The 72089-nt window shown below is 31.7% G+C and overlaps 2 protein-coding genes across 2 annotated transcripts in view; one reads left to right on the forward strand and one right to left on the reverse strand.

Moving 5' to 3' along the window:
• The first annotated feature begins 14840 nt into the window (after positions 1-14840).
• Positions 14841-40167, forward strand: LOC119840895 (GTP-binding protein Rhes). The gene is made up of 4 exons (XM_038367670.1): positions 14841-15400; positions 25980-26173; positions 36218-36398; positions 39241-40167. Exons 1-4 carry the CDS (start codon positions 15009-15011, stop codon positions 39689-39691), a joined length of 1218 nt encoding a protein of 405 aa, XP_038223598.1. The 5' UTR covers positions 14841-15008; the 3' UTR covers positions 39692-40167.
• A 29943-nt stretch (positions 40168-70110) lies between these two features.
• LOC119840873 (brain protein I3) overlaps positions 70111-72089 on the reverse strand; it is a 4385-nt gene continuing 2406 nt past the window's right edge. The window contains exon 2 of the mRNA XM_038367651.1: positions 70111-72089. This exon is cut by the window's right edge and continues 541 nt beyond it. The gene's annotated coding sequence lies outside the window, so the exon portion shown is untranslated.

Raw genomic sequence — 72089 nt, forward strand, 5'->3', positions numbered from 1 at the left:
TTTATAATATTAGTATATATAGTATTAGACATTCAGAGTACACCTTTATTACATAGTATTTGTATGCATATCTTTCATTACTAGTATTCCTTTTTACGCGTAAATCACTAAAGGTCAGCGCTAATCACACACAAATATACTGGATGTACACCTACGTCGTTCATAATTATGTATATAGTGTAAAGCTGTGCTCAATAAATGGGCTTTTCAATTCGAACCAATCGTTCCTGAGATATGCACGTTCGAACAAGCAAACTAAGCAGTTTTATTATTAGTATGGAAACAATAAAATTAATTTTATCAATCAGTCAATAAAGGAAAATAAGACAGAAATTTATCATGTTAATTGTTATTGGATAGTAAGCGTAATATATAGTACACAATATGTAAATAGATTTCCTAACTTTCGTTAAATTCTGTGCACTAGCATAATTATTGATAAACATTAACACTTGTTCAATTTCTCTACCCACAAACATCAAGTTTGTACGTACCTGTATATCTACATATATTACGTAAATTTGTATTACGCATGCATATTCATGGAATCACGAACAAAGATAATATAAGAACACCTGTGCAATATTTCAGAACATTGTCCATTACTTCGTAGCCCCAGCTCATGAACAGAACATAATTTTAAACCTTAAAAGCTATGCGGGAACTTACAAACCATAAATATCTTATAATATTGCTTGTGAAACTAAAGTTGTTTATGTAAACCATGAAAGTACGAGAATAAACGCGACAAGAATACAATGCACAAGCTAAACTATTTGATATATTGATACCAAAATTGGATTTAACACAGCGTGAAGCCACGCGTGTTAGTTGAAGCAAAAAGGCACATCGAATTGCGATTTTAGAAAACAGTTTTGGGTTGTTACAGGTTTTTGTAGTACTATTTATTTTTAGTCTTGCCGTCGATCAGTAACGGTAAAACCTTTGAAATCCTGTCTGCTCCGCAGTTTAACCGCCTGTTAAGACCCCTTCTCAAGATCTGCAAGTATTGAGCTTATACAAAATAAGGCTAATGGATCCCTAGCTTCGAGCTTGCGAGCAACCCTATTTCTTATACATGCGAATAGTTATAATAATTTATTATTTTATCCTTATAACAATATCTGTGAATCATCTGCTAGTAAAAGTTCCGCAAAGTTGAGCAGGCAATTCTGAAAATTCAAAGCTGAAACAAATTTGAGTACAAAACAAAAAAAATTAAATATGTATATGAATTCTTCGGTATTGCATAGATAATTGGTATTTATTATAATCATAATTAAAACAAATAATTAATTTTAATTAGACGCATTGATAAACTGTTCTTAAATTGTCTTAAATCTTAACCATACGCTTATTTCCTAAAACAAATTCATCAAAATTATAATGTGCTCGTTGACCCAGATTCTACAATCATGACATTTACTTTAAAGCTATTTCACACGGATCCCGCAGAGCACGAATCAGTTTCAATGCCGTTTGTTTATTTAAACTGATTTTGTCAAACCCTGTTTATTTTTAATGAATTATGGTAATTTAGCGTGGTTTATAGTGGTATTTTTTGCCGGGACAAAATACCGTTCTAATGATATAAATAAAGATTATTATTATACATATTATATATAATCTAATAATACAACAAGCACAAAGAAGCAAAATAAATTATTTGACATTTATTTTCGTTGTTAATACGAATTATAACCTGTACACCGCCATATATTTCTAGAGCCCTATTCATTAACGTTATACGGTAGTCATTATTGTTGACGCAATAAATGTTTACTCATTCTATCGTCTATGTAACTTCACCAAGAAAATAAACGCTAAGGATCCTATTATAAACAATAAATGTATACTTACTTATGTTTATAAACTACTTTTGTTAACAAATCACAAATAACAACCAAAAATAATGTTTATTTTATAACTATTTATTATTACGTAAATAAACCCTTTTTGAATGATATACACTGAGGAAAGTTGAGTGATTATATACACAAAAAATATGCTTCCAACACTACGAATTCCGCAATACAATTATGCTTGGCATGAGGCTCGATTTATAACTGTGATATTAGGCCGGTATGGACGCAACAGTTATCTGTTGCTGTACTTTAAACAACGGGTTTAGTTATACCAGGCTAAGGAAATTTGCATCTGATTTGGGAAGTATGGAGCTTTCGGTATTAGACTTGAATATTCTGGAAGAAAAGCATAGGGACATTCTATTGAAAATAGTTTGATTTAAAAATGGTAAAATTAAAATAAACACAATCATACATAATTATATTTCTAATAACTAATGGTTTAAAAAGAATACAGAACATTTCTTTAATAATTGTTTTTTGATTCAAATACATTTTGAATAGTTTTAGATTGAGAAATTTTGAAAGAATAGAAATAGATAGTTTTAGATTTTTTTTTAATTTCGTTGTATTCATCAATAGGATATGATTACTAGATTCGTGATTTAAATGACTTCTTCACAAGTCTTTATAATATACGTGCAATCCTGCATCAATCGTTTGTAATTGATGCAGGAATTTATCTGAATAATACGAGAAAAATGGAATAAAGCTGGCATCCCCGTAGCATCGAGGCAGTGCCTCTCGAACGTTTGTCGTAGACACTCGCGTTACGCCGTAGCAGGGCTACGATGCTACGTACATCTATTACTTGTGTATTCGTAGTGATTGTGAACTATTAGTAGAAAGTATCGTATGTATGGTAGAATATGGTATTCGTGCTTTCCATTATTTGACATGGATTTTCATTTTCTGTTACGTAATTTTAACCGAACATTAATAAGGAACGATATTTTTGTATACTTTTTTTTTCCTTTAATAAAAAAAAAATGTATATTTTATTTATTTATATTTGAAAGTGAAAATAATTCAAATAAATATGTATTAGGGAGTGAAAAACAAAATAAGCAATTTATGAAATATTACATAATGCTATATTATAAAATAATTTAGCACACCAAATATATATTGTACTATAATCTATTAAAACTTAATAAGGTAACTAAGATGACAGACCACATATTTATCAAGATGAAACATATTTACTAAGATTCGCGTAATCTTAAGCTAACTTAATTTAAGAGATGTTTATCTTTTACACACTCTTACACCTTTGATACTCCCACGTTTCAATAAATTCAGCATTTGAGATAAGCTCTTTAGGCGTAAGGCAAACATTAAAATCCGCCTTTTTATGACTACAACACGTATGAGATTCGAACGATATTGCGTTAACCGTTTCACAGAGATATTATCTTCATTTTTATTGTTAAAAGAAAAGCGATCGCACCTGAAATCTTTTATTCATTGAACGTTCATTTATTGGAGGCCTTGCCAGTCGAGGGCAATATTATTACAGGGTTCATTGGTTTAGGTTTTTAACATCTTTAAGTAATACTAATAGATTTGATTGGTTTGAATGTGTGTTTGTTCATTTGTTTTGAGCCTTACCAATATATTCTTTCATCATTCATCATCGATACCAAATCCATTTTTTACGACCAAGAAACATGCCTCCTTTAAGGGTTAAAGCCATAATTCACAACGATCGAGAATGGATTGGCAGATGTCACAAACTTATTTATCGCTTGATTATAAATAGATTAAAAATTTTGTATTAACTACTTGTTCAGCCACGTTGTCAAAGGAAAAGATGGACAATTTCCCACATAGTTCTCCTGGAATTTCCGGGATAAAAACTACTACGTCCTGTCTCGGGTCCCAAACTTTATGTTCTAAGTTTCATTCAAATCGGTTCTGTGGCTTAGGCGTGAAAAAGAGACGTACAGACAAACATAATAGACTACGGAATTTGGAACGTAGGAATCGCTTCGGCATGAATTGGGCCAATACGCACCTTCCTTCATTCTTCTCACTCTTACCAGTCCTTTCCTTTATTCATTTTTAAATCATTCCCTTATCCCTTTCCATGTTAAAGTCGGCAATCCATTTATAAATTCGTAAGATTTGCAAACGACCCTGTGAGTCTGCAAAAGTTCATGAGTGGTGACAGCATTTACCATCAGGCCATCCAACAGCTCCATTACCGACATAAAAATCAAGAGTCAGCTTCGCATTTATGATATTATTATTTTAGTTTTAGTATTAAGGATTTATTTGTTTCCTCAGTGATAACGGTGGCTTAAAGTATTTATTTGGAGCTTAACAAGAGTTTGTCTTTGAATTAAATTATTACGATAAATTTAAAGTTCTTTTATCTATACGATCATTATATTTATACGATCAGTGAGTTATATTTACCATTAAGTAACTACTAAGTAGTATATTCTCGATTATTATAATAGTTATAAACTTGTAGTGTTGTTTTCATGAATTAATCTAAAATTATATGAACAATTAATTTGATTTCATGCAATTCTTATTATATTTGTAACACTAATCACTACTTATGTGACATAGGGTATAAAACAAAAAGCACTAAAGTCAATCTAAATTAAATTAAATTCAATGAATACTTTAGGTATAAATATTTTAAGTTTAAAGGAATTGAAATCGTAAGGTCTTTCTTTGAGATAAATTCTCAAGTAGAGCTAGGGTTTAGGTGATAAAAATTATGACTGTTTTACGAGATCCGTAAATGCAACTTTTAGCGGGAAGATAGTTGCCTCGGTTTTATGTTTCGTAATACTTTATGACATGTTAATTATTATGTCTTATTTTCTGCTAGTTTTTATTATGATTACACATAAGCATGACTTTATAACGTTTTATGGCAATTAAAAACATTTGAAATTTGAATAGGTTACTTTAAATTGACCATAAAAATATATTTCCTTTAACAATTGAGTTAATAGACTATTAACTTTCACCCGCTTAGTCAAAACAATCATGGGAATAAGGTTATTAAACCTTCTATCTCCAAATATAGACATTATATCATACAATGGCAACAATGAAACTCCATTGCAACGAGATATAAGCAAATATATATGTCAAATACGACATTAATAAGAATATTTAAATATGAATTGTATACTTTGAATTTTACCAATATAAATTAAAATAACAGAAAGTTATAAAGCATAAAATACACCGCGTTCGCAAAACTAAACACATATTTTATATTGTAAGTAAGCGAAAATAAATAAATAAGTGTTATATATTATTATATATAGTTTGTAATAGAGTATAACAGTCCCAATCCTTGTAATTTGTCACAGGGCTGGAATAATCTGACACTAAGATCATTTGTAAAGGCAGAACGCTGGGAATCTCATTTAAATTAAACGTAATTTGTCACGTTTTGAAATCGTGTGATACCTTTCATAATAAACTGAAATGTAATAAATTATATCCTATTTAATATTATAAATGCGAAAGTTTGTATGGATGTATGGATGTTTGTTACTCTTTCACGTAAAAACTACTGAACCATTGCAATGAAATTTGGTACGTAGACAGCTGGATAACTGGAATAACATATAGGCAACTTTTTATCCCGATATTCCTACGGGATACGGACTTACGCGGGTGAAACCGCGGGGCGCAGCTAGTTTTTTATAATTCCTTAATACAATAGAAGTTTTCGATGTGAAAGTGAATACACGTAATAAAGTTCATGAAACTTGTAGGTCTGAGGTCGGCTAATAACATCGCCCATTTTATCTTACTTAGACTGAATTGGTTTAATAACATGTTTTTGGACTCAGCTCGCATTTTTAAGCATCTGAAATTACAAATAATAAGAATTTCGTTCACGTAAAACTATTTTTTCATCTGGCAACATCGGTTAAACAATATTAATTGTGCTTTTTGTGAAATGTACATCATCTGTCCAAACATCGTTAGCCCGCCTCTGAAACGGATTATATTTTATTAAATCCGCTTATTAATTTCATTAAAACAGAATGAGAAATACACGAGTTAAGTTATTACTGGAGCATATACATAAAGAGGCTGTATTACCACGAGCAGATGTTACTCAAATTTGTACGACTGATTTGTGTGCCTTAAGTTATAATATTGAATTTATTATGAATATGAAGCTTGAGATTAATGAGTAAAGAAGGAATATTATTGTAATTTAATCACGGTTTCAGACTTTGAACAGGTTGAATTTAGTTATAGTTGTAGTTTTATTTATAATGTATTTTATCAAACATAAAATGATGTGTGGTAGATTGTACCTAGCTCCCTTTTCTTAATTTTATTCTATTATATAATATAATGTGTCATATATTGATTTGATGGTGAATAATCAATGAACAAGTCTAAAAATATCATCGGTAATTTTTTTGATCGCCCAAAGAACAGACACGTCTTAATTAAATTATACCACTAAAAAATTTATTATCAAGCGTCACAAGTAATTAAAATAATTTATCGCAGGCATACAAAAAACATTTAAACCCTTTTCGAAACGATTGTAATCATGCAGTGTTGTAATTAAAAATCGATGTCATTACATGCCATTGTCATACGAGAAAATTTCATAAAACGTGATATAAATTTTAGTTCGGAACACAAAGGAATATTTTCGGTAACTGATCACGTAACTGTTCATTAAAACTGCTCTTCCATTACAATGGAATTGCATTTAGTGTATTATCGGATAGTTTGAATTGTGGGAAGGCTTCAATAATTGTAACATATACGGTAGGTTAACCGAAACGAAATCAGTAATTACATAAATCTACTGCTAATTATATACAGTTTGTATATCAATGCATATACTGGTAAATAGGTTGTGTTTGTGTTGCTCATTTATTTTTAGCGACATACGTATTGCTGTGCAAAATGTATTTGTATTAGAGTTTAGGTTTATTTTCATTACTAGCTGCGCCCCGCGGTTTCGCCCGCGTAAGTCCGTATCCCGTAGGAATATGGGGATAAAAAGTTGCCTGTATGTTATTCCAGTTGTCCAGCTGTCTACGTACCAAATTTCATTGCAATCGGTTCAGTAGTTTTTGCTTGAAAGAGCAAAAAACACACACACACATCCTTAAAAACTTTCGCATTTATATTATTAGTAGGATGTAGTAGGATAGCAGGATAAATAGGATTTGCGAAAGGATAAGAACATCTCCGTTAATATGTGGTAAACATTTTCCCTTATTCCTCTTTGAATAATATATCCATTAGTGTTTTTAATAACAAGATCACATAGGTAGAAATAAAACTTAACGATGATAATTCGATTTTATGAAAGTAAGTAAAATTTAAATAAATATATAACTTTTTATATGTCGTATGAATTGTAATTTTGCATAATTTTCCAATTAATAAATGAATAATAATTTTTTTCAATCCCATCATTACCTTAGTATAACCACAGATAACATAATACTATACTAGGTACAACACATAAATATACTTCTCATTATATGACTTCATACTTTTAATTATTGACACAATTCCCACCCTCATTATCGTATAATTTGAAATTCTTCTCTCAGCCTTCCCCTCATAAAAACTATAACACATAATTAAAAACCTCATCGTATTTAATAAATAATTCATACTACAGAATCGCTTAAGTTATGCGATGTTGATATAGCACTTAGCCTAGATTATCTTAATCGTTGACGTAGCGTCACTCGCTGATAGTTAATGATCCTTTTCAATCCTTCATCCTGCTGAATGAAAACTTCACCAATATTCGTAGCTACGAAGCATAGCTATGCTAATGAATTTATGAAATTCGTTTAGTGTAATTTGTGCGTCCTTTTTGCATTGACCTATTTATTGCTTAACGCTTCTTCTGTTTAAAAATGTAGTTTTTTTCGCTTTAAAATCCTTATTCATATTCATAAATAAAGAATAGAAAAACCGATCATGATGTGGAATGCGAACCTGCGTCTTTCACCCTAATGAGACGACAGTACTCGGCCAGCCATAATCCTTATCGATCATCAATTTATATGAAAGTATATAGCTTAATATTGTGTAGATTTTGAATATTTATATACGCAAGAAACATGAAATGAATTGTAATTGCTATTTATTTTTTGTCAATAATGTAAATTCAATATCATTTAAATTATAGAGCGCTTGGATTGGGTGGATTCTTCTCTTCTTCCTTAAACATTTATATTATGTAAGAATAATTGATATGAGCTGCTATAATAATGTCTTCTTACAAACTGAAATAATGTTCTATGTTTATTTCTTGTTTGTAAATCTCTTAGACTATATGAAATAATTCTAATATCAGAGTTTATTTTCATGCACGCTCCACGTGTTGTCACGTTGTTTACGAATAATTTCATTTGTTTTACGTAACATAAAATATTATGATTTATTTTTTGTCAACACTACTTTACTGTGTAAGTAATAAAAACAAAGAAACTACAAAATGTTCAATATTATACCGTGCCTTTTTCAGGCGATCCGTCATGTCTGATTAGGTAAGTAAAATGTCCCATGTCGTATATTCAGGACAGAGTTTTTTTAGTTTTTATATTGAGAGAACCCATAAAAGAGCCGCCATGATGTGTTAATCACAATAAGATTGATGGATTCACTTATCACTTAATTGCAGTTTTATCTTCGCTGAAATTTATCTATAACTCCGCGATAATATTCAAAATTAAGCGTCGAACTCTTAACATTGATATTTTAATTTAAAGGGGATTCTGTTATATCATTGCATTAAAGACACATGTATTTGTAGTCTGTACTATTTTTAAGTTTATATTTGCGTACTCAAATCCGACATCCAGAATATTCCGCAGCTTTTGACCGTCACAGAGGATAAAATCTTAATTTCTCACATGTTACAAGGGTCGACACCGACTGAAATAAATAGGCCATGGATAGAATGATGCTTCAAACGGTATTTTTTTTATTTTGTTTTAAGAGTTGTTATTAATTTGATTCTTAAATTATTCGAAATTATGTATATCAATGTAGTAAGAAATTCTTAATACTGGAACAAATAAACACCAATAGGTATTCTATTTACGTGCCTTAAAGTGGTTATTTATTCATATGTATTATAAAATTTCTAACTTTACTTTCTTTTTCTTCGTTTAATTTTTATTGAACGCATTTATAAATGAAAGACTTAGCTTACAGCAATTCAAGGAGTTCCCACGGGAATGCCCGTGGCCACAATCCATCTAAAATTTTTATCATAAATACGATATAGGCGTCAACTCATTTTATATGAGATTGTTACTAAACGGAATTTAATTCAATTACTACATTCGCTATAATATGGTATCTACTCAAATTATTGGTTTGGATGGTTGCCTTTTGGTATAAAATTTCCCTAAACAAAATGAAACCCGTAGAAATAAACCAGACTTGCTACGTAATTCCGGTGTGGGCGATAATTACTTTGACTGCAGACTTCGATAAAACATACCGTTCTGTATTATAAGATTTTCTACGGAGTACAATCAGGGATTTTGTATTTAATCGAATAAGCACAATGCTAGATCTGAAAAAGAATGTAATTGTGGTATAGCAAATAGAATTTGCGATACCTAATTAATATCTGAAATAATTCTTGTAATATTCATTAAATTTTCAACTCTTCAACCATATCATACCATATTATGTTCAAAATATTTGCAGCTAATTCTTATTCATTAACAATAAAAAACCTAAAAGAAACAATTATATTGTCAAATAATAAATAAAAAAAGCTATATAGTTCTAAGAAGTTTGGATATCGCGCCTCTACTTTCCGAGCTTATTTGTTATAAACAAACAAATAAATTAATAATTTGTTTTCTCTTTCACTATTATGAATTTATGTAGGTTTATTCGAGTTGTTGTATAGGCACATACAAATAAATACATAATATAGGTACCAAAATATATTGTGTAAGTGAACTTAAAATTTAGTGGCGTAATATGTTATTAATAATATGAAGTTAAGAAGTTTGTTTGTTTGAACGCGTTAATCTCAGGAACTGATGGTTCGTTTGGAAAGTTCTTCAGCGTTAGTTCATGTATGGAAAAGTGCTAAAGGCTATATAAAATCATATACGACGTGGGAGAAACCGCGCGGCACAGCTTGTATATATAATAATATATAATACCAAATCAGAATATCGTTGTGACGTACATCACGTTTCATATTATGAGATATCCTCTGTTAGCCGACTTGGCCTAGTTTATAGTGTTTACTTTAAAAAGGTACCTGAGAATTTTCGCAGCGGAAAATAATATTACACTGGAGAGAGAATAATCAACCTTAAAGACATTTTAAAGGTTGATTATTAATAATATAGAGACATTTTAAGGTTCATATTTCTTATTAAGCTCTTTATTGTATATATGCAGTTGTTATTAATGTTATATATAATTAACAGCTTTAATTATAGCATCAAAATAAAACTGCTTAAACGTGTATTTCGTGATATCAATTATTACAAGCACATGATGAATTGATATTATAACAGAAGATATCTATGTATGCATTTTCCTTAGACAAGTCCGTAAACTTTATTAACTGTATATTCAAATATCTTGCTTATGAGAATATCAGAAATTCATATTTATATGTACCAGAAATCGCAATGCGCCCTCAGTAATTTATATTAGTACGATAAACCACTAAACTTAATAATAGTTTTAAACAAACAATAAAATTCCAAACTATAGCCATTAATGACATCCCACTTGTTTCTTTCTTGTCATTAACGGCGAAAGACCCTCGAGTCACGTTACATTTTATGACACGGCCATTAAATCCAGTATTAACGGCTAATCACACAGATCTGTGTCAGCAGCTCCGAAACATACGATTGATATAAAATTTTAATAACACCATGTTATCGGTTGTGCAGTTTTGTAACTTTATCGGTTTCCTGTTACAAAGTACATTTCAATTTTATAAGGATTTAAAAGTGTAAAGGGTAGTCTTGATTATATTACGCATTTTCGGTTTACGTTTTTTATGTTTAGCCCATACTTTATAACTACTATTTTTTTGGTACCACTACAGAAACACTGACCTCCTGAACTGCCTGCCTGAACCCTCATAGGTTCAGGCTATAATACACCACGTTTGCCAAATGCTATTGTTATATAATAATTATAAGTGGCGAGTGGGCACGTGATGCAGGACCCTCAGGGAGTGCGTGATCGTTGTTTCAAATCCAGCGACGCCTCTCCACCCTTAGCTTCTCATTTATTCGTGGGCCCATACAGTGGCAGGGCGAGTCACCGCCTGCCAACATATTTTCGCTTTCCTAAAGTGAATAGGCAGGTGCCATAGTTCCAAATAGTTTCTAATACCCGTCCATTTAACGTCCCATTCCATAACCCAAATATTAAATGTCCATATTTTGCAATAGTCCTACATCGGCCGCGGACTGCCTAGGGTTGAAACTCTATAGTGCAGTCATGGGCAGGCTGGGGCTGATGTCACACAACAATCTCAAAAGGTCCTCTGCGTGTTGGATCTGTGTCCCCACGTAAGCCTTCCAAAAGACCGGGTGCCTTCCTTCTGGGGGTACCCGAGTATTATGGAAATGAGAAACATAACAATAATAAATCTTTATTTTATTTAGTAGCTTTTACATAATTGTAACAGTGGAGTGTACGTGTGGTGGATTATGGTAACAGTGTTAAGAGGACCTGTTTTTTACATTCACATATTTTATTTTTTATAGGTAATCCAATTTCCAAACTGACTGTGCTTGAGGATGTAAAGGATGAAGAACCATGCAACAAAATGTGTTTTTTTTTTTTAATAAATTTCTAACTTGTCACATTAATTTGTGTAATAAAATACAACATACAAATATTATTAATATTGAATCATAAATCCATTCCTATCATCGCTCGATTCCAAATCGCCTGGTAACATAAACATTTTTATTTCTAGCACCATCTAGTACCATCGGTACATTCCAACGATTTTATTATCTATCACCTGTTTTTATTGAACATTCAGTAATTCACGTTGAAATTCCCTGAGGCTGCGGTCGTATTGGACGAGGTTTGCGCCAAAACGACCCAATTAAAACTTGCGAACCCGCCACGATATTTGATTTAGCCACACAATGTTGTCAGCTTACAATATTGCTATTTTGCTGCGTCAAAGCATTATTAAATATTATTGGTTGACATTTGTGTAAGTTCGCATGTTATGTGAATTATTCATTCTATACGCAAAACAGTTGTTGTGTTTCTTATGCAAAATGAAGACAATATTTTAATTGATACTTTAATTAATGTGTGAATCTTCATATCATAATCATCATAACCTATGGGTAGAATTGCAAAATTTTCTATTTTGTAAATGGAAAGTCACATTCTTTCATGATTATTTTGTTAAATAAGATGACTTAATGTATCCACCCGTTAGAAATTTCATAGTGGCGCTTTTTTAGCTTTTTATAAAGTTGGAATTCCCGATAAAGCGATTCATCAGAGCCATTCATTAAGCGATAGATTTCTAAATGAATTTCTATAGTGCTAAGTAAAATGGCTATGTCATACCGGTGAACGGAGATGACGTATTTATAAAACTTCCGTTACTGTCATTTCACGAGAGAATAATAAAATATGTTTTATTCACATTTTTTATAAATTTACCTCATGTATTTCAGTAGTGGGCAAACTATACTAAACCACACATAAACAGATGACAGTTTCTCAGCATGTAGGTTCTATTATAATGTTTCCTATATTTTGTTTTAGTTATCTGTGCGCTTCTAGACCAGCGCCCATCAACAATCGAGAACAATTGAACCGTGAATGTATAGGATGTTCCGATAAATAACGGTCATCGTGTTGCTCATCTAGATTAATATACAATGCTTTAGAAGTTATAAGTACAAAGGCGATCGTCATATGTTAATCACATAAAGATGAAAGGAAAAGTTTTGTATTTCCTTCGCAAAGTGTCATTCTAAAAGACCATTAGATAAATGACGAATGAATTTTTTTTATCACACCTACTTGCTATATAAGTATAAAAGGCAATCTTATCGCTTTTAAACCCTTTCAGACTATTTCAGGTTTCTAACCGTAATTTGTTATTGGTATTAGAGATACAAGAGAAAACAATTTCAAGGCCGGGTTTAACTCTATTAAATTAATTTCTTTAGTAAATAAAAGATCTGTAAGAGAAAGTTACTAATAGCGTGCTAAAACGATTTTTTTTTTTTTTTTATGATCATATTATTTATTTTTGAATTGTGGTTTAAAATTGTTGACTGTATTCGTTTATTATTATCTTGGTAATCTTTAGAATTAAAAAATTATTGTAATAAACGGAAAATAAAAGAAATCTCAATCGTTAAAATCACATTAAAATACAATTTTAATTTAAAATACCACCATTTCGAACGTAGCTCGCAATCGGGCGGAATACCATACAAATATCAGATTTCAAATTAAGCCGTATGTTTTAAACACAAACAAAATTAAATGAAACGTTCATACTGCTGCAGAAGTTAATACGGTTTCCGAATTATTTTAATATGAATTCCATTTGTTGAGTGTAAACCTCTGAAATATATTTCTCTAATATTTACATTTCTTGCTTGAACTTAATAACAAGAATACATGTAAAATTGGTTTTAACTTAAATACCAAAATACTTACTCAAATGAAATCAAAAATAAGTAAACAGTAGATGGGAAACTAATAAGTATTAGTAACAGTAGTTGATGCCTAGCGGGGCTCATGATCTAGAAACAATCGATCAAAAATATTAGGAATCATCTAATTCTGCAAATTAAGTTTTTAAATAAATATATTCACATCATTTTGCTCAGCAAAACAGAAGTACTAGTGTAGTATTATGTTATCTGTGGCAGAGGTGAGCATTCAAACCTCTACAATCGCTGTGATGCAGGTCGCACAGGTGGACAGTCGTATAATTTACTTATTAATTTCACTCGTTTGCGACATATTTGTAAGAAGTCACGTTTCCGTTGAAAATGAAAATATATAAAGTCCAGTACATCTAATATGAAAGCATTCACATAGGGCGACATGATTTCTCGGCAATGAATGAGACTCTTAGGATCCAACATACATTGAAGTTATATAATCCTTATAATATTGCAGTTATTATGAACTCTAAGGTGATTTTGAAGATGCATTTCCTATTTGAATTACGCTGCATTTGGCTTCAATGTGTATCTTATTTTAAACACGCAGGTAAGCCCCACGGGCTGTAATAAAAATTGTCTTCCCTTGTTTATGCCTCTTTTCATCAATCGTTAATTTGAATATATTCTTTTAAGTGTCTGCATCATTTACTTTACACATTTAAATCAAATAATTCACTTTCACACCTTGGTTAAAATAACAATATCTTGTTTTTTTCACATAGAAACAAACGATGAAAGTCTTTAGTTTTAATTGTGACTATTAACTTAATTATAAAAGGAATTAAGAGAAGAAAAAATTTGTTCGTCTTTTTTTATGTTAATTAAGTATTGAAATGACTACGAGATTTTTTAGAGTTCAATCTTTTTTCAGGCAATCGGAACATTTTTCTTATTTATTTTTATTTGACTTAATTAGACTTTTCGCTAGGTACGGCTCTGTGAAACGGTTTCTGGAAAACTTATTCAAGCATTTAATTAACTTCTCAAATAGTTATTGCACTTTGAAAATCAGGTTTGCAAGTAGACTGTTGCTAGAAATATGGCAATTCCCAACTTATTCTTATTATTCTTTTTATAAATGCGAAAGGAACTCTTCCTGTCTGTTTGCCTTTTCTTCAAGCATAAACTTCTAACCCAATTTGGAGGAAATTTGGTAAAGTTATAGATTGAGAACCGAGAAGGGATAAGGATAGTTTTCATCCCGGAAATCCCACAGGACTGTCATTCTTTTCCTTAGACTTAGCGGGCGAAAAGTTAGTTATTTACAGACTTTCTTTTATACAGATTTCATACTATAAAACAATGACGGGAATGTTTTTTTGTGCTGAGAATTGAATAAAGTCATAGACGTGAAGTAGTTGCTCAAATGTAAAATAAAGTGCTAAGTGAAAGAAAACAGAAAATACAATACAGTGACAGTGTTAAAATGCATTAAAAAATGTTGAACGGGACAACAGACCGGGGGACACTATCCCTCCAATCTTCTCCTGTTAAGGTATCGCCCTCAGGGGTTAAAGGGACTTCAAGCCCAGTTAAAGCATCGCCAAGTCCAGTAAGAGCATCATCAAGTCCAGTTAGGGCGCCTACTTCGCCTTTAAAGTCGTCTTTATCACCTAGTGGAAGGCAAAGGTCGCCCAGAAAATGTCAATTCGCGGCACCAGCTGAAGATTCGAGAGATAAATGTGGGACCTCCTGGTTGTGTCGGCGGGGGGCTGGAGTGGACGGTGGGGATACAGCCGTGGAGTCGCCGGGGCCTAGCACACCGATACCGCAGAGTTGTGAGGAGACTGCCCCACCGCCTAAAAATTGCTTCAGGCTTGTTATGTTGGGGTAAGTTTACGTCGACTTTTTTGTACATACTGTTTAAGATGTTTTAAACCCATCTACAGAACGTATCACGGAAGATAAGCCGAGAATTAAATTTTACAGACCATATGGTGATATAAGAGTTAAACACCTTATTAACAAAACACCTATCTAGAAAACCCTATTTCGTCTAACTGCTTACACATTCGTGAATTTATTTTTTTCACACGGACACATGTATAAATGGCCACCTCAAAAATGATTTTTGTAATATAGATTAAAAATAATATAGTATAATATGTATAGATAGATTCGTACTAAACAATGAATGTTACATTTCAGTTGCCGTTACAGAAAAGAGCTAATACAATCTGTGGGGAAACTATAGATAAGTGGCTTTTCCAGCTCATTCATAATAAATTAGCTCATGTTAAATTAATGGCACAAGCTCATGCTCACCGAAGCAATTGACCGCGTGTAATCAACAATATATAAAATAGAAATAATATCGATATGAATTACGAATAGACTAGGTATTGTAATTAAAATTATTTAAAAACCAAAGTGCCTTCTTTGTCAGAACTGGACTAATGAAATGGAACCACACCAGAAGCACAGCTTTCAAGTAAATAAAGAGTCACCAAAATCAGTTTATCCAGATAAAATTCAGAGGTAACAAATACAAAAATACAGGCGAAGATACTCCCGTTTTTTGCAGTAGTTAAAAATTGAAAGACCTTCAAAAACCATTTAAATTTACATTCATGTTTTATTTGAATTAATATATAATCAAGTACAATACATTATATCTTAGAAATCCATAGCATAAACTAAAATGTAATATCTACTTATAACATACAATTAGGGATTAGATAAAGTAGGCTCTTGACATACAAATTGTGTAATATGAAAGATCGAATTTTCAATGAGAACCTAACAAGATACACAAAACTTGTGTCGTCGATACTTCAAACTGATGTATCACGCAATAAATCTAACCATCAACACGCTAGGCGAGGAACTAAATTGCGAATTCCGTGTCACACCAGCGTTTGAGATTACCTACATCTGATACATGTTATATCTACTACCATTGGCTACGTTTTTAGAGCGATTAGATTGTACGAGCCTTTGGAATTCGAATGAGTTTTGACGCAAATGCAATTTGTATCGTACTTTATGATATTTACGATTCGTGTAAGCGGCTGCATGAAAGAATTAGCATGCAATGCGGTATAAATAGTGTGGTGAAAATGCAAAAGGGAAAAATGTACGAACAAATTTATACAACTGTACATTTGCATGACTTTGATGTAGAGTAGTTATGCATTTTTTATTCTATTGCGATTGCAAAAATACGTTTATTGATGTTGTTAACCTATACTTGTAATAGAGAGTAGAAGAGTCAAGAGTTTCTTTGTGCCAACGCCCTTATTTCAGGAACTACTGGAGCAATATTCAAAAGTCTGTCACCATTGGATATAAATATACGTAATCTAAGTGATATAGGCTATGGGGTTTTCTATGGACAGAGCTGTCGCGGCCCGTTAGATAGCAAAAAATTATTATCATTTAATTTACATGCACGAAAAGATCTTTTAGTTTGTTACGATAAATCGATGGGTAAGAAGGTTGTGTCATAATTGCGAATATAGTAGGGGATACAATCAGATGAACTAATAGGATAACGTGTCAAAGAGATTAATTGATGTTCGCTTACGTATAATTCTGTGTTGTCGCAATTGTTGACATAACACGTGTAGCGTATTTGGTTTAATATGTGTTATTATATACGAGCTTACAAGTGATTAAAATAACTTTGCTTTACTTTTAATCCTTAAAATATTCGGTACCTATAAACTATTTTAGAATATCATTGATCATAACTAAATAGACGTTCTTTAGATACTGAATTATCTAATTTATATGATATAATTCATAATTTAATTCTAGTAGTATAATGGAGTTTGTGTAGAAATGAAGTACAAAACACAAATATCCACTATAGTTTATTCACTACTAAAGATTTGAACACTTTTACAATGAATACATTCCTATATTGCGAAATCTTTAGTCTATTACAATAAGTTAACAAAGAACCTCAACGAAACTCTTAACGAACTCTTAACGACTCATTCCGACTTCATAACGACTATCTTACAAAAACGCGGCCGATGACAAATTTTATGTTGCCGCGCTCCCATTGGCCGAGCGCGGACCAACGCGGCCATCGTATAGAATTATGGTCGCGTTAACCTCTCTTTGAAATTTACCGCCGCTCGGGTGCGTTCCGTTACAGTAGTCCTTTTTAGTACGAGTAATACATAAAACACATTTTTTTGCACTAAGAATAAAAAATACATATATGAACATTGAGACGTTTGCAACGTAATTACTGTTAAATTGTGGAAATATACTTAAAGTATTGTAGTGGGTATGTATTGGATAGCATTTTTTACTTCCTTATTAATTTTTAAGTTCAATGCGTAATAAGGAATACGTACATAATAGTATTTTACCAGCATCATAAAGCCATACGTTATTCATTAACTTTCAGTGGGGCTTAAATTTTTAACGGAACGCTCATGGATGGTTCCAGGATATCGTGACTTTGTAAACAATGTAAATATTGTAGTAGATAAACAGACCGCGGTTCTGAGCGGGCTATTTTTTAAATTGGCACGACTTGAATTTGTTAATGTGATATGAACATTGACTTGTGTGTATAATGAAGCTTCTTTAATGTTAGAATGATCAACTCTTTTGAATTACTCGGTTTGGTTATTGTGACAAAGGTTGACCACGCAAGATCTAGTTTAAGTATATAATATGTAGAAAATTACATTGAATTCGTTCAATGATGTAGGCGTTGAAAGCGTATCAGTCTGACAAAGAGATAAACTGACGATGTAACTACTATATTTATACTATAATTATACTATAATTTTTAGAATTTTTCCAATTATTTTTAATTACTGAGTAAAATATCTAGTTATTTTGCTTTGTTTTCACTTTAATGTTTATTGGTGTGTTATTTTTTCACATACGACTTTTCCAATTTTCCCATATACTTTAACACATTGTTTCGTTCTTTATATGATGGTATTTATCTTTTGATGAAATGAGCACAATAGCAAAAAATCAGTTTAAATATATTTTATAAAGGCTTAGAAACTAGAAAATGTGATGGAGCTAAAACTGTAATTATTTCAATGAAAAGCTGTCAACAGCAAAATTCATTATTACTCTTGATTAACACATTCTATTAATTCGTTATTTCTTACTATATAAAATAAATTCAATATTTATGTCAAGTTAGTGTAATAAACTTTGCGAATTTCTAATTTATTTCATATATGAACATTACGTTGGCATTACCGTATTATGTTATCTGTGGCATTACACGATTCCATTAAGATTATTTTCTATTATATAATGTAAAACAAACCGAGCTTTCTTTTTGTAAGAATGGGCTGTTGGTTCGCCTGATTGTAGCTTATTTAATTGTTAAAAGACTTGAGACATAAACACAAAGAATATAATAATTTGAATTAAAATATATCAATGCTAATAACGTAAAGTTGAAGAGTTCGTTTATTTGCTTGCACGCTTAAGAACCAATGAACCCATTTCAAAAATTCATTCATCATTCGATATGTACGTGATCCCTGAGGCTATAAATAACAAATACCTCGTGCGAAGCCGGGGACAGCTAGTTGAGTAATAAATACACTAAAGTAATCCGTTTCTCATTTGAAATATAGAATGTATTCTTGTGATAATGGTGATTATAGATCACAATACTACCTATAATAAATATTACAGTATCACGTTATCGATGGTATGAAGTATCTAATAGAATTCATTTTGAAATGTTGTGTGATTTTAACAATAGGTAGCTAGTAGCTAAAAAGCATCGACGCATACGTGTCTAGTTTGTTAAATGCATGTTTTAGTAATATTGTTTTCCATTATTAGTTCTGTAATTAAATACTACTTTTACTCAGAAAGTTATAGGTGAAATTAATGTGGGGGCGATTTGACTAGAGCAAAAGTATATTTTTTCCTAATAAATATTCAGTTAAATGAATCCAATATTGTTTTGTTTTTGTATTCAAACCCTAGCGACGATACGTACTGTAAAATAACAGTGTAGATAGAAACATGACTCATGAAATTGTATTAACTAGAAGAAAAGTTAAGTGTATACTTTTTCAATATGCGTATTCATTCTTTTAAATTGCCTCTTACACTTAAAAAATTCAGACCAAAATGCCACAAGGTATGTATAGGCGCCAATGACATCAGCGTTATCTTGTATTGTAATAATATGCCGACTAGGTGTCTTTTTTGGCCCCACACATAATTAATTGTTTTATTATATACTAGACTCGTCGTCTCGTCCTCGTCCCGGCTACGGCCGGATATCAAGATTCCTGTTTTATCCGAAGGGAGCATTTAATCGGGATAAAAAATATCCTAATATTATTTCCGACTTCTGAAAGCTTGAAATTTGTTTTTAAATTTTCCATCCACTTGTGTACTATAGCGTCCATAATATTTGATAATACCCTTATAATTTAATTTTAATATTAGGTTTTTTAAAAACTACTTTTTAAAAATAAGCTACTGAATTGACGAGAAGCAATTAGAGAGATAATCGGGCCCAGACCCATGATCAGTTCCGTCCTGAGAGAGGATAGCTAATAGAACTCAATATGGCTATATGGCACAGAGACGAACTGGTTTCACTAACTAACAGTATCTTACTTTATCCTATCCTATCCTACTAGTCCTATTATAATATTATAAATGCGAAAGTTTGTAAGGATGTGTATGTGTTTGTTGCTCTTTCACACAAAAACTACTAAACCGATTGCAATGAAATTTGATACGTAGATAGCTGAACAACTGGAATAACATATAGGCAACTTTTTATCCCGATATGCCTTCGGGATACGGCCTCATGCGGGTGAAACCGCGGGGCGCACTTAGTGTTATATAATCCTAGCTTTCCACCAGCGCTTTCATTCGTGTAGTACTTTTACTGTTTTTTTTTTTAAGATGGTTCCTGGATTCTCTCTTGTAGGATTTCCAGGATAAAACCAATTCGATGACCTTTTTTTGAGGCGGCGGTTTTTTTTTTTTTGGATAGACGTAAGGTATCAGACATACGAAGTTCATCTCGTATTTATTATATTGTTATATAATGTTTGTTTAGTGAAAGAGGAGATACAAATATTATACTATTTCTCTTTTATTCGTTTAAAATATGCTAGCTGTTCGATCAGGCACCGCGTAGATTCATCCAGTCTCAACAGTAAAAAAAATCCAAAAGTCACTCAAGAATAACACAGCTCTCTACTGGTTAAAGAATTTTCCGAATTTTTTATCTTTAAATTATTTAAAATCATGTTAAATATACAAACAGCCTACAACTATAAATAACGAACACGAAAAGAAGAATCTTTCTATTTTAGTAAATGTTCTAATTAACTTTTATTTAAGTATGCTCGTACAGAATCGCGATTTATTCTTTAATTATCGCCTTGACACGCTTGAGTTCAATTAAACACCTCTCGGCTGTACGTTTCTGTTTACAGCTTTAGCGGTGAAGCGAACATAAGAAGTAAAATTCAAAAGTTACAATAAAATTGGTATTAGATTTTGTAGTGAAGTCTTTGTTTCCATAATAGATTCAATTTCAAATATCACGTGTAATCCTCTATCAAGGTGTTTTAACGTAAATATAAATCTATTATGTGATAATAAGTAATTAATTAACTTGGCAAATTATAGTTTAGACAGTATCGTGACAAAATGCCCAGCATGTTATTTTTTAATGCATCCATTACAATATTACATCCAACATTTTTACATTAACAAAAAATTTATTAAGTCCGGTTCTGCCTAGGATTGACTTTTAATACGGTAGAAAGATATTAAGTAAGAAAATTGATCACCTTTTAAAAATATCATTTAATATACTTGTCCTTTATTAAAACAAAACAGTGCAGTAATCCTAGAATCAGAAAATATTTAAACAGAAACGTTGTGAATAACAAGCATATTTTATACAATCGTATTGAAGTGTTATGATAGTAAATATGTAAATTATATTTTATATGTGACAAAAGCAATTATTGTAGAAACACATAACACCACAAAACATCAACATAATAACGCCATGAACCCCATCACTTAACCTTTTTGCTGCGCTGGCAAGAAGGGCTTAGACAAAATTAATTTACTATGATAATGCTCGGGTAATATTTGTCTTAGAAGACAGAGGTCAAGTCCAAGGGCCCAAGTAAACACTTGCAGACCTCTTTAAGGCTGATTTATTAAAGACGTAGCTCGATAACCGTAAAGGCAGTGTAGACCCACACTTGAGACTACATAACATGTAACTATGCCTTTAACTCCTTTCGCTTATAAAATTAATATGGATACTGAGTGTTAATTTTTGTTGTTGAATAGGGAAGCGCAAGCCGCTCCCGCTGGTGAACTAAGATGTGACTTAAGATGTAGCGCGCTTCCCTAGAAGATCCTGTTCAATCTTTTAAAGACTCAATGGTATTCGTCGAAAAAACATAGACTTAAGAAGCAGTCCTTTGCGGATCGAATAAAGGATGTTGAGATGAAACGCTTTTTCCGGGTGAGACATGAGACTAAAACATGAATAAAATCATCAAATAGTCAACAATCCGCTTGTCCAGGAATCACTCAGGTTGATGACTGATCGTTTTTTTTTCAAATTTTATTCGATAAAATTTATATTTATATTATTATTTATATTAATCGGTTGAGAAATCAAAACAACACACAAGAAATACCCAAAGAAATAGCTAAAACGTTCCTTGATTAGCTTTCGGGTTATGACATGGCAGTTTTGAATTTGTGATGAAAATGAAATTTAACTTAATAAAAACATTCGTATATATTTTCGGTTGTACGAAAAAGGGTATGTGTAAGATTACAAGAATAATTTCGTCTTTCTTTTCCAACAATCCATATAAATTTCTGTCACGTATACATTTTCGACTTTCTTATTTCTTATAACTCACATACGTATTCCTAATAAGTTTCAAATCAAGTTGTAAAAATCTTTTAGGAACAAAGAAAGACAAACCTCTAGTAATGTAGTAGTAATGAACGACAATCCGTTGGAGGTTGTGCTCTTAAAGCTGTTATTTGATTGTATCTTTGTTACAGACTCATTCTTGCGGATGAAATAAAAATAAAAGTGTATTTGCTGTACAATAAAGTACTTTCGATGATGTGGTCATTAGTACATTACACTTGTATATGTACAACGTTCCTTTTTTCGCATTTTTGTTTAGGTTTGAACTTTCGGAAGATGAAAGAAACAGAAAACATTATAAATAGAGGCATTTTTCTGTTTAATCATTCCGTCCCAATTAGCGATATCTATACTTTAAAAGCATAGAGAATATTATATAGTCTGTCTTACACAATATTATTATATTATGTGTGTTGACATTCGCGATAGACTCACAATAACGCACTTCAATGCGCGACCGCTCGCTTTGTATGAGATAGTATCCAGGCATCGCAAGTAATGTATAATTTTCTTTGTGTCAGCCTCCCTGCGACCACGCTCAGTGTGAAGAGTTTCAAACGTCGGGTTAAATAATATGATGAAAATTCGAGTTTAAAATCCGCTAAAAATACTAATTTCGCAATGTGTAATTTTCTATCTGTTTGCTGTTTGTCAGTGTGCCGTTTTTCACAACTAACGTGAGATATTTATGAAGTTTTTGAACTTTTTTATGCGCGTTTTCAAACGTGCGCGGCCCGCCTGCTTCGCCCATTTAATTGTTCCGAGTTCCCCATACAACTGGGTCCGTTATTATCTAATCTATATTGTTAGTGTAACTCGTCTTCTGTTTATCTACCTGAAGGAAACTTGGAATTGGCCATTAATATTCATCACATATGCATAGAACAACCTTTACTTATTTTGTGTGAGTGTTTAGAAGTCCTTTGAGCAATCTAAGCAATTTTGCCGGTGGTTTAAATGATTTAAGATTAATTTTATCAAATGTACGCTTTAATTTACCTAATTATTTACCTTTCTATAAGTTAAATATATGATACATCAAAAGGTAAAATTATTGAGACTTTAATAAACATATTATACAGATAAAATATTTTATAGACTTCAATTATGGGGTGACTGTTAAACATATAAAACTGAAAGAGTAGATATGTACAATTTCTGAGGCGGGATCACGGGTGACCAAGTGGTCAGGCGACGCCAAAGTGCGGCGAATGACGTGGGTTCATATCCTGCCTCGTGACCGATTTTTTAAATCCTTTAAAAAAATTTACATACAAGACAATTAAGTATCTAACTTTAAGTTTGACCATCAGAAAGGACCAAGGTCTGTCGTAAACAGTGGAAGCAACTGGAAAATCACCAATAACAGAAATAAAACAATACTGAGATCGAATGCTCTTAAATTTTAAACTGAAGTTTTATCAGAAAGCAATTACCATTTTATAGAAGAAGTTTTAAAGTTAGAGAGCATTCTTTATTTTTATCCAGTCGCTCGTGGATTACTCGACAATCTTTGTTAAGAGAAAAGTTCGATTTGCTTGTAAATTAAGTGAATATTATTATAAGAGATCGGATTTGAACTTAGCTTTTGTTTGTAGTTTAACAGATTTTTAAGATTCCTCCGCTGATGTCCAAGTGTAACTGAATTAGCATTTTTAGTATTATAATGTCGGACATGAAAAAAAAAACGTGTTATCGCTTCAAACATTTTTATTATTACATAGAAATCAAGTTATATGTAGAGGAGCAAATATATGTCTTCGTCTCAATTATTGCTGCCTTATATTTGAGAGTATCAGACAGCGCTGATTTACAGACGCCCCATATAATTAAAACTAATACACAAATATGCAAAATCAAAGACAAATTATTGAAATTCAAATACGGGACCCCAAGAAGAAAATCTTATTATATAAAATTCTCTCTACTTAAGAATAAACTGTGAGAAAAACGTTGTAGCCTGTAGGAGATAGGATGCCTTTTCGTGAATTACATCCTCAGGGAAAATAAAAATATTTTGGTGTGCTGTATAAGATCTTTTTCAGAAGGCCTGTTGCCAAAATTCTTTACCTTTTTAGGCGCGAACAGGTATCCTGTGGGCGTAGTTTTATTTCTGCGGGAGTGAGGGAAAAGATAAGCAAAACTTTTTCATGGACATTATTCTTTTTGTATGTAAACTCCATTCTGATTTATGATTGTAACGCTGGTTTCATACTCTTGTTCACGATATTATTTTGTAAATCTTATGATGAGTTTTTTTTATTATTTTGTTGTCATTTTCTTATGCGTATAGTACCGTGATTGTTGTATTGTCTTATTTTATTTATATTACCATTTCTAATACTAGGAATTGTGTCTAATAATGGGGTTAATTACATTTGTTCCGGGTTCAATCTATATTGCTAACTATTAATCTATGGTGTACTAGAATAAATGTTTCATTTAATAGAATGTGAAACAACGTTCGTAAACTAAATCACTCATAATAAAGATAAATGCCCTACTTAAGCTATTCTACGTTGGGAGGTACCTGTTCATATTTATTCTATGATTCATTTACCTAAATCAATGACCAATAGCATTCAGAAGTGGTGGTGGAAATGTATGGGCTGATGATAATGATACATTTTCATTTCTTCTCATAACAAATTTTTTAATAATAATAATAATAAATCTATATTTTATTAAGTAGGATTTACATTATTGCAACGACAACGAGGACCTGTTCCTTCCCTAGGAGTGATACATATAATAATAATAATATTGTTTTAATTTATTTCAATATGTTTAAACATAGCTGTACTTACGATTTCCCGCGGTAGTTATGAAGACGGATTTATTAGCTAATAAAAATCTTCATTAAAATCACAGTTCTTGTAAATTAAAATAAAATTGGAAACTCAACAGTTTCAAAGGTAAACACCAAATCAGTAGAAACGTTCGTGAATTTAAAAAGCCGGTTGGAGATTTTATTTTGTTCTCGATATAAATTGGAAAACGTACAATTTTCATAAATTCTTCTCAAGTTTCTCGTTAGTATAACCGTGGCTAAAAAGGTAAAGCATTATAATAAAATGGACATTTTTTAAAAATAAAAGTCTCATGCTATCTGGCTTTAATTATATATTGCAATATTTTATTATATATTGCAATATTTTATTATATATTGCAATATTTCCCTCATATTAAACTTGGAATGTTAATATTTGTATGAACCAAAATAATTTTTCCAAATACCATATTTTATGTTACGTCGCTTCCAACTGTTCTTTTCGGCATTTTTTAAGTGAACGAATGATTAAACTTTGTATAAAACCATTCCTAAGTAGCTATTTGTCAAATAAGACCGTCCAAATTTGTTTGTCAGTAATGCCTTACGACAAAAGTCTCGCATTTCGCTGCTCTACACTTTCTCAAAAACAAAAGCGACCTGAAACTAAGACGGTATTATGTCGGAACGTTATTAAGTCCTAAAGTTGAAGAGGCTTGGAAATTCTAGTATTTAATAACATTTTGCAGGTCAGCTCGCGTCGGCAAGACGTCACTCGTGGCCAGATTCTTGGGCACCAAGTTTGAGGATTGTTACACTCCTACAATAGAAGACTTTCATCGCAAGCTGTATAGAATACGAGGTGAAGTTTATCAGCTGGACCTGCTTGATACATCTGGGAACCACCCGTTTCCTGCTATGCGTCGGCTATCGTTCTTAACAGGTTAGAAAGAAAGAAAAAATACTAGCTAATAAAAAAAAAATTGGTTTAAAAACGCAATCTAAGTCCAGTGAAGGAACTTAAGACTCCCTACTGAAGTTTGGTTAGATTTGATACTAGATATCTAGCATACATTAAGAGAACTATGTCCATACACAGTATTGTAAATTAATTTTACAAAAACAAAAAACAATATTTTAGACATAACAAATTATAATATTGTCCCGGCCGACCACGCTCTGACAAATCCCGATGGAATTAAGTGGCTTTTGAGGAGTTTCACGAAACAGAAAGATCTTTTTTGAGATGTAGAATAGGACATAAGTGGCGTCATTGATAAGATAAGATGTTGGTACGACATATGAAAATATATATTTATGTCTATATTATTGATCAGAATTTTGAATAATATGTAATTACTATATTTAGTAATATTTCTCTAAAGCTTCGCTAGATGTATCCTCACAAAAAGAGACTTATTATACCGCACGTAATTTATAATTCAATTATTAGCTATATATAATGTATTTACTTTAAAACATGAACATTTTATATGTAGTAAGAATCTCTGAATCCTATTACTTGCTTCGTTGAACGCTGAACGATGATCTACTGTCCCCTGAACCACGTCCGTCTATCGAAAAATTATAAAAAATGCTTGGATATTTACATATAGATACGTGCATTTTAAATATATATACAATTATGAAAATTTCAACATAAAATAAATAAAATTAGATCATAATATAATGGGTCTAATAAAAAATATACATTTCTCAAAAGATATCCTCACTTTCTGTTTTATATTAAGATAAACCAAACATACCGTTTTAGATATTTACGCATATAATTCCTTTTATTTAGCTCAAAATACTAGCACCTTATTATAAATTAAATTACGCACTCTTATTATTAAAGATACAAAACAACAGAACAAAACCGCAGACGGTTAATTAAATTAACGTGTTGTGCGCTGTTTTAAGTGTAAATAAAACTATTTACCTATTTTCTTATTAAAATATGTATAGAGTTATTTATAGAAAACATATTATATTTATAGAAAGACTGCGTATTTTATATAAACATTCTTCTTCTTCTTCATTAAAATCATGCATTAAATCAATCTAAAAACATATAACGCACAGACACACCTTTTTTGTCATTGGTTACCTTTCGAGTTTGACGACTATTATACAATAACAGAAGATGTTATCCCTTTAACCCTTCTCTATCACACAACCGCACGTGTTAACAATTTGCCTAAAATTAAATTCCAATGGTTACGAAATTAATTACAGTAGTTCTTCCTTAATTGCATTTCTATTGCTTGCCGCGCCCAACGATTATTGAATTTAATATGTAAAATAATTAAAACTTTACGCTGCTCAGGCGCTAAAATATAATTGCAATATGGTTTTAAATCGCAGCGAAAACAAAATAAGAAAGTTATTTATTATGATGAAACCTAACTTCAAAACGACGTAATAAATTCTTTGAATTAAATTTAAATTCAACTTTCCTGTGTCCAGAATTCTTACTTAAAAAACACACAAGGATGGTTAAGTATCGTGCATGGTTTAAAATTTTTTTGTTTATATCAGCCATTTGATTTTTTTAATCAGAAAAATAATGTACTTCCGTCCAGAAACTGTGATTGATACATGCTACATGCCAGACGGAAGCACAGATACTCAAACTACAAACTTATAACACTATGTTTCCGTTATAGATAAAAAAAACCACAGATGCAATAAAGCATTTATATTCTGTGCGGTGCGCGGGAACGCAAACTGTGCTTTTTATTCCAACTTCAGTTTGCAGTTCGCACCTACCGTTCCGCTGAATGCATATTCAATATTATTTCAGCCGGTTACAGCAGAAACTATGTATTTTTGTTCAAAAACTTTTCTGTTTTTCGAATTTACCGCAAACGTTTTAAAAAGTACGACTTTAAAGCCTCGAGGTTTAAAACATTAATTGGAAATATGGAAAAATACTCGGTCAGACAGTGTGCTAAAACCTTATTATCCTACCTAGTTATTGTAACTAAAATATACACAGTAGGTACTCACCTACAGATTTATCTTACCTTCACACTATTGTAGATACTATTACAAGATTTATAAACATTAAATATGCAGTAGTCTATTTTATGTCTCAACTATCACCAAGTTTAGTTTCCAATCGTTTGTAGTTACACAAACTCGTTTGCAGGTTACCGATACTTTATATAACGTGCTTTATTTACAATTTTCATAATATAGCTTGTGCCCGGTGAAATATTTTTAAAAGTTTCCAATATTTTTATCTATTAAACGGATTAAAAAGCATTGTTTTTATTTTTATAAACGCATACGTGTAGAATAAACAAACTCCTATCAAATTTCATGTATATCGGAGCTAGTAATTTGCATCTGACGTAATTTTACTAACCCACGTTGAAAGCCTTTGAGCCGAGCTACGATACCGCTATAAAGAGGCGTGAAAACAACGTGAAAATCTAAACCGAATGTTTTGCATACACCTCTATACAAGGCACAATCTCCGTTGGAATGGAATGGTTTTAGGCACAAGATAAGTATCTAAAACCATTCAATTCGTTTGAGTAGCTATGTGAATTGTTCATTTCACGCCCTGAAGATTGTAGCTCTTTGTTTTTTTCAGCATGATATGCCCGATTTGTTCTGTGTCATTTGGAAGGTACAAAATATATTCGAGCGAAATTGCATCGCATCAGCGTAGAATCGTCGCTCGCTTATATTTAAAATTCGAATCTTTTGTATGTAGGTGCATGTTTTTGTATTGAAATCTCACACAAAAATGAAATAAATTATTTTTATAAAATTACGTACCACGTACACGTTTTATGTTACACGATTAAATAGCCAGTTTCAAGAGAAAATAAACATTTTTGATTTTACACTTGAACTAGCATTGAATTTTGTCTATTTAATCATCGAACCTGTCATTAGCCTGAACCTGTTATTAACCTGTCATTGTTACACTAATTGACATAATATAACTAATTGCCATCAAATCTAACTAGTTAACACGTCACAGTCAGGTTAGACGTTAGATATTTATTTATTATCAGAGAAACGTACGTAGTCGAGTAAAAAGTTGATTAATCCACGTGAAAACCGCTAAATGCGCCTTGTGTGTACATCCAGTCTTATCTTTTAAGAAAATATCATGTGATAATTCATAAAACTGCACTAAAGTAACGCACACAATTTAATGATAAATACCTTCTTAGATATTAATCTACTCTTCGCTTCCTTGTGAAATCCGTATAGCGTAAAGAGACATTGAAGTAACTTCCTCTTGCTTTTTAGAGTGATTACAATAATAGATCGTAATGTTGCATGTTTTATTTCAAAAGTAATTTTTTTTAAATCGTTTAACATCATTGTAAATAAAATTGCACACACTGCTTGGACAAACTATCCGGATCATCAAGTACCTATTGGTTCTTAAATGTACTTAATAAACAATTTATATGAGATTTGCGTATTTATGAAAACACTATACACTTGTGTGTAATTATGAAAACACTGTATGTAAATAGGAAATATTTGTTTTTACACACAACAAATGACCATAAAAAATATAGTACGCGCATAATAAAAAATTGTTGCCTGGTCTCTACCAGGCAACAATTTTTTATTATGCTTTTTTATTATGGCTATATATATATGGCTTATTTTTTATTATGGCTTTTAGCCATAAGGCCGCCCTTTGTATACTAGTTTTTGTTTCTTTTTAAATTTTATTTCTTTTTTTATATTTTGTAAGTGTGAAAGTGTGCAATAAAGAATAAATAAATAAATAAATAAATAAATAAATTAATAAATAAAAATCTGTGATTTCAATCTTCAATGTTACAAGCAGACGTTTCATTTTTATTCATTTTAGAGGATGCTAATACAAGCTTTTTATTTTTCGACTCGTGATTCTAATGAAATGTCAGCGAATACCCATGCGTCAGTCAAACAGCACCCATTTCAAATCAGTAGACGTTATAAAGTACAGATTCAAAAGCGTTTAGCGAAACGGAACGTAATAAATTGAAAAAAATATTGTGTAGATACATACTTCTAGAACAAATTTTTATTCAACATTAGAAAATATTATATCTACAACTCTATAATATAATACCGTTCACAAAGGAACATTATGTGCAGAAATACAGTATAGCTTATTAAGCGGCCCTGTCACTTCATAGTGATCACTTACAGGCAACCGGGTACAAGGAAGGAGGTCTATTTCCTTCTCCTCGCCCTTCCCAGTTCATTTCATCTTTCCAGTCATCAATCCTTTCCTTATCCCTTAAAAGCGGGCAGCGTATCCTCAGAGGTCTGAGCCTTTGCGCATGTTCATGGGCGGAGGTGATCATTTACCATCAGGCAAACCACCAGCTCAGTTGCCCGCTATGACATAAAAAAGCCTATGAATATTAAATTGTTAGGTCGAATAAGTCGAAGAAATCAAAATGGTTACCTTATTCTGAAGAAAGTTATATAAAATATGTTCTATCTAATATTGTGTTTATTAGCTAAATACACGTTGTGAGTTTTCTTTTCATTAAACGTTGTTACTTTATTTAAAAAGTTTGTAATCATGTAATAATGTACTTATACAAATAAAACATGCCTACATCGCTGAGTTTATTTACGTATTCTACATTGACTAGATATATAAATATCAGACTCTTTCTGCAATTTTATCTGATTTACAAAAAAGCGGTAACAGTGTAGAAAAATGTAGTTAAGATATCCAATTTAGACTTTGTTCGTAGTTAAGAAATTACGCTTAACAAAGAGGTTGTAACAGGAGCTTAGTTATACGTGTGGTTTAACGAGGTGTTTGATTAATTATCTGTTATGCAACTAAATCTATAATATCACAGAAACTCACCTATTTTACAATCTTGTTTTCAAAACACTATGACATTAAAAAGTGAAGTCCCGTGTCCTCTACTGGGGTAGGAGGGGCTGTATGGGGCAGATGATATACATGTTTCGCTGATCGATTTTCTTTATGGATCTACCTTCTGTGTCCTGCCAGACTGAGATGTTTTTTGTGCGTCCCCGACGGGAATCGAACCCAGGACCCGTCCGTTCTAAGCTTACGCGTTAGCCACTGTACCAAGGAGGCAGTCATAAAATTATATTAAGAATAAAATTTATATTCTATTGTTTCAAACAAAAAGAAGGAATATAAGTCTTCTGCTTCTTTTTTATTTTTAATTAGATATATGGGATATATGCCAAACGACTACAACACACTATCAGATTTAGAAGGTTCGAACGTCAGGTATTTATTAGTATATTGTCTTTGTCAGAAGTATCATCAACCAAGAAGTCTTACTAACCATACTATTTATAATCGCTTCTCATATTTTAATTGCATAGCGTGTTTGTTTGTTTATTTCTCTTATCTAATATATATCTTTGAAGTTTACTTCACAACGGAGCGATTGTTCGGTATGTTTTTTTGTGTACGGATATAGCTAGATGGTTAGAGAGTGACATAGGCTATTTAACAGCGGTGGTTCTCATTTCCATTGGATTTTCTTGACTACGCGGGCGATGCCGTTAGCGGAAAGCTAGTTAATATATTAATACCGATACCAACAGCGCATTGACACGGATGTTAATTACCTTGAAGCGTTGACGCTCGAGTTTGGGACTAGATTAGCCACCTAGATACCTAGGGCTTCGGGCAATTTCTACGGCAATTAACTTGCCCCAGTTTGTGCACTGTCTCTCTACACGTGTACGTTGATTGAAAATTATCGGGTAACACTACAGTTAGTAGATTTTAATAGTATACATTGGCATATATGTTAACATTTTGTATTATATGTTCGTCTCGTGAATTGAGGTTTTAATTTTCATATAATTATGTGATGTGTTGCAACGGTCACACATCGAATTAAAAAAAAAAAACAGGTAGCCATGAAAATAATACACATGATAGGCAATAAATGGATACAAATTTTGATCATGTTTTAATAGGGTAGAAGTGCAAAACGGAAATCAGATGTAAGACATTTTCAAACATGATTTGACTTTTTAAACACCAACAGGTATATTTCTATTGTTCATGAAGTTTATTAAACCATCCACATTTCATTACGAAGCATAGAAAAGATACCTATAAGAAAAAAAAAAGAAATTTAATAATTTTTCTACATCATTTTACAGATTCGAATTGTAGAATGGTTTTTATATCATACTAGCTTTTGCTTGCGACTTCGCACGCGTTAAATTCGGAGTTTAACAAATGTTATTACACATATAAACCTTCTTGTTGAATCATTTATTTAAAATACCCATCAAAATTATTCATTCATTCAAAATCCGTTGTGTAGTTTCAATGATCTAAGCATACAAACACATATACATACATACATAGAGACAGATATGCGGTGAGCGACTTTGCTTTATGCTATATAGTGCTTAGCCCTGCCGCATGGTCTCACCAAGTAACTCTAACAATTCTGGCAAATATTTCTTTATCTTTTGTGTTATTATGATTAAACTTTGGTTATACCACAGATAACATAATACCATAGACACTACCAATAAGTAGGAATAGATACAATAGGATAATGTGTAGTAAATTGAAAATGCCGCTGGTATATAAAAATAGCTTTAAATAAATCGTAGATAAACGCCGCTACGACAGAGTTTAACTTTTAATGGTATTACTTATCGGTGGGGTGACATTGTTAAACAACTTTCATTTTTCATTGTGAAACGTCTAGTGTATGCATTGTTGAAATATAATGGCGTACAAATATAAGGATTTTATAGTTTTATAAGTGACGTTTACAATACCGAAGGTTGTTCTCAATTCGACTGCTTTTTATTCTCTGTATTTTTCTTGCAGTTTGTGTTTGATAGGAAATTGTTGTCATTTGATCGCATTATAGAATCTGGAGTGGTACCTTTTTTATGTCATAGTCAAAAACGGAGCGGGTGGGTCGCCTGATGGCAAGCGCTAACACCGCCTATGAACATTTGGAGAGGCGTAAGGTCAATTGCAGACTTTACGCCTCTACAAATAGATTGCTGACTTTAAATGTGGAAGGGATAAGAAAGGATTGACGAGAGGAATAAAGAAATGGATTGGGAAGAGTAAGGAAAAGGATATGGGCCTCCGGCTCCCCTACTTTCCGTACGAAACACAATAGCATGCTATTATTTCACGCCGGTTTTCTGTGCGGTTGTGATACTTCCCCGGTGAGAGCTGGTCCAATGACTCCCACATACAAAAGACAAGACCTCCCACCACATAACGTTGGTCGCCATTTTTGTTGAAAAGACCCAATTATTATATTCATTAAAATAGTAAACAATTGCCATCATAATGTTAATTATGGACATATACGCAATAAATAAAAATGAATTTCATATTCAGTTACTTACTAAAATACTATATAATCGTTAATATAATATTCGTTTCAATATAACCAATCTCTTAACAATTTACATATGCGTACAATTATGTCGACCACGATAAGTGCCTCTTTTAATGTTAAAACATGTATTCAATTAACACGTGTCGAACAATGTCCAAGTATCAATATGAATATTTCATTGCTCAATATGGCAATACCAAATTCTCTAACATGCCTTTGAATATCGAATAATTAAACAGCTCCTGAACTTTCATTACATATTATATAAGTGCCTATTCAAATTGTTATTAATCAATCGTCGCCATCATCAGTCTATCTTCATTCTTGGACCTGCCGGTATCCTTACGATATACAGTGGTGATGTGGATAATTGAAAATTCTATTTAATTCCTGCACACTCCCGTTGTCCGAACCAACGACGTTTCGATTAAAGTCCGAGGTTCTATCGACTTAACCACCACGCTTTTCGTAAAATTTATAAGCCAATACTACAAATGTAATAGACATTTTTAACACAGACATGATCCTTTAATAAGTTGAATTTTACGACTTGTCTAACCTCAAAACGACTTCTTGAAACTCTAGAATCAATGTATTATTAAATTATAAATAACGTGCGTATACACATACAAGTACTCTATAATATCATCAACATATTTTATTCTAAAAAGTAGACAAAATACTTAACATAGTATTTGTATTCTTTGTCAATATAATTTACACTCATTACCAGTTCTGTTTGTAGTCATAATAAAGAAAACTATACAAACATATGATACAATACATGACAATTTATCACAGGTGCCAAATCCAGGAGGGAATAAATAGAAACCTGCTTATTTCAGCAGATTCCCGGAATTCACTCTCGCAGTCGTATGAATTCGCGCCCTTATTGTTCATCTCAATTCACGTAGGTACCTCGTGACGTCAGCAATGTTCAAATAGTTCACGTTTCGAAAGTTTGCAAAACAATTTAATACGCTTGTAGATTACGTGCTAGAAGTGAACAGAAAGTTTTATACGACCGTCCCGACGAAATCGACTTAAAATATTCTAAACTTGAAATTGAACGTCGCCGAATGGCGAATCTTAGCTGTTAGCTGTTGAAAGGGTGACTGGATATTCGAGAAATTTCAACCGAAGTCAACGGAGGTGTTTGAGAGCAAACGTGATAAGTTTCCAGTATTTGAATTTGTATTTAATAACTTCAAAGCTGAAGAAAATATAGGAAATTAGATATTTTTTCAAATAGTTGAACTTCTGTAAAAGGATAACAAACTAAATAGGTAGCGGATTTTAAACTCTTTGTCTCGTATATTTTAATCTATTATTGCTCGGTTATTATACTTACAAAATAATAACAAAAAATAGGCATAAAGCTATCTAGTATAGTTTATTACAAATTTTGTGATTTGAATATAAAAGCAACAGTTGGGAAACAAAATGTTCAGTATCTGTTGAATAATTTTGAGAGCTTGTATTTGAAATATATTTTTGTATACTTCTATTGTATTTTACAAGCCAAGTGACCAAAGGTTCATTTTTCATCTATTTTGGGTACAAAGCAGAGATGACACTTGACATGAGAAATTGAACAAACATTTTGTATTCATATTTGTGTAATTCATTTTATTTTCCTCTTTGGAGTATGTTCTTGAGATTATTAAAACTCAGATTCTACGTTACAACAACTTCTTTTATATTAATTACGTAAATTTTTTTTTGAATAAATTCCTCATATATATAAAAAGCCCATGTAAGTTTCATTAATGTTAATTTTCTTCATATAACATATTAGTCTCTATTTTAAACTCTTACGCATTTAAATTGTTATTGTATATGCCACTCATAGATTTTGACGAGGAAATATATCCCAGTAGGTAACGAACGAACGTGTGAAATTGATAACGTTTTTTGATTAATTGAATTCATTTAAAAAGACAATAAAATACATTTTATTTGAACATTCATTTGCATGCATATTGTCTACAATGAAATATGAAATTGGTAAGAGCTGAAATCAACTTAATTAACGTTGTTCGCCCGTTGTCATTTCGATTAAAAATGTTTACAAAACTTGTCATGTTTGTATTCACAATGAATGAGTCAAGGGTGCTCAGGATCGTGACAATAGCACTCCATAACATAAATGATGTATATTTTGACAATATCGTCGGTTCATTAGATTACATAAAACATTATTTTAATTGTATATAATTGTAAACTTTATTGAATACAGTTTATTTTTTATTCATATAACATATTATACGTACTTGTTATAGCTCGTGGCCGGCATGCAACCCAAAAAGATCGCTAGATAAACATATTCTAATAATCGCGATGCGTAACAGTGTAAATTTACAGTTACATAACATAACATAATTATCAAATAAATTCGGTGTTTATTTTAATTATACACCAATCTTTCCAACACTAGCAACGTAGCCCTTTATCTAGGTATACCGTCCTATAAACAAAACATCTAGTTTTGTTTGCGACTTCGTGCGGTTTGTGTACAAAAGGTTTAGGGATTTAAATTCTACTTTAAAGTTTGAAAAAAAACATCATGGTAGAATGCATATGTAATCTATACTATTAAAAACGTTTATCTGATATAGGTGATTTATTCGTGCTGGTCTTCGCGATGGACTGCCGCGAGTCTTTCGAAGAGGTCATCCGGCTTCGCGAGCAGATACTGGAGACAAAGGCTAGTGCGAGCAGCGGTAGTAGCCGAGGCCGTCGACAAGCTCCAAGAGTTCCAATGGCGATCGCTGGCAACAAATGTGATAAGGATTTGAAGTGAGTTTGTTGCTTTTAATTGCAACAGGACTTAAATTCTAGGGATAAAGTTTGTTTGGATTATGATACGGTTTTCTACAAGATCTTTGTTACATATTTATTAAAAAAGTAATACGCAGAACAATCAGGACAAGAGAAAAGACGAATAGACGAGACAGTGTTGAAATCGTATAAACACAGTTTATATTTACGTAGGTAATTCAATCGCAAGCACTTCATTATGGCGCGTGAGGTCTTCTCTAATTTCCATCTCCTATTTCAACCACCTTAAGTTTATTTTTTTATTATTACAGCCTGCCAAAGACTGATCCATATTTATGCTTAATTTTTATGCTAATTTGACCTGAAAATAGAAGATAATATATAAATCAATAAATATGATATAGTTTAAAACAATTTTGGCAGCAACATATAAGCTATATGTTAAAGATTTTGATCAAGCCTGCGCAATATTGCGATGCTGTTAGTTCGAGGATGCATTATTCTCGCTCCGTAATCCGATGTATTCAGATAAGCTGCAATGTTAATACATCATTGTTTGAATTCAGTCCTAACGTTACTTATGCATAGTTTAATGGCTTAATACAATGTTCGTTTTGAATACACAAGCTGTTGTGATAAATGATTTGATAAGACCAATAATTTAGTTAGTTATGCTGTTAAGAAATACCTACCATAATCAAAGACAAAACAGCACGAATTTAATTTTTGAAAAGTATAAAACATAAAGTTACTGTTTAATCCTATGGAGTCCTTGCATGAAGATTTGAGTGAAATTTTGAAAACAGTCACTCTAGTTATATATGATGAATATAATGTTATACCCACACGTACATTGCTTGTCCTTCAACATTTGTTTTCTATCTGAAATAGCATGGGATCGTAGAAAGTAAGCGGATTCGCGTTAGTTAGTGAACATTAATAAACGCCCGATCATTGGGTTGTATTGTTTTTTTAAAGAATTATATAAAAATATCAAACTAATAAATCTACTCGTTCATATCTTATCTACAAAATTTTGAATGAATATTTATGTTATAACATGATGAAATTAATGATTGAAGTTATACTTTTGATATTACATAAACATGTCAAAAGCATGACTTTAATCGTTTCAAGCCTTTCACCAATTTCTTATTTATATATCTTGCTTACGAAGAGTAAAGCTGTTATTCATATTTAATTAAAGATCTTAGAAGTATGCCTTCTATATAAACAAATTTATATATCATGATTAATAGTCCCTTAATGGGCCAGGACCAAACTTGATAGATGACATGTCGATGATAATACTTGTATCTTGAATGATTGCTTGTGACCAATTTGTAAGATCTAAAATAATAGAATAGTGAAGTTTTCGTTTGCCATAATTATTATTGAGTACTTAATGTATAAAAATAAGTTCGTTTTACAACAATACTTCAGTGTGTATAATGTGCTTCTTAGAGGTATTATTCATAGAGGTGTTAGATATATATACTAGCTTTCCGCTCGTGGCTTGTCTCTCATTGTTAAAGGTTAAGATTCTGGACAGATCTGGAGTTATCCCCGCATAGTTCTAGATCCTGTGGGATTTCCGCGATTAAAGCTATTATATGTCGGATTTTTTTCGGATCTCAAACTGTATCTGTCATCATCATCATCAGCCCATATATGTACCCACTGCTGAAACACAGGCCTCCTATGAGGATTCAGGCAATAATCCAGCACCCTGGCCAAGTGCGGGATGGCAGATGTCACATGTCGTCGAACTTTTTGATTCTTGGACATGCCGGTTTCCTCACGATGTTTTCCTTCACCATTTTAAGCAGTAGTGATGTTATCCACATGTGCAGATAAATTGAAAAATCAATTTATTTCCTGCACGCTCACCCGGTCTCGAACTGAATCTGTAAATAATCCAAATTGATTTAGTAGTTCAGGCGTCAAGAACAGACAGACAGGCAGATTTAATAGTTAGTTGTATAGATAGTATATAGATAGTTCCTAACCTAACCTAGGTTAGGAAATATCAAATTAGAGTATTGATAGATTGGTATAGTCTATCGAGAATTACGGTTAATAAACCGCTAGCTCAAGTGAACGATCGCAGTTGTGTTGTTGACTTATAATTGAATCAAGTTACTGGATGAGGTCGTTGATGGAATGAAAACTGCTATATTCTTGGTAGATACGGACTGCTTTATTCAGTATGTTCAATATTATTTTAAATTATAGTTTCGTATGTTTGCTATCTTTGTATACCAATAATATAGCAAACGTTTTATTCAACAAAAACATAGAACGGAATCACGTCATTCATGAAATTGGAGACATGCAGAAAATTGATTTTAAACAACGAACAAAAAGCCCAATTCAGGAACTTCTATTTTATTTTGAATTTCAAATGCAATTCATGACTTTACCCGCAGACAAACGCGCTTTATTTTGAGGAAATCTTGAATAAAATTTGCTTTTCTGGTTTATCGGCATAACCCTTCGTTCTATTTCACTTGTTTGTTCAACATAAAATGGATTATTGAGGAATTTTGTTGGTTATGCTTGGTAAAATGGTAGAAATATTAGATTTTATGGATCTATCTAATAAAGTGAGATGCAATACAGAAGAGAGCTTTTTTGACAACAAATATGAAACGTAGAATTTATGTGTAATGTCGTATTGTCGTCATCAACATATCGGACCTGAACATTGAAGTTTCTTGAAAGTTCTAGAGATTCCAGCTAATATAAATATACATCACGTACCAAAAAAACAATTCCACAAAGTATGATAAAGGATAACTATATATACTTATATCAGTAAGCATGTATTTTATCATCTTATCAGTGCTTTCTTTCACAGATCTGTACAAGCAGAAGAAGCAAGCGCATACTGTGCAACTCAGGACTCTGCATGCGTTTTCATAGAGACATCCGCTAAGAAAAACTTTCACGTAGATGACTTATTCTATGAACTGTTCGTAGTTGCGAATTTACCTTTAGAGATGGCTCCCAATCACCATAAAAGGGTAAGCGCTGCATTCGGCAGCCCGTGCACCCTCCCCCCTACCAGTAGCCAAAGTAGCAGAAGTAAGAAATGTACTCTATCTATAAAGCGAAGACTATCAGACGCATGTGGCGTGGTAGCACCTAATGTAAGAAGACCAAGTATTCGAACTGATTTGATGATTATGAGAACCAAAACTTGTGCCAAAGGTGAAGGTGATAACGTCGGAGGTAGTCCTAAGCTAAATTTGAACAGACTTGTCAGATCAAACGCACAAAATGATAAGCGATCGTGTGTCATACAGTAGATAAGGAAAAGATAACGCGTACATTCAAATACTAATGTCTCTCTTAAGAAAGGTGCTACCGCTGGAATAAAGTCTCTTGTGTAAGACAACTTTTGTGACCCCATTTGTAGAAATAGACGGAATATTCGATAAAGTTAATCGAACAAATTTACATAGTTCTCCGAGTTTTCTTCGAAGCATTTACGCAAATTACAAAATATTTAATTAAGCATAAATGTCGATGGAATTAAATGTTGTTACAGTACTATTAAGGTGTTGTTACGATATTACATTGTAAAGATGTAAGTTTACGTTTAATAATTATTTTTATTATTGCTTTGTTTGTAAAATGATGTTTAGTGTTGGAAGCTTCGAATGTAAAATGTATATTGCGTGATTATCATGTGATGCTGTGTTCTCGCTTTTATTACGTTTTATTTCCTTATGCAGATGGAATCAACTTTTGCAATTCGGAATAGTTATTGGAAGGGACCAAATTGTTCTTGCGTAAAAAGTTTAACTTGATTAACCTCTTTGCTCATATCAAAAATTTTATCGCTCGGGAAAAAGCTAAACTTTTAAAGCATTGAACCTTGATTGTATTAAAACTTTTTTAAGGGGCTGGCGAAATTTGTAATTGTATAAACTCGAATCTTCAATTATGTGTTTATTGATATATTTATGGCTATACATTGTTATTGTTTGAAAATATTAATGCTAAGGTATGAGCGATATTATATTTAAGTAAATTAAAAGGTGAAAATTTAGCAACGGTATTGCTGTATTATGTTTATTATTCATGAAAAAGTCGCGTTTAAATCTTACCATCATACATATTGTTATTACTACAGAAACATGCCAAAAAGTAAACACTACAAAATCATATGCTCCTGTAGAGAAATATTATACGAATGTGGATGTATCTGTTCTGTTTACCTAGTAAAGTGAACTGAGTGCTGTGCAAAATTACTATTTGCTTACTCAGTAAACTTTTAAGATTAGCATTATGTAAGTAACAGGCACGGTGTATGCTACATATGGTAAAAATTACCAAAGAATACCTATTTTTAAATTTATTTATCGTTATTTATATTATTTTAATTCTAACAATATTTTTTTTATTTAAAAAGCTTATCGTGTAATGTTTGAGGTACACAAGGGAATGTTTAATATTATAAGTTAAGATTTGCGATTGTATTATACTCTGTCTTCTATGTAACTATTTGTAATTACTTTTATCTATGTCTGTAATCTTGAATAAAGTATGTTTTTGAAATGGTTTATAATTATTAAACATTTTCTACCTATTGTACACTCAATACCAAGTAATTGAGAATAAGGGAGTGATTCTTTGGGAGACTTGATGGAATTTTGTTGGAATCATTGCAGTCATAGACATTTTCTTGAACTATTTAACTGATACATTTTAAAGGAAATAAGGAAGCATTTTATTTTCAAATTGACATTGCCGTAGGGCGTAGACAAAACGAAACAGCAAGAAGAAGAAAGGAATCATCTTATTACATATAAAAAATGAATCAGTAAACAAAATTTCGCAAATAACGCGTAGATAATAACAATTAAATTAGCCATAAATTGTAAGCAAACCAACATTTGGGTGCTTACTGCGAATGCTATTATGGTCACGGTGTTGAACTGAAATATATTACGTCATATGTGCTTACATTTTGTAAGTGGCGTAATGACAATTTATTGTCTTCGTAAAATTACCGCGCTTCAAAAAATTTGTATAATTTTCAGTGAGTATAACGAGTTGTTAATAATTGTAAAATGTATTATATAAATTTCTAATTTCGATGTTTGTTTGTTTGCCTTTCTTTCATATCATAACAGACCTACTTTTTTATAATTTTTGTGTCTGGACATCGTTAGCAGGTTACAGAATGATGCAAGCTGACTTTTATCGAGGCTCATTATTATTTACCGATGAAATTTCTCATTCTTATGAAAATTTCCTTTTTATTAAGCGGGCGAATCCGCGGATTAAATATGTCTAAATATATAACTCATAGGTACGCACAGCCCAAATAACTGTACGGATCGAGCTGAAATTTGGCATGCAGATAGACTTAATGACGTAGGCATAAAAAAGAATTTTGAATAATTCTACCCCCAATGGGATGAAAGAGGGGATGTAAGTTTGTAACATGAAAATTTATTAAGATCGCACTGGTGAAGCTGCGGGCAACAGCTAGTTCTCATATAAGCTCAGTTTTTTCGTATAAAATAGTAATAATACAATACAGATACCGTTTATGTCATTTCAAAGTCTTTCTCCAAAAATATTGTAGGTTTGCGTAATATTCATTACACAAAATTATACGACGGTAGAACTGTACAAAATTGCAAGATAAGCAAAAGCTATCCGTCATTGTTAAGTTATATTTAAGGTTGAATTTAAAGTTGAACGATAAAAAGGAAGTTTGGCGCGCGCAAACTTTTATTATTGTAAAGCATTTCCCCGATCAATTCGTTGGCAGTGCGCCAAAAAAGATCCAGATGTCAGATAACTTTACACTTTGTTCTGTTTTTATGCGGCCAATATATTTCACTTTGTAACAACTTCCTCAATATTACGCGTTCGAACTTATAAAATGTAAACTGTTACATTTTTAACTTCATCTTCTTCACCTTCAAAAGTATGAGCACCAAAATCCGGCTCGGATTCGCCCGTGGTAGGTATATATATAGTCTATAACATAAACATATAATCTAGAGGTAAACTATCCAATATTTCAATCCCGGAAATTACATGCCGTAGAAATAAGCTCTTGTAACCGAAAAATCAAATATTCATTCTAATTTCAGTCATAAATATCCATTTCTCAAGTAATTAACAATATGAGTTAGACTACTTTATGAAACAATTTATACAAATAAGATGTAAATGAGGTCGCTTTAAAGAAAAACGCGTGATACGAAAGTACTACGAATCTGTGAACGTATAGTCATTACATTCTATTTTACATCGATGATCAGATTATATTAACGGTAGTGAGATGACCTCCGGTCTTCTTCGATAAGTATGTTATTAAATACATTAGAAATTACATTAAAAAATAGTACAGGTTATTAAATAATTACTGCGTAAAGTTTTGAAGATTAGCCCATTCAAACATATGTTATCTGTGACTCAAACTCTTAAGCTTTCTTATATTATTATAGATATTAGCAGCTATTGTGTGGGATACTGCCTTACTTCTTGCTCCTTTACATTGATTATCCAGTACATTGATAAAAGACGTAGAAACATTTTAGCCCCTATTCTCTTCGAATTGTATTGTGACATCTTAAACTATAAGATTTCGAAAGGACTGCAACTCCAATACCTTGTTCCGTTCATTGTTTCTGTATTTCCAATTGTTCGAAACCATTAACAAAGAAAAGATAGCATTTGCTAAATTTTATTGATTTTCATTACATTGACGCACCTGCCTCCGATTGAGCTTTCGTTCATTTGTTTTATTATCTTAATTTCTATTCAAGTATTTGTTGACACGAACTTAGTTTTACTGCATATTTTCAAAGTTACACATATGTTGTCGAAAGGTACACCTCACTTTTTATGATATGTTATTGTTAATAATGGATGACACACAAAATTATGAAAAAGTCAGGCTCATTGCCAGAATAAAAACCTGTGAAACATCATGTCAATAGATGAAAATTATTACTGTTACTTCGATTGTACATATAATTAATTAGAGACCGAAATAGTATATTAATTTGGATAATTATGTTTGAATTTCACTTAAAAAGTACTTTTTCAATGTTCTCTTTTTAATCATTTTCCAATTGTAAAAATTCATTATTCTATACTAAAATTATAAAAAGGAAACTTTTGTATTTTTGTATGTTTGTAACGTTTTGACTCAATAACCACAGGACCGTTTTCAATAATTCCTCCAACATTAGAAAGCTGCAACTTCACTGAGTGACATAGGCTATATATGTACCACGGGCGAAGCCGGGGCGAACAGCTAGTCAACAATATTTCGAGTAATGAAGCCAGCCACTAGTATTAAATACATCACGCGAGAAAAAATACTGTGAAGATATTACACGCTTTCAAATCAAGCCGTAGAAATCTCCTAAAGACGCAAAACAAGCAACAATTGTGAGTTGCATGATTCTATGAATTCACAAATCAGGTCAAGAGTGCTCCTACCAGGTATTTCCACGTTGCTGCACCCAGATAATGACGTCGTATTAATTAGCGCATATCCACAAACGCTCGTCTTATGTATTTTATGCATAGGAAGATTTAATATAATGACGCGTATTAGATGGCATCTTTGTCATGAGCTCCATAATTTTTACATTTTCAGTGAACGGTTGACGTGTTATGACGTTTGATTTTAAAATATTACTATTATAGAGATGATTCCTTTATCTATAACTCGAAAATAAAATAGGTCTCTATTTTAATTTTTGACGATTGTGAAAGATTATAGTCTTCTGCTTTCAGATCTTTATATAAAACGAGGTCGTAATCCTTTATAAAGATATAAAAGTATACTTGTCTTTCCAATGAAAACCACCTATATTTTAAATTAATTGGAATTGTGAATAAAATATTGATTTTTACTGTTTTGAAATGGTTTGAATGTATTCAATGAATATATTATTCTTATAAAAATTTTAAATCATGAGAAAAATTATTATAGTATTGTATATCATTTATTAAAAATTTTATATTCAATTCAAATATATTGGATATCCAAACAGAAAATAATTAAACATTTAATAATCCCTAAAACACTAACTGAAGGCAATTAAAATTCTATTTATACTTCAATATTATTTTGGTCCTTCGAGTACACCAAACTTGTATAATTTAAAGGGCCTCAAGTCTCGTAGACCGTAGAGCATTACATTTCGCTATAAATTCAGTCGTGCTTCCGAAATTTGCTGCAATAATTGAAACAAAACATGAACCTAACGAATTCGTTAATTTGAACGAGCTCATTTTCTAGTCAAAGGAAATAAAATACGCTCTTACGCTGAAACAAGTAAAAATTCTATGTTATGGTCGATGAGTGAAAACTAGTTTTTTATTTTCTAACTAACCTTTTTTTATTTATACCTCTTGTGTATGTAGTATAGTAGGTATCTTAGAGTTTTGGTCGGTAGGAATCCGACATAGCCCACAGCTCTTTCCCCGGGGGCCGTGGGGTATCTATGTAAGATTTCCCCAAAAAAAAAGAGGTATCAATAAGGTTCTTAATAAAATTTAAAAGATAATAAAACTTTCAAATTTCATTGAAATAGTTTACACTTTATTCCATGAACATAGGTCATTTAATTACTGTCAGATTAATGAAAACATCAAAATAATTAAAAATATTTACGACGTGAGAAATAAAGTATCAAATACAGTTTAAAATATTTTACTTGCACCTCCTGAAAGGAACGAGTTAGCGTCTATCGCGTGCCTTGCGCTAAATTAAACAACTCTACTCTCGAGTTTTCTAGTTTCATTTACACTGTAATAGAATTTTATTTAGTAATTCACACTTACAAATATATTATTATAATGATGCTGCAATTTTTATATCCAAAGGTAATCTTTAGGAAACTCAGCTCAGAAATATATTATCTGTGACTTACCTACCTGTGTATAATAGACGATTTATATTTCCCTCTGTATTCTTCTATATTTGTTCATTAATAAACCGAATAAGCAAAGGAATTTGCTAATAATAAATATTCATTGTATGGAAGTATAGTATGGTATAGTATTCGGTATAGATATATGAAACCTTTTTTTATAGTGGGAAAATCTTGCATAGTTACCCACGGCTCCCGGGGATGAAGCCGTGGATTATATCGGATTCTTACCGACCAAAAACTCACTGTGTTTCGTCGAGCCGCTTAAGTGAAGGGGCCACGGGAGCTGGTTGAAATATGAAATGCGTCATGGTGTTATAAAATGAATAAGTTCGTAAAAAATCCAGTATTAATATATAAAAAACGAAGTTAAAAACGAACTAGCTACAAAGATTCTGAGCCAAGAGAATTTAAAGTGGTTCGTCAAAGTTTTTCTTGTAAAGTGTCATTTTCTCCTTTCGGTGTAATACAATCTCGTCGGTTGTACCGCAGCATCCGCTCTGCTCCTCGCTTCAGTAGACACTTTCAAGCTTAGTTATAGATAGTGTTATGTTATCTGTGGTTATTGCATAATATTTTAGTATCTGTGGTTGCGGTATGCATACGAACTAGCAAGCATATATTAATAAAAATTAAATAAAATCAAGTAGTATACCCTCATAGGAGGCCTGTGTCTCAGCAGTGGGAATATATATGGGCTGATGATGAGGATAATGATAATGATTATATTTAATTTTTATTAATATATGGGCGGTAACAATATATGTATAAATGTATGTTATTTTTTTTCGTATTATTCCGTTTCTTTGTTTCCTTTTTTCACATTTGTAAATTTCCAGCTTATTACATTGTATGTACACATTACATTAAATAGTGTATGACGTATGTGTGCTGTGGAATAATTAGTAAAATACAATAGAAAAAGAAATTATTTTTTATGAAATACAAACTTTATATCACACAAATTACCTGTTAAATTTCTTATTTAAATAAACAAAATATACTACTAATATAAAAACTGAATGACGAATTGAGTTATTTATTAATAATAAACACTTCAGTAACACCCACGATCGACCAAGCAAAACATATTTTCAAAGGGACAAACTCGCATGATTGACGGACTGAATTCAATTACAACCAAGTGTGTTAGTAGAATTCCATTCACGTACATACATGTTTCGTCCACACACAGCCAAAAAAACTCTTAAACCTTCCCAAATGTGTTATGTTGTACTGTAATGTTATTTGAAAATAGAAAAATCCCACTAAATCGATTAAGCTGTAAATACTAACTTAATTTAATATGTAAACACTAACTAAATTACATATTAGAGGATTTTTAATTATAAAGATGCCATTATATATAAACCTTTTATTTTTTTACTTTTCCACACAAAATATCAAGAATAACAAAATACACATAACTCGTGATTATTTTAATTCGAGATTTTTTTTTTATATATCTGGTTTAGTATCGCCGTACCGCAATAGGAAGTTTCTTCGAGCCCTTCCTTACCCGCCCTAAATGCGGGTCAAGTGTCTTGAGTCGTGATCAATTTATTAATTATCATTTATGTTTATTAACGCAGATAACGTGTTAGCGGATTGAATGGTTTGCTGCTTTTAACTGTAATGATATTGGACGGAATAAATTAAACAATTCTACTATATCATACATATATAGAGATACATAGTGTATATGTTATAAATATATTTAACTCGCAGGCTTAGTTTATATTTCAATACAACAAAAAACTCTAAACCAAGCGATTGAAACATGGAGTGACATTGTTATTAAAAGTTTGACATCTTTCGTTTTTGTATGAATCTTAAAGAAGCAAGTACAGAGTTTTCTGTATAAAAAGTACTTTTTGCCAACATTACCATACTAGTATAATTTGAGTTAAATTTTAATATTAATTAAGCAGGCATTCGTGTGGCCTTTATACTTGTGACTACGATAATTTAAAAAAATATATTACAAACTATTTGATATACAGTTGAATGCAGAAGTTACAAACACGACATAGCACACTTACAATTGACTTTTAATAACATTCCCTTTTATAATATATATAATATCCTCAGCATTTTTATCGTAAATTTTAACTAAACTACATTTCGATCACACAAAGCCGCGGGCACATCAATTATAAACGGCTCTAAGTTAATTGCGATATATCACCAGTAATTGGTTACTGTAACACGACAGTCGCCGGATTCTACGCCAGCTCCTAATTAACATCCACATCTAATAACATTGCATATTAAACAGTACAAGAATTTGATTAATGGGACCTTTGATTAAGATATAAGATGACACTAATTGCTGTTCGTTGCTATGTCTGCATATGTATATTTATATGCTGCCTATATCATTTTAGCCCAGCTTAGCTCAATGACTACACTTTTTGCCGAAGTTTATATATTATTATAACCTACAATATAATTAAACACAGAAATTCACTTGCAGTAAGCAGTGGCGGCTCAGTGGTGAGAAACTCGGACTCCAAAATCGATAACTCGGGGTTCGAGACCGGGCGAGAGTGCAGGAAATAAATTGATTTTTCAATTTATCTGCACACGTGGATAACATCACCACTGCTTAAAAGAGACCAAGAACCAAAAGTTCGACGACATGTGACATCTGCCAAACCGCACTTGGCCAGCGTGGTGGAATATGACCTGAACCCTCATGCGAGGCCTGTGTCCCAGCAGTGGTAACATATATGGGCTAACGACGACGATGACGACGATTCACTTGCAGTTTGGAATATCTATAAATAAAACAATCTCTCATTCTCTTGGTCACTGCATCATGTTATGAATCATACTTTATGAACGTACTTGATTTCGCCTATTCTTTTTTGTGACATTTGTTATTCTTAGAAGAAGAAACGGGCATTTATTCTTCACCCGTTTGACAACTTGAGTGACCAGTGTCCCCGTGACCACGCTCGCTGTAAAGTGTTCGAAACGTCGGGTTAATAATATAATGAATAAATCGCGTTTAAAATCCGTTGAAAAGTTTTTAATTTCTAAATGTATAATACTCGCGTGAAACCAAACACAAGAAAATACTAACTTGAGTGAAGATAACGTGTGTCGGTTGAGTTTGTTTACAGTAAAAGCACAGATAACCTAATACGTAAAAGTAATTTGTAATAAGTTCTAATCCAAGGAAAGCTGTACAGCCGAACCAATTACTCGCCGAGAAATGCTTTTGTTCACGCTTGGCCCGCTAGACACCTGCCTCTTAACGGGATAAAACCAGACACCTATTGTTTGTTTTTGAACTTCTGATAACTTTCTAAATAATACTTTTCTCAATAATATAGTTACGTTTTTGAACCACTTAAGAGTCTAAATTGTGTGATGTTTTTGTTGAATACGTGAACAAAGATAATCCTCAAAGGCAAAGGTACTAATTCTATGTTACTAATGTATCAATTACAATGACGGAGCAGCAATTAGCCAGAGGAATCATAAAGTGAAGACCCGTGTCCCCTCTTACAACATACATAGATATCACATTTTGTTCAATGATTTACTCTGTTTCTCGATTGTATAGGCGTAAACTGCTTTTTAGCAACATAACACTTAAGAATTCCATCAAATATCGTAGTGTGCTAACCAGAAATACATTTGCATAGCTCTTACTGCGCCTCGGTAGTTGGAACTAGCGTTAACATTCGCTAGACCGTTTGGAGTCATGAATATTACAATTAATAGACGCAATTATAATGCTAGTGTACAATGAAAGCAGTGTAAGCCGGGTTTATCTCTAATGTTTGCGGTTTGTTTGTAAGCTACGAGTTTAATTGTAGTTTGTTCTCTTGAAATGGCAAAGTGATCTCGTGTGAAGGTAAATAATATTACAAACATGTTATTTTAGTTTCTATTTCCTAACGCTTCACCTGTATGTTTGAATGTTCTTATGTAACCGACTACTTTTAAACTCAATTTTGACGCACCTTAAGCGGATTTAATTCAAATTTAGAAGAAACAAGGAACACCTGAAGAACATTGAGTAAGTAGGTCTTATAACGTCACGTCACATGAATATTCCATATTCAAAATTGCATATTTTCTTATTAGTAATAACTAAATTTAAAAAAAAAATAGGATATTGATATAATCAACTAAATTGTTTCATTTAATTTGCAGACTGGATTTTTTACCACCTAATAAATAATTCGATATAGGAAACGTTTTGTTCAATACCGTTGCTGCGTTTAATTCGTTTCATACTTTATTTTATTTGACACCATTATAAACTATAATTCGAAGTTATGATTCACGACTCAGGAACCAATAATATTATTTTCTAGCATCCTCATTTCTGAATCAATTTAACCCGTCTTTGTAGGCTTAGAACTTTGTTACCAACGTGCGCATCGGTAAACTTCCGTGCATAGTTGTAAATCAAGTGGAAGCTTGTAGGAATTTCTATAGAATTCATTTATGAAACTTTATAACGCAAGCCTTTATACATAATTATATATATATATATATATATATATTGAAGCTTACGTGTTCAAACTTCCTGGAAAAGGGGATCATCGACCAGTCTACATGACTTGTACCGGCTTGTAAGGGCACAATTGTTGGAAAGTTGTATAGGCCTCTGTGGCGACAACATTTCACTTGCGCGATTCTGAAATGTGTCGCTCACAGTATCTTCGTTGAGCATTTCGTATATATATCGCAATAGTCCTCAGGTTGTGCGGCGAGGCAGCGTGGGACGTGATCCGCTCACGCCGCCCACAGGAGAATAGAACGGTCATTCCACCTTGCTGCTCTAATTCTGCGCTTGGTCCGGTAACAGGCTGCCGCCGAGTCGCGGACGAATACTAATCAGCACCAGTGGCCCCTTCAAGCGGCTCGACGGAACACAGAGAGGTTTTAGTCGGTAGACTCGGTACGGCTCCTTCCCCGGGGGCTGTGAGTATCTGATGATGATGATGCTCGGTCTATACCGATGCATCTATATGCAAGAAAAAAAGGGACCTCTCTAAATTTCCCCAAGCTCCGCTTGTTTGGCGTCTCTGCGGGAGTTTTTTAACATACACCGACGCAAAGCGAGATACTCCGCGATACGATAATTTTTTAAAATACTTATGAATCAAGTACCTATAAGATATTTAGCTTGATAATCTAAGATCTATCTGAGCGTATATATGAATGAATAAAACAACACCAGCATGCAATACAACAGTAATAGGGATGGATGGGCAACAATACGTTTACCTTGTATGCACTATAGTCGAAATAAATGCGGGCACGATATCATCGTTAGTTTGGACATTCTACACTCGGTTATTTACATTCCTGTATGTGAAACAAAGCATTATATATGAAGACAGAGTTTCATTGCGTTTTAACAAATCACGGCGTTTTGGGGTGTTGATAAACAATGATGAAGGAAATCAAGTTCTATAATTATTAATTTGACTGATATTTGTGAATTTATAAAAATTAATACCCTATGCGTAAAAGTGAAGTCCCGTGTCCCCTAGTGGGGTATGGGGCAGATGATGAACATCCGTTTCACTGATCGATTTTCTTTAGGGACAAGCCTTGTAGGTGATCAGCCTTCTGTGTCCTGCCAGACCGAGACTTTTTTTTTATGCGTCGCCACCGGGAATTGAACCCAGGACCCCTCGGTTCTACGCTCATGCGTTAACCACTGTACCAAGGAGGCGGTCACCCTATGCGTACGGTATACGTTTTGTTTTGTTTTGATCAATAAAAATTCAACTGACTGCAAACAATACAAATGTTGTAAAAGTATTACTTGAAAATCGAATCAACGTAATATGTCAAGAGTGCTCGTGTCAACTGGATTTTCATTCTCTGCGCCGAAGTCGGAATTATCAACGAAACACAAAACAATTCGTGCAGAGAGGAATATTTTGTCTTTCGACCTTTGTCTTTCGACTCTTGGCTGAATTCATATTGAAGGAAGTGACAAACAAACTGTCGTATACAAAATTGCACAATAATACAACTTCAGAGATACGCGAGTTGATTTGTACGGTAGAATCTTTAAAAAAATATATTCATAAGCAAAATATAAGATCTTAACAAATATGTTTCCGTAATACAAAATGGCGGCTGCTTTGTATTCTGAATACAAATACAATAGAACAAAATAGCCTAAAACCCATTTGAATAGTTCCAAAATAATTATGTATCGATATCGAATAAACATAATTTAACAAAACAAACATTTCAAACATATGTCTACGTACATATAAGCCTGTGTGTAGGTAATTCAGATATTATAGCTTCAGGCTCTTATTAGTCGGAATTCCAAATTCGAAATTCAAAATCATGCATCCGATATAGCTCCACCGGCTTCAGATACCTCGATAGTTAATCCAACCTAGCCAAGAATTATTCAAGCATTTACTTTCCTGAAGAGCTTTTCATACTAGCAACTCATACCAATACTGACGTAGAAATTTTATTTCGCAATGCGTTTTCCACAACCTGATTGAAGTTTTTTATTAATGGAACACATTTTTTTAAACCTAACCAGCCTTTTATAATATTAGAAAGCCAAAATTATTATTGATAATAGATTCTTTATTGATCTATTATCTAAATATATAATCATTTTTTACTAAAATAAAACAAATTATATAAATGTAATGTTCTCTATGTGTCTAACGCATCTTACAAGATAAATTATTATATATATTGGATATTAATAATATTGTAATCTAGAAGTTAATTACTTTCAAATTGTATACACCAAACAATATCGTTTTATACTACAATAAGTAGACTGTCATAATTTCCATCGTAACATCTTTATCAAAATAGGACAAGGGCTCGACATAAAATAACTTTATAGACTTTCTAAAGCGTTTGGGATATTTGATATTAAGCTTTGTTCTCATAAACCTGTATTCAAAACACCCAATCTTCGTTCAATACTACTAAGATATAAAGACCTGTGTACCTCGAAATAGTTTAGGGTTTTAGCATTGGTCATAATATTATTGATATCTAATGATAAATTTACTTCTAGATATATCAGAGAGTAAGATAAAATCGTCAGTATTATTATTTATCAAGATTTTCATTCAACAAATTGTATTTATTTTAACCAGTAATTGTAAACAATCAAGTTTATCTGATTCAAATTTTAGAATATACACAAACATAGAAAATACACGAACAAGAACCAACATCCTTTAAAAATAGAACACGGCCACAGAGTATAAAATTAAAAAATTTAAAAACGTTCTCCGTAATATCACGTTGCAGTAGTGTTAATGTCAAGTTAGCTTGGAAATAGAAAACTGAGTTAGTTTGTAATGAATAAATTTTCCATGCGAGCGCCGCATCCGCCGCGCTATCTGGCCGATATTTTCCTTCCTCTTTCTAGACAATATTATATTAATTTATAAAAATGAACCGCGATGAATAATAAATGAGTTCTCAGATAATACGTGCCGTGAGGCTGTGTTATGACTTTATGAACTTTATTTAATAACATCATACGAGTATATTATTAAGTAAAGAAAATTGAGTTAATGATACGCGAATATGTAGAAGTAAGATATGGATTAAAAAACCAACCTAACAGCTATTCTAAATAGCTAAAATAGCTGTTCTTTTATATCACTTATAAATTCACCTACGAGTCAAATCAACTAAAAATCAACAAAACAAGTCACCATTTTTAAAATATATATTTTATTTATATTCGATTTTCTATATTCGTTAAATTATATATTCGATGCGAGGCATTTTTACATAAATTTTGAATAAAGGTGACAAATACTAGTGTATGTTAATAAAGTACCTACAGCAGAATAAGTCAGAAGTGAAATAAAAATAAAGATTGCTGTTTTATGTGTATTTTTTCATTCTGCATCGTTAAATAAATATCAACTGAAAAAAAAAAATTGTTTATTTATTAAGATTGATTGACATTGTAATAAACTTCATAACTTAACCTAACCCACCAAATAACTATTATAGCTTATTCACCATCCTAACCAAACGAAAGTTTACCTTATCATAATTTATTCCCAAATCACTGTAAAATGCATACAGAGCAGATATCAATTTAATGTTATTTAAAATGTAGAAAGTAGGTGGTGAACTTAATCTTGTCCCTGGACATTACGGGCAACCGAGCTGGCACCCTCCATGTACATTTGCTTTTATTTAATAGATAAATGAGGGGAAGAAAGAAATGGACTTTTTTTTTTTGTCATAGCTGGCAACTGAGCTGGTGTTTCGCCTGATGGTAAGCGATCACCACCGCCCATGAACATTCGCAAAGGTTGTGCCTCTGCGAAGGGTGGACTGGGAAGGGTAAGGAAAAGGATACGGACCTCGGGCATGCCTTCATCTCACTTCTCATTCACTCACTTCTAGATAGCTAAAAAATCTTTAATAAGTCTGTGAATATATTATTTACTTTCACGATTAATCGAGTGAATGAACTGGGTGGGATGCCAGTCTATCTAGTTGCAACTTGTAAATATTAAGCGTTGAATATTTAAAAATAAATTCTAAGTGAAAGAATTTTCTTTTTACACCAAAATACAAGAATAGTTATAACAAAATCCGGAATCTTAAAGAGACGACTAAAATATTTCAAACGAAATAATTTCACTATATAGAGTATTTACAGCACATTTATTTGTAAGCATTTAGTTTTTCATAAATTGTAGCTATAATATTTTGTAGAGGCGAGTTTCAGACACCCTCCGACTTCAGGAATGCGGTCAACGACCTTCGTCTTTAATATTGACAGGGTAATGTAGTCAGACCCTAACGCTCAAGATATGATCATGCGTTTACTTTAGTGTATGAAGGGTATTATATCCTTTCCTCCTAATCTAAACGCTTTTCTTCTTTCCATAATAATAGAGTTCGCTTCATCGACTCTTCCCTGATGATATTCAAAATTAATTGAATTTAATTATTGTAAAATCTTAGCAAGAAGCTAATGTTACGCGTTTATAGAAAAAGCCTAGCTACAAAACTTACAACGTAATTGAGCATTACTCATCTGTCAGATTAAAGTGCCCCATCAAGGAATGGTCTTTTAAATCCACAACATACGAGACGTTTGGCGCATACCTGACGCGAACCAGGAGCGCGAGAATTTATTACCCCACTTCAAAACTTGGGATAGATAAGGTGCTTGAACAAATCCGCTATAGTCAGTGGAGTTAATTGTTATAATATAATGTGGGTTTACATGGTATTTAATTTAAAGCGTATCTCTTATGATCGAAGCTAGCAAGCGACGATTTTTTGCAAGACAAATCAATCACTATTAGTTACTGTTATGGTTATTTTTCATGGAACCTTCTCTTTAAATCTTTTGAATATTTTATGCATTTAGAATGTTTTGCGTATTACACGGCTTAAGATTACCTTTCAGATTTAATACAAAAGGATTAAAATTCATCTTGAGTATATCTCATTCTAAAGAAAGTTAAACAACTCATGCAAAACATTGATAATTGAAAATAAGTAACCTATTAGGAAAAAAAAATGCAAAAAAAGTTTAATTTCCGTTAAACGGAAAAGGCAATAAAATTGCCTGATAAATAGCTACGTGACTATGTTTCAAAATAATTGGAAAATGCGAGTGCGGGCGTGGGTGGTAACGGACTTTTCTAATTTCATTTATACTGGTTGCTAACTCCCAAGGGCTCGACTTTAATAAACGGTTGTTATGAAAGTAGAAATAATGTTATAGCAATCGGCTGCGGTTTCATTTGGGTAAACTGGAAACGAAAAACCGCTGAAGTTTTATAAAGACGCTGTAAACATAGATTTGTACAGTACGAAAGACTAGGAATATTTAATTCTGGTTAGATTTGTGAACATCTTGACCTATTTTAGGCTTCCATCGTTAAGCGGACAAATAATTAAAAGCACGACAAAGCTTTGAATTTCGTGAGTTGGTAGAACTAGGTTTGTACGTATTTTTTATAAGTTTTGTTGATTTTGCAAGGTTTCAAAATTATAAATTTTTGTTTTATCAACCAATTTAGGTATAAAGGTATTTACAATCCAACTCAAATTTAATATTCAAACAATTCGTGATTCATGAATTAGTCAATTTTTAATTTAAATATTTTAATTAGTAGCCAACTGTTTCCTTTAAGTTATCAACAGATCTACATTTATCAATATATTAAGGTTACAATAATGGCTTTTATACTTTTCCTTTATGATACCAGAATTGAATTTATCAATTATTAAAATCTGAGATTGGCCAAGAACTCCAGGATTATATTATTTATTCCCTTGATAATTGATTTGATTGATAATTGACTTACTCTAGTTATGGGAAGCTAGGAATGTACGAAACCTTCATAGATACAATACTAAACAAAGGTTGCTAGATTAAATAAATATATGCAAGCGGTGAGGTAAAACAAAATAAATTGGTAACATTTCACATTGCACTTTAACAAGGGAAACAGTATTTTCTACAAATGTCACTGACATCGTAGCTGCGCTTTTGTGCCCACGTCGCGTTTTTCTAATACGGAAATATTTAAAGCGAATGCAGCGCTGCAGTTGCTGGTAAATAAATATACATTCAGTCTGATCTTTCATTTTTTATGAGCAAACTAGCTAATCCCTGTGTGTTTTGTGTATAATATGTGCAATTGAAATAAAACAAATAATTTGCAGAAATATAATTTACATAATAATAGTAAATACATCACCCACATCGATAACACAGTTTCTACGTAAGATATTTATCATGAATTCGTTTTAGATTATACATTTTTTTATTTTATTGTATAGATAATATTAAAGTACGTATATAAAACTGGATATTTACCGTGAGGATCAAAAATTAACATTTGCTTATAAAATTAATTACTTTTTTACTTTATCTACAGAGATTAGCACACCCGTATATTAAGTATCTATATTACACAGCGTCTTAATTAATCTGTGGTCCATTGCTTACGGGACCCGAATAATTATAAATTAACCGGCCAGACAAAATTCACAAGCAATATTACTTTAATGTTATCGTTTAAGTTTGGGTTCTGCCATTCGCTAAATTTTCAAATCAAATAGACGCTTTCAATTTCGGGGTCGATTTCATTTGCGTTTTAAGGGAAATGCTGAGGAAAATGGCGAGATACTGGTATGTATGCGCAATAAACGAAAATGTGCCACTTATTAAAGCGAGGTACGATCATCGCCGTATTCATTTTTGTAGGTAAGTATATTTTAAGAAAGACGTTAAATTTAATATACTTTGATTTTCATATGAAACGGAACGCATCCTTAGTTGTTATAAATTTCTTGTGTCAAACATTATTTAATATATCGTAACCTATTAAGATCTGTAGGATTTTATTTAATATATAACCTAGGTAAACTAATACAATATAGATAGGAATGTTTGGGAATTTTCGAATTGATTCATAGAAGTACATCTCTCGATCTTCATCCTGCTAAACAAAAAAATGTAAGCAAGCCACGTTATCTGTGAGTATCATAGGGCTATATGCTTTTTTACGTGTCAATCCGGGTTAAACCGGGCCGAGCGGCATGTCAAGTCAGCTAAGAATAACTTCATCAATCTGTAAAGGTTACCCAAAAAGATAGGGGATCGTGCTTTAAAGTTCGAATGAACATTTTAATTACCTACCCATTTATTCCTAAACCCAGTACCGTCTTTGATCAAATCAATATAAACTATTTTCATCACTTCGCATCCATAGTTTTATTAAAATTAAAATACTTACAATAATCATATTATTACGTATTTACGTACTTTAATTATCTAAATCTGATGACAAAAAGCTCGCAATAAAAACTCAACGGTAACCGAAACTTTGAAATTCGGGAGAAAATAGTGCAATGTGATGCCATCACTGGCTTCTTACATCGAATCGTATAAAACCACTGTAAGAACATATAAGTAGGAACAGAAACGTGAAGGGGTTACAAATGGGTAACCACTAGTAGTACGCCCACAACCGTTTATATAATTTTTCTTTATATTTTATATTCATTGGATTTCAAGAAAAATTTGTAAGTGCATTTTATGCCATTTTCAAAAAAAAAAAACAAACAAAGTTCTTAATTCGACTGTGAATTTTGGGTTTACCGCCTACCAGATTTTTTTGTGTTTGATCTTATCATTGTCCCATTTTAGAACTTAAAGTGATAAATTACGAGAATTATTACAATAGAAAATCTAACGTATTAAATTAAATTTGGATTGGAAATATAAATCTAATGTGATAATGGTAGCACCACAGATAATATAATGTTGGATGTACTATCTATTTATCTATGGTATAACCACAGAGTAAGTAATATGACATAACTTATAACATGCAAGGCCACATGGCCGGCTTCGTCCGAATGGCCCGGCGTAAAAAAAATATAAATAGACGAAACTTGATAAAGATGTATCATTCACATTATAATACTTTTATAATTAATCAGTCAATAGGTTTTGAGTCAAATCATGAAACGAACAAAAATACCTACTTATTGAATATCGATTTATATTTATTTTTTTCATTCAAGTATATTTTTATTTGTCGTCATATTTTTACGATGACGAAACCACACACTTTTGCTATAGCAATTGCGCCAAATCCCAATTATGTTCGTTAGTAGCGCCATAGATTACTAAATAGTCGATAGCTACCAGGTTGTACCACCGTTGCAATATGCTGCTAGTTGCTACGAAGTAAGTAATACAACTTTGACAACACATTCTAAGTTACAATTTAAAACAACACACACGTATAACATTCTTTACTATAACTTTTCATATTACGTGACTCTTTGATAAAGGTCGAGTGATTTGTATTCCGTATATATTTTATTAAATTTGCCGCGTATCGTATTCACCTCACATAGAACACTTTATTAAATGTTCAAACAGCGGGCCCTTTGTCTCTATGGACGTGAAACAGTCTAGATTTTTTTTAACGTTCATTCCAAAAATTACATTATTTTCTAAAGATCCACTTATTCAATTAATAAAGATAAAAAGAAATAAATATTTTGCTTTTTTTATTTATGTAATAACATAGTCTACGTTCTATTCCTGTCATATAATACAGATAATATAATACCTAGTAGCCAACACTTTAATCTGAATATAATATTTCACGTAGATTCATAAGTGTTCTCTAAAAGAAGAACAATACATGATATGTTGAGTTTACATTAATTTTCACTTGTAAATAATTATTTCTCAATAAGTACATTGAAATGTTACTACAATTTATTATTACGAAAAGCGTATAAAACCCCAAAAACAAGTGTATATGTAAATACATATATCTCAAGAACTTTATGCAATCTCAATCTACAGTAAAGCCAACTAATCAAGATAAAGAAAGTACACAAACCAATGAAATGTTTTTAACTTCTACCGATGCGGCTACGAAACACGCTACGACATTAGTTGTGGAGCCACGGCCAACTCCAGAGTCAGTAGAACTATTGCGTACGAAAGATAAGGAAGAAAAGAAAGAAAAAATTATTTCACCTTATAACACAAGCAACTATACAATCCTAAAATAATAAAATAATGGAAACATAATATATGCTTATACATTAAAATCAGTACTGTTTTATGATGTCATGGTAACAGCCCATGTACGGTACAATAACTCTATAATATGATTACTATTTGAACAATCCTCTAAATTCGTTCCAGATCAAGTTTAATCCATTTTATATTTTCCCTTAGAACTTCACATATTTTAATTGCATACTTATAGCTATATGCACCAAAACTATTGCATTCTTTCTTTTTCAACTGAAAACAAACCACTGCTACTACAACCTTCGTAGGTTCATCATCAGAATCACACTAACAGAAAATCACTTGTTCAGCCAATTTTAGGATGAATTTTCCCCAAATACATGTTATACTGAGTTCACTCGGCAATGCGATACAGAAATTCAATTTAGAAGCTTTTAACTCATAATAGACTTTGCGGTATGTCTGAAACATGTACGGAGTGAATGTAGGTATTTGTCAATCAAACCCTCTTTTATTGAACAGTGAGCTGATGTGATTAATTCAATATAAAGAAATTCTATTTCGTTCATTGTATTACTTAAGCCTTTGTAGATACTATATGTAGTGTACGTCTCATGTACAAATTTAGGAAGTTTTAAAGTCTATAGTGAAATATTCAGCTTTAGGTTTGCTTAATAATTTTTTTTTACAGCATAAATCCCGTTTACTTTTGATAAACTCATTATTATTTGAATTCATAATCATAATAATTACATTTTAGAAAATATATAATATTTCACTAAATAGATCCTGATTGCCATAGACACATCAGAAGGAAAACGTATAAAATGCAATAATGAAGCGTTACCTTTACTCTACTTTTTTCTCAAACTTCCACCACTTTGCTACCGCCAACTCAAACCTAACTTTAACGAAACGCTCGTTGAGTAAAGGGCAATGAAAGTTGGACCACATAGTGGAGTCTAGACACCTGAGAGCTTTTAAACACATTAACGTTTAGTTAAACGTGAATGTAATGGTTTCTATTACCATATAAATTTGATCAATGTTTAAGGGGTAAGGTAAAAAAACTAACGTTTTTTCTTTATTTCAAAGCCTCAATAAAAGTTTTAACTTCTGTGTTTCTAAAACTTCTGAAAAGCTTACGTGATGATGATTAATGATGATTAATATCTACTAATTTGGCTTAACATAGGCTATATACACGAGTTAGGTTAAAAAAACCCTTAAAATTAGTAATTCTCTACTTAATAAATTACTAATTATCCCAAATATATTATTCTTAGAGTATGAACCAAGATTATTTCGAAATTCATTCAATCTTTTTTATTACCCGTAACGGTAAACGTACATAGGTTTAATGACCGCCCAAACGTGAAAACCCAATCAATTGTTTTTTATATAATGTACTAGGTTCTCATAGTCTCATCGTATATCTCTTATCATTAAAACTTCCAATGAACATTTTAGAGTCTATTATAACTTATTAAACTGAATAAAGTATTTTTTTAAATATTGCAAATTAAAACTGTAAGTATCTTAATTATTGCCAATACGACTGAGAAATTTGAACTAGCTAAATATAGCATTAACCTAGTACAGAAACTCGAAAACAACTTTTAATTAATATATATTTTAAAGAGTAAATTTACCATATTGCGTGACGACATCGTAAAGGTAAATATCAGACTTACGTGCGGAAGCTAATTCAACATTAGTCAACGTTACTACACTGCAGTGAGGTTTTAAATTGAATTTTAAAAAAGGTAAGTTTTGCATTAGTTATTTATTAGAATCAGAAGTTCGACGTTACAGAGCTTTGTTATTGGACGAACATTTACACATTATATAATAATAAATATTAAGTATTTTAGATAGGTATAGAATTGATTCAAACAAAATAAGTCTGTAATAAAAAGAAATCAAGAAACAAATATCTATAAGGCAAAGAAATACATATAGCTTATAAGGCACACGAGGCGGCATATCAAATCTATGACTATTCAAGTTGAAATCACATCTGTTCCCATCGCTTCGCATTGCTATGCACTCGATATTACTCGTGTATGCGATGATGTTCACAAAAATTGGAATACTTAACAAATCTAGAGTTTCAATAAATAATTTTTAACATACATATGTATTTCTGAAATCAAAACTTGTTTTCTTCTTTAAGGTGTAATTTCGTAGTACACTTCTAATCATCATCATCAATCTATGTGTTCCCACTGCAGTGCAAAATTTTACTAGCAAAGTGAAATTTTATTTTTTAAACTAGCAGTTGTTAGAAATTTCAAATATATTGGATAATATAATAATAATGTGTGCCATGTGGTAATTGGAAATACTGTTATTTGAGTTGATTTTTTTAAACAAATTTCATAAATAATGAATGTGAATTGAAATAGAATTTTAATTGAAATAAAATTAGAGGGCGTTAGATGACGCTTCCATTATTATACACTGTGGTAACAATATGGTGGCATATACTTTTATGTCAATATTTGTTAAACAGAAATTATTTCTACATTGGGGTTAATCGTTATTTGTTCGCGGAATCCTCAAGCAATTAGTGAAAGTTAGAGGGTTGAGTACCTTATGACTTAGCAGTTAGCACACATGTTTATATCATCTAGGCTTGGTAGCCAATTAGGCAGAATAATCATTTGTTGCAAAGCAATTTTAAGATTTTAACTAAATTTTAAGATTTCAATCTAAAAAATCGAGCGATTGATAGGGAAATAGCTACTTAAAATACGTGACGTTTGAATTTCTAAGAACGTCTGTTTCGCTGGTAATGGGGGGGAGACGCACTTGACTCTGATGACAATTCTTTTTCAAGTTTTTTCTTTTCGCTTTTGCCGTGTATACTCGTGTCAAATTTCAACTTCCAAGTGTAAGCTTTTGAGATAAACAGACAGACGGACATGGAGAAACTATGTAATAATATTCCCTAAGAAAAGGCGACTTATATATGCATTTACGGGAGAATCCAAATCAAATGGCTATTTTAAACCCTTCCTCGACTTTATTATAATGATTCAAAACATATTAGTCAAAAAGAATACAGGTTGTCAAAAAACTATTTTATTTTTCCGATAACAATTGCAGTGAAAGATTATCCTTCTGAAGTCAGAAATACTGGACGTTTATCTCCAACGATCGTCCATCTAACTTCCACGAAAACCGTATGTCATTACAGCCGATAATTTCTTCCAATACTACCTGAATTTCTCGAATGTGGATCGCTGAACATGAACGAAACGCTAAAATTATTCTATTCCAGTCCAACGGAGTACGAAATTGTCACTTTTCCTTTTCACAAAAAATAAAAATAATCTACTTCCTTTTTATAAATAATACGGAATTGATATCAGTTATTCACGCACTCGTGATTTCAGTAACAGCACATTTTTCCGCCTTAGCAACCTATACCGTACTAACCGTTTGTAATATCCAATTTCGCCTCTTTCTATTTATGAGAACTTGCTCATCTAAGCAAGCAACCAACCAACTGTTATCGTGTTGAGAATTGTTCAAGAATAGACATATGTCTATTCACCAATTAAAACCTTAAGCTTCCTTTCATATTAAGTGATTCTAATTAGTATCATAATTTCAATATTAAATCTCATATTTTTCATTAACAGACATTGTTGTGGGTGATAGTTATAAAACAAGAATGAGAGTTGCATACTTGTTTATTTATAATGGTTATGTTGTTATCTCAAACATTTGTAGGGATTTTCTGTAGAACTTAGCGGTCATTTAGATTCCAATACTTTTTTCGGCGAAGCCCACAAGCAAACAAGCTAAGCTATAGCAGCTATCGAACTTGGCTATCACACTTATGTTTTCGTGGAATGAATATTTCAGTTTAACTTAGTTGTTTCGTTCAACAAATAATGAACGAATGTAAGGATGCTACATTGGACCAACACAGTTTTAGACTATCCTTTTATTTGTTCAATAATATCGAAACCACGCCTTTATAAATAAATTTGAGCAGTTTTTTTTTTAGTTTTTATTTTATTCTAATAAGTAATTTTATAAATCTATTGCGTGATTATGACAATCGTGTGCGTATAGTGGTAGTGCGTAAGTGCATATTATTATGACAACTCGTACTAAAATCCACAGATCGCATTTAATGAGCATGAGCATATAGCTCATGAATATTATCAGCAATGGAAATACTTTTTATAACATCCACCACATTGCAAAGCTAAGAGACATTATGGGCGCATATTTTGTGAGAAGTTTCCTACGGTTCGTTAAACATACTCCAAAAGAGGCTAATGGGGCGAGCATCTTTCTCGTGAGGTATATTTATTTACTTTCCCTATATCATATGAAAATTGATACTTTTATGAGTATAGTTACTCCATTACTTATTTTACATTGACTTACCTGCCTTTCCGAATATATCTACAGTAATAGTTGATGCCATTTCAACATTTAATAGATCAAAGATATACTTCAGAATATAAGATTGGCTATTAAACCGGATTTACCGGTGGTAAGCGTTTAAACTATATATGACGATTCAAAAGTGCTTCTATAAGAAGTGTAATCGAATAAATAATGTTTTGGTTTCAAATCCATGCTTTTATATATAAATAAGCTTAGGAAATATAGGAGTTATGTCACTATGAGAGTCGAGCACGCTTCGGCATGAATTGGACCAGCTCGAATGGGCAAGGTTGCGGTAACTTGCCCCTATGGAAGATCAGAGTGAAAAAGTAGTATACGAATGCTACTGTCTTTTTTACGGTAAGTGGGGGAACTGGGGGACGTATCCCTTTGCTTACCTTATCCAATCATTTCCATTATTCTCGACGTGAATACTTTCTTTGTAAATGTCCGGGCTGTGGTTATCGCTTACCATGTTCCTGCTGCTGCCAGCTTTTTGCCTGTTTCTTTTTTGTTTTTGCCTCCTCTAACATAAAAATGATTTTCAAATGCGTAAACACTTCTCCAAAAACAGTGCACCAACTGTTGCTTTAAACTTATTTTAAGACGTGATACTATTCATTACTAATTCAATACTATTAATATAATAATAGAAACATTAAACAGGATTAACCGATGGTGAGTATTTGATGTGATAATAGGTAGGTATAAATAGGTTGTTTAAATGTGTAAGTTGCTTATTAATTCATTATTATAGCTACACTATAACAAAATAATAACAAAGACAAAAACTCTCAATTCATGGTAAATGCTCCGCATAAATACGACTCGTATATTCAGTGTATTCCTTTTCTTTCATTATTGTTGAGATCTATTTCCCGTCTCACAAAGTTTCCACAATACGAACGCCTACAGATGAGTTCTTCATATCAGGTGTTGAAATAACTAGAAATGTACTATTGTATCATGCTTAAAGGTTTGCATGAAACGCGTTGTCTTTACGTACATTTTGTTATATATTAGTGATTTGGAGAGTTATTCAGTATATATCTTAAAATGAACATCTCGATATATGAAAAATACTCGTGTAAGGTACACCATTACTCACTTAAAAATGATTGCACCCATTTTTCTGATCACTGATCGATGTTTCAGTCGCGAACAGCTTATATGATAATAACGTTTTATGTTAAAGACAAAGAATAAAGATACAATAAATGTATTACACTCGCAAATATATGACGGAAGTATTTTTCGGATTTAAATGTGAAAGATTGAAGAAGTTTTTCGTACCTATTACCTATATAGGGAAAAATTTGAAATAGTTTTACATAAAACAAATATATTTTGATTGAATTATGATAAATATACAGATTATGGGTATTACAGCCCATCCAGTTTATTATAGCATCATTTTAAATGGTATCTAAGCTTCCAAGGACAATCTAGGACCGCTAGAAGATTCATTTCACCCGAGGGTACATGCTCTGGAGCTATAGTTGGCAGAATCCCGAATATGCGCTTTGATTTACAAGGCTCTCGAACCTACGAATAGTTCTATGTGTAATTTGTTGCTCGCCTTGGGATAATCCTTGGAGAAATTCTGAAATTGAAAGCGTTGAAGTTTTCAGATTCGTTTTAAGATCGTTACAAAATTTGTTGGTAAGAATAGGTGGATAGACTTGGATAAATAAGAAAGCATTAAGGGGTTATTAAGATTTTAATGCGTTTCAGTTGTTATATTTTCTTACACCGTATTTTAAATACGTTCTTTAAAGGTATGTGAAATATGTTAATGAAAAATTAAGAAGATTAAGTACACACATTTTATGCCCCTTTTTATTTTTCGTCTTTGCCTGCTTGCATAATTTTTAAGATTGAAAACGAAAGATATTATTGATTTTTATATTATTCTTCTATTATTATTATTCGTGAATTGCATATTTAAATATCTTGTGATTCCTTGCTTGCATAATGCAAGGAATAGATAAGAAAGTAGCATATTATTACTATTAGCATATTTTCTTTTCAAAAAAATATAAACATACATTATTTATATCTCGATGTTCCTTATTGCTTCGTTAATAATATTTCAGCTACGTCTGATATAAGATTTCTTATAATAATATACTAGGTACGAAAGTAACAGAATGTAAATTATACTTAATGAATGAAGGACTGAGTTATGAAAACCTTGATGGTTTTAATTAAAATCAAGCGCCTGTATTAATTTAACTACGACTAATTTAATTTGAAAACCTACTGTCATGGGAATAAGACTTTATTATATTTCATTCTATCAAAAATTAAGCGTCTCTCAGTGAGTGCCCAAGATTTTGTAATTTTGTCAGGTCTGTTTGCTTGTATAAGTGTTAATTAAATTGAAAATAATTATTTTAAACAAAAGACTACCGCTTTCAAATTGTCAGAACTAGATCTAAATTTAATGTTACCACATGGGAAAACATATAATACAACATACAATAAAAAAAAAATTCCCAATAAAAAGTCATCAGGTAACAAATACAACCTCCTTCTTTTTTGATTTCGGTTGAAAAAAAAAAACATGTATTTAATATTATTTATGTCCATACGGAACACTAAAAGAAAATGTACAATATATCTCAGGTAGTTGTACAATATGTATAAATGTATTTTGCTGGTTTCAGTATGAGGAAGTCTATAACCATTTGTTAAAAAGAATTTATTGTTAGTTACATTAATAAATTCATGCTATTGTTACAATGTTTCCGTGGGTTCATATTCATATTCAAATATGAGGATTTTTATTCACTTTTAAAGTGCTTGAAAACGTTTAATTTCTATTTATTTGTGTTTTGGTTCGTAACGCATATATAGCTGACGATAAATTTTAATCTACTTTTTTGTTAGGTACCTATATTTGTTGAAGACCGTACTTGTAAGTATAGACCGTTTATTGAACAAACTAAAATATATCTTCTCGAAAAATGTCAACTATCTTAAAAACACTTTTTATGTGATACATCCATTATACAACCTGGTGATAGATAGAGGAGCGAATAGACTGACAAATTTTTTGAATTCTTTATTTGAATGAAGTAAACAATACTAGTTTTTAATTATCTATAACTAGAAACGTCCAATTTAAAAGGCAGTTACAGGATTTATTGCGTCTACTTACTGAAATTTAAAATGTTAATCCCACATTTAAAATTCTAAAGTAGTTAAACACTAATGATTTTACCTTGCGTGCTTCAGTTTGAACCTCTCGGGCCTACAATTACAATTTACATAATGGATTTCATTATAAAATTGCTTGAGCTGTAAGCAAAAAATTGTGACGGCCGTAATAGTTCATTAAGTAACGTTAAAATATGAGCGAAATAAGATTTTATAAATTGTACGTACCTGCCATAAAGCTTAGCAAAGGGAGCTTTTCAAGATAATTCTTTTTTTTTAATGACAGAGCAAACAAAGGAGCAGGTGGGCTGCGTTGTGTTTAGTGGTCAACATCACACATAAACATTTGTAACACTTTTATATGATTTAACGGCTTTTGAGTGACATATGTGGTATTTTCTTGAATGCGCCAATATCGTTTTGTTCAGGAACACCGAATGTGGGAAGCCGTTCCAAAGCTTCACCGTACGCGAAAAGAAGTTGCAGGTGAAGCGTACGGTGGTGAACCGCCAACCATCGAGATGGTGCGGAATTGGTTTTTTCGACGTCGATATTGGAACTGTGCGACTGGTAATAAATAGATCGATTTCTGAGAGTAGACTATAGAAAATACATAGAGACGCAACATCTACATAGAGAGAGAGAAAATCAATGCTGTTGAAAATCTTACTAGTAGGAAAGCCCACTCAATCCAATGAATGAACCAATGTAACGATCAAAATCGATGCGTAGGCACTAGGTATGATTGGAACTTCATCCAACCTCAGGCTATGAAGGAAATAATAGGTAAGAACATTTTCTTCCTTTGAAATTATTTGTTAATTATTAATGAATTCAATTGTACACTAATACAATAAATCTTAATGATGAATTCGGAAAAATCACTTTCTTAGTAATTTAATAGAGATTCTATAATTATATACCTGCTTACCCTTAGCATATTTTTCTACTTCTTTTTAAAATTGTCGTTGTTATTAAAAAAATTGCTACAGTGGCTTGTTTGATAGTGATGATGAAGTCTAACGTTTGATTGACAGATAGGACAGTGACAAAATGGTGCACTTTACAGTTTATTAAATTCGAAAATTTTGAAACAGCAACTCCGAAGAAAAGCACTTTGTCCAACATTAGCCATGTCGTTTGCGTAATGCTTTAGCTTAGTGGCTACAGTAAAGTGGATAATACCGATTTTTACGGACATAAAACTCAACCTTTGTCACTTTGGAGTCAGCTAATAAATTTTATGAGCCCTGAAAGTAGTTTTGTTTTTACTAAGCTTCGTTCATGCAATCTAGTTTAGTGCCCGGCTTTATTAGGGAAAGTTTGATTCAGTTTTTAACTCGCAACGTCAATTTAAACTCCGTATTCATGAAGACCCCTTGAAAATTTAAGTAATGTGGGAATGCTTAATACTTGCTTTTGCTTTAAATGCATTGTCCATCTATCGAATAATAATAGTAGCATTGATGAATTGGAGACAATTATCCTGTAGAGTCGGCATCGGCATGTATTTTAATTGCCTACCGAAAAGCTATTATTTTAAATGTCCAATAATGAATTATTCTAAGGATAGATATATTAATAATCTATAACAGATAATTATTAAATCAACAACAAATGAGCAAATATAGGCACGATTACGAGTTTTATTTAATTGAATCCGAATAAGAGAAATACTCTGTAAAATTATGTTAATTGTTGATTGTTGAATAAAATTACCATATTAAGTTTTTGGAAAATAAATAAATATTTGTGAATCCTAAATAAATGAATTTTCGCTTTAGACAATGAGTTTATTTGAAAACTCTAGATAGGTGAGAAATTTTTAAAGAATAAAATAAATTGACGACGAGGCGGGATAAGATTCGGATGCTATTAAACTCTAAACTTTAGGTAAGTTCCACATGTAGATAGATAGGTACTTCAATACTGTTTTAGAAAAGAAATGAAACTTATCTGTATCTTCCCTTCCTTTATAGATATAATTTAAATTGCACGTCAAACAAAAAAACGTTAAAATCCACACAACAAAAACCTACTCAAATATTTAACCACGTTAAGGAAACTCATAAAAAAGAAACAGTATATTTAACGTCCGAAAAAGCAATTATAACGGAACGAAGAAGTAAAAAATTAATGCGAATGAGTCCATTCATTCAGGTTATTTTACGTGACGATTCCCTGAGGAACGTAACCTCATAATTTGAGCATAATTTGAAAGTTGTAGACTGCTGACCCAGGTGACGAATTTCGTTCTAATGAAGTTATTCAAGATATATATTAAATCAGCAATTCGACTAAAAGGATGAAAAGATGTATTAATTTTAAAATTCACGAGTTCTTTACATTCAAGCTGTGTCAGTACATCAGATTACATTTATTTGTATTTATTGTACAATTCAGAAACAGGATATTTGTTATTGAATTTGCAAATTGTAATTGAATACTGTTCATAACTTTTTGTGAAATTAATGAAAATAGTATCATATAGAATGCAGGTACCATTTTACACGACTAAGTAACTGAGAAACTTACCGGGGACAAACGTGTACCTACCTAAAAAAAAAGTTCCCTTTTATGATATGTAAACGTATAAAAGTGTCACTCTAGTGATAAACATTATTTTAAAAATGCTAAAAAGAGGAGAGAAAGGAAATTATTTAATCCTGGCGATCCTATAAGATAAATCCGTGAGAAAAGCACAAAATTTGACTTAAATCTTTCCGTTTAACGTGGTTCCAAATTGAAGCTAAAGTCGCTTATATACATACCTACATGCAAACTCACAGGTGAAGCCAATACAAACGTGTTAATAATTAATTACTTCAGTCATAACCAAACTTGACCAACTGAGCTGATGTGAAAAGGGAAACGGGCCACGTGCTCCTCCACCACCGTACAAAACACAGTAACATTCGTTAGTAGTACTATTTCACGGCGGTCTACTCTGGGGGTGTGGTACCGTACCCGGTGCGAGTCGGCCTAATTCATGCCTTAGCGTGCTCGATTCCCACATTCGACCTATCATCAAACTCCGGAATACAATTCGCAAAAACTTGTCAAAATTATATATTAACAAAAAAAAAATTATCACCATTTATAAAAATTCATTAAATTACCTGGATCTTAACTGTGAGAAAGAAGTGTGGCAATGGTGCAGTGTCATGTTGAACAGCAATGTCGAATATCGAACAACATTTAATTAGATACTTGTATAAAATAATAAAACCTAAAAATAATATTTGCTGGCTAAACAATTAACGATACAAAGATCTCTACTGCGTCACAAGTTTTTGTTTTGTAACATGTTCCAATACCCATTCCTCATTTTATCGATACAGAAGGAATCGGAACACAATAGTTCGTATAAATACCTATAATGTGTATTAAATTGATCTCGGTCCAATAACGCAGACGAATTGCACATGTTATCAGCGACTAGCAGGCCGAACGAATATAATAAACAGATTCACAGCATAAAATTGCGTTTGACGTTTTTCTTATCTGTAGATACTTTCCTTTTTAAACATATTACTCTTAAATGGTAGGAAGGAAAAGCAGTTTGTTTCCTTATTATTATTATATTGAAATACATTTCGTGTAAATACACGACTATCCAAAAAGTTTAGGACCCTGTAACCTTATTGTTATTATATTACGTTTACTTGTATAAATAAATTCAATAAATAACAGAACAATAATAAAATTAAAAAATATTTTTATTTCGAATTATAAGTTTGGTACAATCACAGTACAAATTTTCAAATACAATACAAGTATTAAATTCTTACGGGTGATTGCATGTATTAAACTCTGAAGAATATGTTAGAAACATAAACAATATGTAAATAACATTCCTTATATTTATAAATAAATAACAGACGATTTAAAAGAATGTTTCAACAGATAAAAATTACTATTGTTTATCAATATCATTTTTTACCTGAAATCATAACAATTACGATTTGACAAAAACACACATAAAGTTAAATTTAAGAAGAGTAAACTTCAATAAAACAATAAGATTTTTTCATAATAAAAATCACGTAAATATGAATACAACATATTAACATTCACATTAACACCAAACTATTTTTTATAGTCTCTACAGAATAGATAAAGAATAATAAAAGGGGAAACATTGAAGTGAAAAACATAGAATCATTGTGGTTACAGCCATATTTTCCATGTGATACATCGTAACATCGTATTGTATTACTAAATTGACCACAATCTAATATTATAATAATTAATATCCTACTACTAAGAGGCACAATTTATATGACATATAATATTAACATATTGCTTACAATATTAATAATTAATCATCTATTTTTATGTATTCTAAAGTAACATTTTTATATAGATGACAAACCGAAGATTCGTAGAAACCGTAATATTTAAATTTTATAAAGGCCACTTGTTATATTCTATGATTTATTTCTACACAATATTACTTAATTATTTCAAAGAGAAATAAACAATATTGATCTATGTCAATATAGCATTTCTATTACAGAATGTAAACTTATAAAATATACAAATATTATATTCATATTATTCTTTTTTGATTCATATCAGTTATATTGTAGTCTATGCTTTACTATTGTCACGTGGAATGTATTTTACCCATAGAGATATTATTCTATTATTTATTGGAGCCAGGCTTCGCTCATCGGTCATCGCTATCTCTCAAATAGAAAAAGAAAAGGCGTCTCTCACTTCTCAGTCTTAAAGGGAGTTGGCGTGAAAAAAGAATTAGAAATTTTCGGTGCTTAGAAAAAGATAGATACAGCACAGCGATATCTTCTCACGGCCGGCATTCATTGCTCTTTGGATTTTGAATATTTTTTAACTATTATTGTTGTATAAATATTTTAGTGATGATAAATAATACATAAATACCTGAAACAGTTACTAGTCTTGTTGTATGAATTAAAATAATTAATATTACAATTTAGCACTATACTACCACTAACTTAACGGTAGAATAGCATTTTATGATTAAAATTTAATATATAACCTGGCACTTTAAAAATTCATATTTTATCAACGGCAGCTTTATTAATTTATACATTCAAAATATGAATTATAAGTATACAATAATAAGTAACATTCAAATGGCAACCTTACTTATTATTGCGAGTTACGTTATTGATGATAGATACTAAAATACAATTTCATCACTATATGTGACCAATTTCAAGACACAAGACTTACAAATTGATGAATATTTATTTTGCAACAAATTTAAAAATTGCTTAATCATTTACATGGACGTAATATAAAAATAATATGAATTATGTAAATACATAATTATGAAGTTGTAATGTAAATATACAGACTCCACATGCAGAATGTTCGTTATACATTGTCATAGCAGAGAGATCCTTTATTTTGCAAAACCATTGATATTTGTACTACACAAATTTATTCTTACAGCATAATATTTTTAGTTAAATTAACTTTCCATTTATAACATCTGATTTTAAGTCAATTGAAGTTCTATATGATATCATTTTAAAGCAATAGTAGTGGCAATACATTTAAACTACAACTTGTGAGCTTTAGTTCCTATAACCAGGAATAAACCTATTTGATTTAGATTTGTGTATCTTTCACTACTTTCGAGTTAAACCACTTGAATTTTGTAGAAGCAAAACACTTGTTAACGGATTT

Source organism: Zerene cesonia, chromosome 7, assembly GCF_012273895.1.
Source record: "Zerene cesonia ecotype Mississippi chromosome 7, Zerene_cesonia_1.1, whole genome shotgun sequence".
NCBI lineage: Eukaryota > Metazoa > Arthropoda > Insecta > Lepidoptera > Pieridae > Zerene > Zerene cesonia.

What these genes read in the sequence shown, in the direction of transcription:
- LOC119840895 (XM_038367670.1), top strand. Translation starts at nt 15,009, where the DNA reads ATGTTGAACGGGACAACAGACCGGGGGACACTATCCCTCCAATCTTCT. An exon ending in TTCAGGCTTGTTATGTTGGG is followed by an intron (nt 15,401 to 25,979) that starts GTAAGTTTACGT and finishes AACATTTTGCAG; the next exon opens with GTCAGCTCGCGTCGGCAAGA. An exon ending in TCGGCTATCGTTCTTAACAG is followed by an intron (nt 26,174 to 36,217) that starts GTTAGAAAGAAA and finishes TATCTGATATAG; the next exon opens with GTGATTTATTCGTGCTGGTC.